The sequence below is a fragment of the Malania oleifera genome, chromosome 1 (genome assembly GCF_029873635.1).
Source record: "Malania oleifera isolate guangnan ecotype guangnan chromosome 1, ASM2987363v1, whole genome shotgun sequence".
Lineage (NCBI taxonomy): Eukaryota > Viridiplantae > Streptophyta > Magnoliopsida > Santalales > Ximeniaceae > Malania > Malania oleifera.
The window spans coordinates 136341429-136413517 of record NC_080417.1 but is presented as its reverse complement, the minus strand read 5'-3'; the positions used below and the strand labels follow the sequence as shown (position 1 = coordinate 136413517).

At 37.2% G+C, this 72089-nt stretch overlaps 4 protein-coding genes across 7 annotated transcripts in view; 2 read left to right on the top strand and 2 right to left on the bottom strand.

The window, feature by feature from the left end:
* The window catches only part of LOC131146218 (nuclear/nucleolar GTPase 2), a 20048-nt gene extending 14461 nt beyond the window's left edge, over positions 1-5587 (top strand). The window contains exons 10-11 of the mRNA XM_058095649.1: positions 4010-4067; positions 4937-5587. Of these exons, the coding sequence (XP_057951632.1) occupies positions 4010-4067; positions 4937-5239 (361 nt within the window). The 3' untranslated portion in view covers positions 5240-5587. The remainder of the gene's footprint in view (positions 1-4009; positions 4068-4936) is intronic.
* Positions 5588-12481: 6894 nt separating this feature from the next.
* Positions 12482-49924, top strand: LOC131146191 (MLO-like protein 11). Of its 4 annotated transcripts, none has more exons than XM_058095590.1 (15): positions 12482-13612; positions 15349-15406; positions 15658-15854; positions 16062-16178; positions 19413-19473; positions 20371-20453; positions 21671-21745; positions 41457-41542; positions 46039-46088; positions 47091-47131; positions 47427-47597; positions 47741-47776; positions 48113-48180; positions 48266-48326; positions 49351-49924. In XM_058095590.1, exons 1-15 carry the CDS (start codon positions 13487-13489, stop codon positions 49771-49773), a joined length of 1653 nt encoding a protein of 550 aa, XP_057951573.1. In that variant the 5' UTR covers positions 12482-13486; the 3' UTR covers positions 49774-49924. The 4 variants fall into 4 exon arrangements, with proteins under 4 accessions (XP_057951573.1, XP_057951569.1, XP_057951582.1 ...); XM_058095586.1 differs by having other exon boundaries at positions 15619-15854; XM_058095599.1 differs by having other exon boundaries at positions 13474-13612; positions 15330-15406; positions 15619-15854.
* Positions 49925-50134: 210 nt separating this feature from the next.
* On the bottom strand, positions 50135-51532 carry LOC131146204 (glycine-rich protein DOT1). Its single transcript, XM_058095622.1, has one exon. It carries the CDS (start codon positions 51212-51214, stop codon positions 50153-50155), a length of 1062 nt encoding a protein of 353 aa, XP_057951605.1. The 5' UTR covers positions 51215-51532; the 3' UTR covers positions 50135-50152.
* A 578-nt stretch (positions 51533-52110) lies between these two features.
* Positions 52111-62711, bottom strand: LOC131146211 (uncharacterized). The gene is made up of 3 exons (XM_058095634.1): positions 62588-62711; positions 52770-52851; positions 52111-52617 (listed from the first exon to the last, which is right to left on the bottom strand). The coding sequence occupies exons 2-3, from the start codon at positions 52843-52845 to the stop codon at positions 52511-52513; spliced, it is 183 nt and encodes a 60-aa protein (XP_057951617.1). The 5' UTR covers positions 52846-52851; positions 62588-62711; the 3' UTR covers positions 52111-52510.
* Positions 62712-72089: the final 9378 nt, after the last annotated feature.

Genomic DNA, 72089 nt, shown 5'->3' with positions numbered 1-72089 from the left:
TAGAACTCCTAAAAGGGTTTACCTCGTCATTGAGGAAGTCAGGAAGTTGCCTGGGAACTACTCTTACTGGAGTAGGGGTTAGCCATGTTGACTGGTATTTCTAACCTTAAAGAGATTGTGAAATTCTAACCTTACTGGAGTAGGAGTTTATTACTGCTGTAATGCTAGGTAATTGTGTAGTCTGTTGTGCCTGCAGTTTGGTATTGCTGTTGCATGGATCATGTCTTACAGTGCTTCAGATCTTCTGAGTAGTTGGAATCTGAGGGGTCTTGAGCAAAAGCAAAAGAAGATGTGAGAGCTCTGTTGTGCTGTTGTATTTTTGAAAATGATGGTTTCGTTAACAATTTACAACGTAGGAAATGCCTACTCCTGTGTAGGAAATTCCCAAGGACTTGGAATTTCAAGATCTTTCTGATAAAATGTATGGTTTCGTAAACAATTTACAACGTAGGAAATGCCTACTCCTGTGGAGGAAATTCCCAAGAAGGACTTAGAATTTCAAGATCTTTCGGATAAAATGGGTGGTTTCGTTAACAATTTACGACGTCGGAAATGCCTACTCCTATGGAGGAAATTCCCAAGGATTTAGAATTTCAAGATCTTTCCGATAAAATGGATATGCCTACTCCCGTGGAGGAAATTCCCAAGGAAGACTTAGAATTTTAAGATCTTTTTGATAAAATGGATGGTTTCGTTAACAATTTACAACGTCGGAAATGCCTACTCCTGTGGAGGAAATTCCCAAGGACTTAGAAGTTCAAGATCTTTCTGATAAAATGGATGGTTTCATTAACAATTTACAACATAGGAAATGCCTACTCCCATGGAGGAAATTCCCAAGAAGGACTTTGAATTTCAAGATCTTTCTAATAAAATGGATATGCCTACTCCCGTGGAGGAAATTCCCAAGAAGGACTTAGAATTTTAAAATCTTTCTAATAAAATGGATGGTTTTGTTAACAATTTACAATGTTGGAAATGCCTACTCCCGTGGAGGAAATTCCCAAGAAGGACTTAGAATTTCAAGATCTTTCCGATAAAATGGATGGTTTCATTAACAATTTACAATGTAGGAAATGCCTACTCCCGTGGAGGAAATTCCCAAGAAGGACTTAGAATTTCAAGATCTTTCCGATAAAATGGATTTAAAGTTAAGTGATATTGGGGGAAATGAAGTTAGCTTGGATGGTAGCAAAAATATGTAAATTGAAGGGTCAAAGGGAATTAGCAAATTTGAATAGCTTGGTAAATTATGATGGAAAGGGTTTGAAAAGGGGTTTCCTTGGTTAATTTTGTCTAGTTTCATGCTGTGATCTTCTGTTTTTTTATTGTTTTTTTATTTTTTATTTTTGATGGACTTCTTGTCCCCGTATGTTAGCATTCTTTTTTCTTTTAACTAATATACTTTCTTTTATTATGAAACATGAAAGTTAGTGCTGTTGTATCTTGTTTGGATAAATTGGGAAGGGGAGAAATAAGAGAGGTTTTGTGGGGGAAGAATTCTCCATTCACAAGCTGAATGACAACTTTTTTGCATATTCTTTTTCTGGAGCTCTGAAAACTTTATATCAGGTCTTTACTCTTGGCTCAATTTTCTTGGTCTCTAATTTTTCTATGGTCGTTCTTTAGTCTTTGTTCATGGGTTGGTACCCCCATTAGTGTGCTTTAATGCTACAACTTATAAAAAAAACTTATTGCTTGTTTGTAATGGCTTCAGCTGGTTTAGTAGACTAGGTTTAATGCCATAATCATGACATTAAACCTAGTCTACTAAACCTATGGGTTTGAACCTAGTCTGTAACGACCTACTTAATTTTCACACATTTTTTTTTATAATAAAAATCAGCAGATCATGCTCAACCTGAACCTGTGGGTACCAAGGGCATATCAGAAAATAGTACGGAAGCTTAAGCAACAGGAAACATAAAATCATAAATAACCCATAATACCATATACAATACCATCTATCACAATACCAGAGTTACTACATCCATTACATTTATATTCACATCCTAAAAAGAAAGTTCTAAGGACATTTCTCACAAAATCCAACCGTCCTCACCAAAACTTACCCTTCAGAGAGGGCAGATCAACAGTACTATCTCAGCGGAGCTTTATCCGCTCTCCTATCAGTGACTCCTGTAAATTTCATGTAATTCGGGGTGAGACACCTCTCAGTAAAAGAAATAAACTAATACTAATATGTGGCAACATGAGTATTTCCGTGTTCTATATAAAATCATACATAAACATATCAATATAACTGTCTATATCATATATGGGAAACATATATTCTCACATCATGGCAGAACATACAAGATTTTCATAAACATAATTCATCTCATATAATATAATACAAAAACAACAATGGTAGGTTAGCTAACTGTTGTCATGTATTACTCCTACATGACTGGATTGTGTGGTTTGAAGGCAGGACCTGACAATGGTTGGCCGATCACTGTCAAGTCAAAAGTATAGTCTGTAAGTTCGATGGGTCTGCTAGACTTGGTCCGTACACCAGGGGCGCTCATACTCCTTAAAATCACATCGACCATCCAACCTCACGCCACTCCGTTCAGTAAGGTTAACACAAATATCATGATGAATCATGAACACATAGCATCGGTACAGTGCAAATGCTAACTTAGACCAAGCCAACCAAGTTCTGATAACATATAGCATATAATCAAACTCTGATACATGGATATTTCATACTAACAATTGTCATGTTTATCATCACATCATTTTGCGTATTCATATATATCATAAAAATCATCGGCTTGTACGCCGGTATTTCATATTTTACCATAGCTCGGCCTGTACGCCGACAAATCATATCCATAGTTTGGCCCGTACGCTGGCAAATCATATCCATAGCTCGACCCGTATGCCAGAAAATCATATCCATAGTACGGCCCGTACGCCGGCAAATCATATCCATAGTACGGCTCGTACGCTGGCAAATCATAGCCTTATTTATGTCATATTCTCAGAAAACAGTACTTCATTATAAATTTTACTCATGTCACACTAAATAGGTTTTATACATATTTAAACATATCATCTTTTACAGCAGTATTTCCCAAACATAAAGCATATATAAATATATTTATTTTTTTGAAATCAGATGCTGTAATAACATACATACATTTACATAAAATAACTAGTTTAGTTTATCCCTTACCTGAGTCCTGAAAAACCCTTAAAATAAACAGTCCTGCACCTGCAGGGTTTCCCGTTCAATACCCTGAAAATGACATTCCTCAGAACTAAATTTCAGTATTTTTACGCGTACTACGCTTTCTTCAACTGTCAAATAGCCAAATACCGAGTAGAAAGTCTTTCCTTGAATCTGGGATGAATTTCAAACTCGTCCCACCAACGATCCGCTCCAGCAGATTTGTAGAGAATTTTCTCAGGAGCATCGTGTGGTGGCTTCAGTTCGTCGATCCGGTGAGAAATGGAGCCGAGATCGAAGAGAGAAGGGGAGGGGAACATTTTAAAGAGCGAGAAGTTTCTACGCTGAAATTTCGGCCAAAAATGAGGTTTTTACCCATTTATACACTGACCTTGGTCGACGAGCCACGTCACCTCGTCGACGAGGTCATGAAGACAATTCGTCGACGAACTCTCCCCTCGTCGACAAAATTCAGAATCACCCAAAACCTCTCTTAGTATTTTCTCGTCGACGAATCACACCCTCGTCGACGAGCCCAAGTACCACCTCGTCGACGAGGACCTATTGTGCCCCCTTTTTAATTTTCCTTTTCTCTTTTCCTTTTATTATTTAAATATTATAAATTCTTTGGGTCACTACATAGTCTACTAAACCTAGTCTATTAAACCATTGTGTGTATGTGTTGTGAAGGGGGTTGCTGCCTTTTTATTTTCGTCTGGGGACTCCTGCTCCTTAAATTTTTTTTTTTTTCAGTATTTAAATGTCTAATATATTAATATAAAATTGAGTAGGACTTTTAAGTAACTTGCCTTAATGTGGTTTTGGTATCAGGGATGATGAAAATGACTTTCTTGTTCAGCTATGCAAGTTGTCTGGAAAACTGTTGAAGGTATATTTCTCTTCCTTAATGGTTGACATGTTGAGTAATGGTTCTGAATCCTTCCTTTTGTTAATGTGAACTGAAATGACCTGTGTTTTGGTTGAGAGACCAGAATCCACTTAGCTGTACTGGCTGTGGGGCAGTGGGCCCTTTTTTTAGAATAATAGAAAATAAAAATAGGGGATATACATAATTTAAACAAACAACGGTACTTATCTAAAATGTAATTATTAGGGATAATATTTGAATATTACAACATGCCCCAGCTAAATGTGGAAATTAAGGTGGATAATGAGAGGGGATAAACACACATAAAAATATCACCTGCCATGGAATGCTCCTCTGCCACATTGGGGGTCTGGGAAGAGCAATATGAAGGTAGCCTTACCTCCAAATTTTGGAATGACTGTGAGATGGGGTATTGATAAAAAATGAGTGGTGAGATGGGATTGAAAAAAGCCGAAAGGAGTGCACAGATGTAAGAGAATTATGCTGGGTCAGGCTAAAATTTTCATGGAAACTGATAAGTTGCTCGACCAGCAAGTAGTACAAAACGATTTGAAAATGCATTATTTTGCTGAATATCGATGCTGGATGTTTATAGCTTGGTCATCTGGCCCAAAATAGGGCGGACAAGGGTTTTGGATGATTTCAGTGTCTGAATAGGGAGAAATATTGTTAAGGAAAGCTGACAGGCCATCACTTCTCTCAAATTTTTAGTTCTCTAATCAACAAAGCTATATTGGTTCAAAATTTAAAAACAAAAAACTGTTTTGCCTTCTGTTTCCTTGTGGCTGGTTGAAGGAAGTTGCAAATATATATCATGGTTGATGTAGTTTCCTGAAGTGTGTTATGTTTCTTTCAAATGTTGTGTGTAGGGTGGGGAACCCGACTTGATGACTGCTGCAAAGATGGTGCTTCATGACTGGCAGAGGGGCAGGATACCATTCTTTGTGCCACCGCCACGGCAAGAAGAAGAATCAGCAGAGGAACCTACTCCTACTGTCTCAAGTGCAGAGGCAGGAGCAGTGGATAGTAATCAGGAATCAGCTGCTAGAAGAGCTATTGCAAATGTCATTTCATCCCAGCAGCTAATGAATGTTCCTGTTCAGAAAGATCTCTTCAACGAGAATGAGTTGGAGGGTGAGACATCTGATCACCCTCCATCCATGGACTCCTAATTTTTCTTTGAGAGAAAGAGAGAGAGAGAGGGATAGAGAGAGAGGATCCAAATCATTTTATGTTATTTGAGGTCATAGTTTTAAGTTGTATTTTTAAAAAAAATTTAATTTTAATTTAATTTCACCAGCTGGCATTGTACGTGGAGATTGTGAGTGAAGAGAAACATTTTTGGTGAGGTCTATACTATGTAGATCAGAATTAGAGTGAAATAGTCTCGTGGGGCTGCTGAATTTTACGCAGTCTCTGCAGATGCTTCACTTGTAATAATAATGAGGCTTAACTAAAGAGGAAGATAAAGATGAATGAGTGGAAATAAAATTACATGAGGAAAAGCATTGCTCTGGAAACAGTGGGTCATTCTTTTTAAGTACGCACCTGTTGTCTGCCCTAATTAATCACCCTAATGTATTTACCCATTCTAACTACGTTGAAGCTAGCTTTCTCATTCAATAGTTTGGCTATCCATCTCCACTTAGTTATGTGTTGCAACAACGAGCACTGCACCTAACAAAATGCATAATTCAAGAATAATATCAAAATTTGTTCGTCTTGTATTTGGGATAGATTTTGTATTTGAGTTTGTGGATTTGACTATAATATTAGTATAAAATTATTTAAAGTTTTTTCAAAACTTTTCAAATCCAAATTCAAAATTTGACATGGTTGCAAATATTGAGTTAAACTTGTTCAAGGTATTCTGCTTGCCTGTAACTGTTTATCTCGTGTGCTTGGGATAGGTTTTCATCATGTAAATATTAATGTAGGGTTATTTTTTACTAGTTGTGTCTTTGTATACCAAATAAGATAGTATGACTTTTCGGTCACTTTGATGTTTCCTAGTGTTGGAGTGGGAATAGCCTAGAAAGTTCTTTAGGGAAGTGTGAGTGCTCCTCAGTCATTGTAAAATTCACTAGTTATTGTCAACGTGTTTAGCTTACTTGCCTCCCTCACTAAGCACACAATGTCAACGAAGTTGTTAATGAATTACGTTTGCTTCAATGTTTACTGCTTGCTTGCCACGATTTTCATGAATTGATTACTGTTTCTGCTGCTATTTGAATGAATGTTAATGAAAGTGCTTCATGAATGAATGTTGGTAAACGATAGACTGACTAGTTAAGCAAGAGTGCTTTAGTTAGCGCTGCTCGGCTCTTCACAAGGGCGTGAAAATAGTCGAACCGTGACACAATGGCAACAAAGAGAAACCTCATATCCAAAGAGACCATGCACTGATCTATGGAGTTGGGAGTCCCTTTTCTTTGGCCCCGTTTCAAGCCTCCAAGCTCTCATCTTTATCTGCATAATTGGTTATATATATAAAGATATGTCCAATCGGTGCATGGTGGGGTGGGCAACGTGAGGCCGGTTGCTTATTTAAGGACGGACCACTACAACAGCGAGCGATGCCATGCATGCATGAGCATGATGCATGCTCTCCATTATTGGGTGGGTGCATGTGTCGCGAGGCGGTGCATGCTTAAATATCAGTAGTCGTTGGTGTCGGAGCAATGGCCGGCCCTTGGCTGCATCTGCTTGCTGCATGCCTCTTCTGTCTTGTTCAATTATTTCTTAATTCTTCTTCTTGTTGGGGTAATGGCCAGGCAACGAGGCCCTGCTTCTGCTACCTCAGGCCATCTTCATTAACATGCCGGTGGGGTACTGCAGGCACAGCTCCCTCCATTGAGAAAGACTAAATATATATAGAATTATGGATTTATACATAGATTATGAATGGAACCTTTCAAAAAGATATATGAACTGCTGGGCCACCGATATGATGGATCGAAGAGCCTGGTTCAATTCAACGAATGGAGGACTGTATTGGGTTCTGCGTTTAAATTTTAATTGCTCTTTACATGTCCATACCTTAAATTTATCAGAACTGCATATTATAGAGACGTCGGAATGTGGAACAAGCTGAGGTCAAACCATTTATCTAATAAAAATAGTACTATACACCTGAGTTTAAGACGACCATGGGTCACCTGAAATCTGCGTTTACTCTATTGCTTAGAAGGCAATTATGCTGACCGTTAGACTACGAACACTTGTTGAATCCCGAATTTAATATTTTAAGGTAGCGCTTAAAAATATAAATTTCACACCTTAAACTTTGAAAGAAATTTAATATAATTTCACATTAAGTTATGTCCAATTAATCCATATTCAAACTTAAAAATTCAAACTCCTAAATGTAGTGCCAATAAATTTTGCAAAATTTTTATTACAGTGAGATTCTTTTTCCAACTTTATTTATCTATTTTAATTCCCTAATTGCTCTAAGGTGACCTTCAAAACATAATTTAAAATTTAATTTTTACAAAGTTTAAACTCAAAACTGGCACCTTAAAAGTATTTATATTTTTCTAAATGTTGAGATGAATAATCTTTATTTTAGAACAATATTACTATTATATTTTATAATTTCAGTGGAGGATAATTATATTTTGAACTTGAACATTTTTATAATTTTGTATATGTTATATTATTTTTCTAAATTATAATGGTGACTCCGGCCCTCTCCACACGATCCCACGTACGGACATGAGTTTGTCTATGTTAAGTTTTTAAATGAATCAACTTGTGAGCTGATTAAATCAACTAACTCGTAAACTAATTAAATGACCTAACTCATTAATTTAGAGTGATCTCATTCAAATAGGATTCAATTAGCTTGCACATTTCCGATAAAGGACATCCTAATGATTAAAAATTTAAAATTTTTAAGAATTTTTTTTAAAAAAAAAAAAGTAAAGATGAGATGTGATAAAAGATGGACTGTGGGTTCCTTGATTGAGATTAAACTATATAAATTAGTGGGGTTGTTGGAGAGTTCTTATCTTCTATAGTTGTAGTCACCAAAAAAGTGCACAACGAAAGGTATCGGGCAGTGAACGATGTATATATTAAGTATATATAAACCTAAATTCAAGATGCATTCATATAATTAATCTTATGAATTTATGAAATACACGAATGAATGACCATAATCCAATCCAAGGTACATATTCTTTTCCAAGACAATAAATATAATAATATTATTATAAGACAATAACAATATAATAATAATATTAAAATACATTGACATTAAATTTTTTTTTTTTAAATTTAAATTTTTTATAATGATAACTGATATACTCATTAACAACGTTAATCAATAAGAGATAAGAAAATAATACTCATTCAATTCGTAACAGCAAAGATTGGTGCTGCATACTTGCTTGATACACTAAATAATTTCTTGTCACCAAAATTAAAAATATGTAAGACTCCATTTGAAACTTAGAAAATATTAAGAAAAATAAAGAAAAATATTAAAGAATCTGCATTTTCATGTTTGATTCAAAAAAGAAAAAAAAAAAAACTATATTCCTAAATGAAATTTTGATTTTGCATATCATTAATATTTAATTTTTCTTAAATTTTAATCATATCAAAATCAAATTTCATTTTATTAGCATTGAATATAAAAAAATTATAGTAAAAAAATTAATTTCTTTTAATTATTTGTTATTATTTTTTTCATGCAAAATTCTTCGTCAAAACAAACCATTTTACAAATAACAATAATTTGATGGACCCAAAAATATTTCACTCTTTGTGAACCAGTTCTTTATATTGACCTGAGCTGGGAAGGAACATTTTGAAATCCAAGCTTTAGAATTCCAAACCAACGTCTTGGACGGACTACTTAATTTCATGCCGACACCTTAAATATTAATTTGTTTGAGCACCAACCCCACCCACTTGTGCACCGCGAGTTACACGCCCATTACTATTCTCTCAATATTCAATAAAAGCATAATAAAATCTGATGACTTTAAATTAAAAATTCTAGCTACCAATAAGACAATTTTCATATAATTAAATAAATTAAAATTTTACATTTAGTGAAACTAAATATAGATCATTAAGGATATGTACGATGAAGTAATGACTAGTGTAAGAACTATAGATGGAGAAACTGAAGAATTTCTAATTACCATAAGTGTACATCAAGGATTTGCTTTGAGTCCTTATCGTTTTGCTTTAGTGATGGACCAATTGACTAAGAGTATTCAAAAGAAAGTTCCATGGTGTATGTTGTTTGCAGATGATATTGTATTTTAATTGACGAAACTAAGGATGGGGTAGTGGTTGAGTTAGAATTATGGAGATAAGTTTTGGAATCTAGAGGCTTTAGTATAAGTAGAAATAAAACAGAATATATGAAATGTAATTTTAGTAATAATAGGAGGAATATTGAAGACAATGTTAAACTTGATGATGAAAAAATAAATAACACTTGTAGATTTCGATACCTTGGACTTATTATGCAAGTTGAAAGAAAAATTGAAGATGATGTAATGTATAGAGTTAAACCAGGTTAGTTAAAATAGAGAAGTGATTCAAGTGTGTTATGTGTTCGTAGAATACCCTTAAAATTGAAAGAGAAGTTTTATAGGATAGCTATAAGACCAGTTATGTTATATGGATCGGAATGTTGGGCGACGAAGAAACATAATATCAAAATATAAAAGTTGCCGAGATGAAAATACTTAAATGGATGAGTGATATAACATTGAAAGATAAATTAAAGAATGAACATATTCGTGATAAGTTAGGTGTAACTCTTATAGAAGATAAGATAAGGGAGGGACGATTCAGATGGTATGGACACTTGAAACGTAGACCTTATAGTGCACCTATGAGAAAGAGTGACTTAATTACTGTGGGGGACAGTAGAAGGGATAGGGATAGACCTAAATTAACTTGGGAGAAAATAGTGAGTACGAATTTAATATTCTTGAATTTATCAAAAGAAATGGCCCATGATCGCATAAATTGGCGGAAAATGATTCATATAACCGACCCCACTTAGTGGGATTAAACTTTGGTTTTGTTGTTATTGTTATTTTAAATTTAATAGTAATATTAATTGCGCCTCAAAAAGTTTTAAAATCTTTTTTGTAAAGTAGTGTTTTTACCTTAAAAATAAGTATATTATTAATTTAAACTTAATATTAATAAATATACGGATTTTTTGATAATTAAATGAGGTGAGGCTGCGTGCATGGCGTGGAGATTTACACTGATCAATCTTCTGTATGTAGAAATGAATCTGGGTTTGACTGAGTGAGGAAATAAGCTTATAGGAAAATGACGTCTACGTACCCATTCTCGCCTTGATGTGCGCCTGGAATTCGCTGCGGTCCGCGGTCAATTGCATTTGCATGCATGCCAATTATTTATTATTTATTATTATTATCATCATACTTTCACTTGGCTTTAAGGCTGTAAACAAACCGAGTTAAGTCGATTTGATCTTTGCCGTGCTTAACTTATTCATTAAATTTTTCTCAAACTCGAACTTCGAACTCGAAGTCAAACTTGTTTATGCAAATTAATAAACAAATTCAAAAATTCTTATGGAGTCAACCTACTAAGATGGTTAGTAATAATTTGATTTGTTTAGAAACATTTCCATTTTGATAGGCATGAAGTTTTGTTAGGTAAAAAGGTGAAAAATGACTTTTATTAATACTTTCTTAATTTTTTTTCTCCATTAATTAGTTAGTCTTTTGACCTTCAACATTAACCTTATCACGAAATTTGTGTTGTAGAGCTTGAGTTAAATAATTTTATGCACAAATATTCCCTACTTTTAAACTCACTATAATCTTTCAAACTTAATTCGACCTTGTTAAATTAGTTCATAAATGGATTAGTTCATTGTCGCAATGTCCCGCATAAGGGTCCGAAATGACGATGAATAATAATATTGTAATTTGAATGAAGTCACCACTAACTTGTTATTTATTTTTGTGCAGTTAGATCACCTAATTACTACTCATTGTTTGGTGTTTGGACAAATCCTAGGTCAAGGAACCTGTAGCCTTGGTCTATTTTATTAGAATTATGATTGAGAGTTCAGTCATGTGAGGGGAAGACATTAACACCTCCTCCACATCTGTTTTATGAACGGTACCTAATTACTTATGAATTATCCATAAATTGAAGTTAATGATATTAATTAACCACTTATGAAATAAACAATTAAATAAATATCAAACAAAATAAACAAATAAATAAATAAAATTTAAAAGAAAAATAAAAATCAAAGTGCCATTATAAATGTCTAATAAGACTTCCAAACGAGAGAATCTTGTGAGATAAAACCCTTTCAGAGTTAATACATGTGAGATTTTAAATATCTCTTTACCCTTTTTGAAATCATTAGGACACACACACACAAATAAATAAAGTAAAATCATCAATTTTAGGCAAAAGTGTCTTAAAACATTCCTAGATGTTTTTCAAAATTTTTATAGAATTTTTCTAGAAAATTTGTAGCATTTTTCCAATATGTTCTGAGATTTTAAAAGCTTTTCCTCATTTTTTAGTATTTTATTTTTCCAATTTTTTAAATTTTGAGCTAAAATAACTCAAAATATTTTTTCTGACTTCAAAAATATTTTTCTAGAAATTTTCTAATTTTTCTCTTATTTTTTAATGATTTTTCATTACTTTTTCAATTTTATAAAAATTAAAAATAAAATAAATAATAAAATAAAAAAATGTTCAGGAAAATGGATCAGCTCAAATAGTCTGAATCGGGTCAACCAGCTCAACTCAGTGGGGGCGGGTTTATTAGTTCAACTTAGTAGGAGCCACGTGTCAATCCAAAGTGACGACAAGCGACATTTTTAATTTTTTTATTTTATTATTTTTAAAATTTATTATAGCTGGATGAAAAATTAAAAATGAAATAACATTATTATCTTAAATTTATAAGTGTTATTCTAATAAGTGCGGGACAAAAGCAAGTAAAGGAACTTAATATAAATCTATATGTGCAATTAAATGTTATTTAAATGCAACTCCAAAAAGCATAGTATTTTTAATATCCTCACTCAAATTTTTAGATTATTAAAAAAATGGGCCCTAATTTGAAATCAAGAAAATAGTCATCTATTTTCACAAGTTTAAATTTACAATAAATTAATAAATTGATATTTTAAAAAATTAGGCATAATTTTAATTTTAATTTTTTAAATTTAAAGGTTGTGGAACATAGTGAGCGGCGGAGCTACTTTTAAACAAAGATTTCATTTTTGCCTTTTTTTTTTGTTCCCCTTCTCCAAAAAGCCATTAAATAATTCAGACGACAGACGTAATTTAATATTTCTCCGAGTTGTAACTCGTAACCCAGAGCGAAATCTGCGATCCAGTGGGGCTTAGAAATTGTGGAGGGAGGGAGGGAAAGACAAAAATTGCATTGAGATTTGAGATTTCTCCGTCTCTGGTGAAGGTCAGATGTGAAAAATGCTACAGCTCTGACATCGACAGCGTGTTTAGCCGGAAACAAACATCAGAAACCAGGCAGAAATACGGAAACAAACGCTCACCATTTAAGCTCGAAATTAATGCAATCGGGTACAAAGAAAGAGTAGCGCCGTTAGGAGATGTGTGGTTGAATCCTGAATCAAAAAGGGTGATCAGAATCAGAGCGTGAAGAGCACGTCTATATATGTGCAGAAGGCTTGAAGAAAGGTTCCACAGTCGCTGGAGCGAGACGAGGAAAGAGATGGGATTGAGGGGAGCTGTTAGGAGAGACGAATAGAGGGTATTTCAGGGAGAGGGAGAGAGGGGTGGGCAGTTTTTCTTTTGTTTATTGGTTTATGGAACGACTCGTTCCCCGGGTTTCATTTTGATGACTGGTTTTTCAAATCATGCTCGTTTTGTTTGATTGAAAAACATGCAGATCAACTTCGGGAAACGCCATTTCTTTTGGACGTTTTCCGAAGTCAAGGCCTTCACTCTGCGCGACAGAAGTCCATCGAGTGGTCAAATGGTGGGGGTATTTTCCATTTAAACAAGTTTTCTGCTTTTGAATAGAAGAATGTGAAAATTTGTCGGTTTTTTAATAGTCCATGTTCCTTCTTTGACACTTTGTTGGTGTGTTTGGGCATAAAAATTAGACTTTAGGAGTACCCAGAACTGCATTTACTTTGCTTCTGTGTAATTGCTGTTCCTTTGAGTAGTACCCAGTACAGCATTTGCCTCGGTTTTGTATTATTGCTGTTGTACAAATTCAGAGATTGCTGCGCAGAACCTGTAGAATGAGTATCGCTCTTGTTGTTGTGATTCTGAAAGCAGCCTTTGTGTTACGATCGAGGAAGGCCATTTGTGGTTGATGTAAAACAGGGGAATTCGGGGTTGTATTTGAAATAAAGGTTAGAGGATTGTGAGTGAGGTTTTTACAAATGGCGGAAAATGCAACAGAAATGCGATCTTTGGCCTTAACACCAACATGGTCTGTAGCTACTGTGTTGACAATATTCGTAGCTGTTTCCTTGCTTGTCGAGCGATCAATTCACCGCCTAAGTTTTGTAAGTAGTTTTTTGGAACTCCTCTTGTGCTTTTCTATGCTTTTTTATTTTCGTCTGGAATTTTCTTTCACTACGGATATTTTGTCGTGGTTCAGCAATTTATTTCACTTATTACGGTCGTGATCAAGTGTGAGGCTGTAAATATGAGCCTCTATTCTTGTACTGCTGCATTTGAGAGTATAGCCGCCGGGCTTTGAATTTGGAGTGGTGAGGAACTGAGGATTTGGAAAAAGAAAATGATAAAATAAACATTGTAATTAATTTAGCCCCCCTCCCCTCTCTCAGTATCTGGAATTTGTTTTGTGCTTTTCTCATGCTTTCTGTCAGTTAGATTTATGTTGTGAGTATATTTTCAAAAGTAACTTCACCCAATAGGCTTGTGCTTAAAGCTGGAGGTTGTAAACCTGTGCTTCTTCACAATTTTAATTGTTGCTACAATTGTTGGGATGCCAAAATCTTGTAAGACATGTATGTTGAATAATGCAATATGATGCGTATTCATTTTTTTTTTAAATAGAAAAAGAAGATATATTCATTGTATGGGAAAAATGTAAAAGATGCATTCATGTCATTCGTCTATTTTTGTCTCTTTTTTTTTAAAAAAAATTGTTAGGTAAGATGAATTTAGTCTTACTTAAATTTTCATTTCATTTGCTTAACCTTAGGATTGATGCTTGTCATGTACATCAAGATTTTTCTTTTAGTTTTATCATTTCCCTTGATGAAGATTTTGGGGAAAAAAATTGCCCTTGACCATTTACAAGTATTTGAACTGCTATTGGACTTGGAATAGAATTTTTGTGAGTGGCTCACATCTAATTGTGATGTTGGACAACTTTGTTCTTGCCTTGCTTTTAGGTGTTGTTTGTCGGTTTTGGTCTTATGCTGTTTTCCAAAGCAGGGCTATCCACCTGGCTGGGTTCTTCTAGGGGCTTATGCATTTTTTGAACCTGGTTCTTGATAGGGAGATGCCTAACATTTTCTTGCGTAAAATAATGTTTAAAACCATGGGTTGCATTATAATTTATGAGGAAAATTAAGCCCCTGACACAAAGGAGAAGCAGTTACAGAGTTAAGAAATTAATTTTGCTATGTTTATATGAATCAAACAAATTATAGTTTATCCTGAAAATTTTGAGAACTGTCTAATATAGACTTTGGATAAACCATTTTTGGGCTATAATATGAATTACATCCTTTGTGCTCAACCTTGAATTGCCTTCATGCCTGTCATCCATCGACTTTGATATTGTTGGATAGCACTGGACCATCAGTGCTATCAACCAGCTGAGCTTAGTCCTTTTTGTGTAGCCCTGCAAAACGTTAGAGATGGGGCTTGTGGAGCTGCACAAACCCCACATGACATGAAATCATCTTATTTTGATTATTTTTTTGTATTAACTATGTCAATAGTAGGGGTCATCTTGTCATGGCCCTTGCCTGTGCGGGCACATGCCACATGTTCAGTAGGCTTTAAAAACTTCTGATTTGTACTTCTTTTATATACAGCTAGTCATGGACCTACAGATTTCAGTAGTTTAGTTTCGTGAAGCCAAGGAAGAAAAGAATAATCTTTTCACCTCTTTTTCAACATTAATTTCTTGCCTTTTTATGTATATTTTCAAGAAAAATAGTTTCATTTGTGCTACTAAGTGTGAACATGTAGTTGACCCAGCCAAAGGAAAATGAATATTTTATTCACTTGCTCTGATGGTAGATTAGTTCTGGTATTTCAGTGGCTGCGGAAAACTAAACGGAAACCTTTGCTTGAAGCTGTGGAAAAAATGAAAGAAGGTATTTGTTATAAACTTCACACACAACATTTGAAAATATGCTGATTTCTCTCCTTATTCATATGTTGGTGATAGTTGACTGTGCTTGGGGAGGGGTGGGGTGTTAGAGGCAGTCAGCAGCTTCTGATGACAGAGTAACTTTATTTTACTTAAATTACAAATTGGTCCATCATTCTACGTGATAAGCTTCATTATTTGGACTTCCATTTCCAGAGTTGATGCTGCTCGGCTTTATATCTCTCCTTCTTACAGCTACCTCAAGCACAATAGCGAATATTTGCATTCCCTCCAAGTTCTATGATGGTTCATTTGCTCCATGCACGAGGTCTGAAATTGATAGAGAAATTGGAGAAGATTCTTCCAAAGGCAGAAAACTATTAATGGAATCTGTTCTTGCTCACTCATTTAGGAGGAGGTTGGATGATCTAAATAAAAATACCTGCAAAGAGGCACGTGACTTCCGTACATTATTTTAGGATAAGATATTAAGTATTAATTTATTTGCAGGACAATATTTATTTAGCTAAGTTTGTTGATTGTTTTATTTAATGCACAAAGTTTTTTTTGCTTTTTAATTGTAGCCATAAAACATAATTTATTTCTGCTCACATCTTAAATAATGCCAGGGTAATTTGAAATTTATTTCTGTTGTGCAGGGTCATGAGCCATTTGTTTCATATCAAGGTCTTGAGCAATTGCACCGCTTCATCTTTGTCATGGCAATAACACATATAGCTTATAGCTGCTTAACAATGTTGCTGGCAATTGTGAAGGTTAGACATACTTTCTTGCTGTAAAAACTGATTATGTATCATGGAAGCATTGATGTTTGATTGCTTCTTTAGGTGGTATTTTCAGCATCATTCTAATGATTCTAAAATGTCATCTTCAAGTTCCCTTTTATCTGATTAGATGGGATGAGCAATATGAGTTAAATCGTCATCATTTTAATACTTGGGTAGTGTTTGGGGGCATGGATTTTGGGCCTTAGTTTTGGATTTGTGCATATTGGAAACAATTTTGTATTACATTTTATCCACACAAATCCAAATCTAGGGTTTGAAATCCATGCTCCCAAATGCAAGGTTACACTTTTGGTTGGAGAACTACATGTCTACAACAACAATGACCAAGCCTTAAGTTCCACTTGGTAGGGTCAGCTACGTGAAACCTCTTCTGCCATTCTGCATGGTCAGGGTAATATCCTTTGATAATTAGGGTTTGTCAATATCTTAGGCCAAGTTATTCTAGATATGTCCCTCCCCCTTGTGCCACTAATATTAACTAGCTCAGTCTTGATGCATTATTTGTCTCACTTTGCGAGTGCCCAAATCATTTTAACTTACCTTCTCTTATATTATTGTTGGTTGTGTTCGTTCCTTAATTTACTTTTAAGCTACATATGAATGATTTACAGAATGTTTATTTAGAGTAATAGAATAGAATAAGGTGGAAATTGAATAAAAATTATATAGAGATATAATATTTTAGAAAATGGTTGCTCATGCAAAAGCTTGTGTTATTCCATTCAACGTGGAATAGGATAGGAATAGACAGAAATTGACCTTTGTCTATCTAACATGAAATAAGATAGTCATTCCATCCAGCATGGAATAGACATTCTCATATTGAAATTTGGAATAGTCATTTCTTGTCTATTCCAATATAATGGATTCATAAAATTTTTTGCATTATCATGACATTGACAACAGTTCTTTTATTGTAGGTTACCAAATCCTTATATTATAACTGTTCTATTCCTAGGAATAGACATGTAGTGAATTTAAACGTAGCTTTATAGTTATATTGTTTTTCCACCGTAGCATTCTTATCTCAACAACTTCTACTTTTTGATATTTTATTTCTGAGTAGCCCAACATTTTGACTTGCATAGCATAGATGGTTTTATTGCCGTCGGATTTAAATCTACCAAACTTGCTTTTACCAATGTATTACTTCCCAACTTGCTTATACTCAATAGTCTCAATGTACTAGTTCCTCAATTTCTCCTTAAAGGTATTGAAATCTACTAGTTCTAATAATTTCTTGATCATCAAATTGGTATTTTTTCCAATATTCCTCCTAAATGACAAATTACATTTTAAGTTAGTTTTTCGGATATCAGCGAGACTGGAGGAATCTTTTGCTCTGAATTTTATGTTTTTTTTTCCCCTGCTTGTTTAATTAGTTTGTTTTTTCTGTTTTTCCAGAGCTTTGACGGGAGAAGTCTTTTCCTCCTTTTTGTAATTTCTCCTCTTATCAATGAAATCTCTTCTTTTGCTAAAAAAAAAAAAAAACCTAAAATTACATTATACGTATTCTGTCTTGTTTCTATGTATCTTAAAACCTCTATTTTCTAAAGCTTCTCTCTGTACTTCTATCTTAGATTCTTCTCCACCTCTAGTCTCAATTACTAAGTCTAAGAAACTGATTTCCAAAAATCAACATACATCAAAGAACCTCATTTTTTGGATATTCCCAATAAGTTCATATCTAATGCAAAAAGATAAGGACTCAAAGCACTCCCTTGATATACACCTAGATGTACACATATTATAATTGGAAGTTCCCAAGACTCTCTGTCAGTGGACCTCACACTTATCATTACTGTATCAGATATATCTTTAGTGTCTAAATGTATACCACATGCTCTATTTTTTTTTTTTTCTAGAACCCGTTATAGAACTTCCCAAGTTATCATAGGCTTTCTCTAAGTCAATAAAAATTTAAGTCCCTCTTCTTTTACGTAGACCTTTCTATTAATATTCTTAATAGATATATAGCTTCTATATTTAATCTCCTGGTTATAAAACTGAACTGATTTCCTAACCTTAGTCTTTGTTTATCCTTTCCCAATGGGTCAGTCAATTACTTCTTCAGAATGCTAAAGATTACTTGGTTTTCTTTTTGTAAATGCCCCATACAGTTTTTCCTTCATGATTTGATTCTTTTGATGGATACTTGAATTCATATATGAAATAATAATAGATCTAGGAATTAGACTCGTAAGAATAAGAATTACCTTTTGATTATTTCAGATTGCTCAATACAAATAAAGCAGATGTAGCAAAAAAATAGAATTGGGGTATTGATCATAATTCTGTATATTCCATTTACTATAGAAGTTCCCAGGGAATTCATTAGAGGAATGTTTCCAATAAAAATTGTTTGTTCTTGTACATCTCTATTGGTTTTCCAAATTAATCCCGCGTATACATATGGCATAGTTATTAAAATTTTGAATCTCCTTTATATATATAGTTATTAAAATTCTTTCCTTCCATTCATTTGACATTTTTTTATTTTTTTGCTATCACCTAGGCATTTCCAAACTTCAGTTGGTATTCTTATATAAAATTATAAATGCTGTACTGTTGTTACTTGGTGTGGAAAAATATTAATAGCACACTACCAGGGGAGGAGCAATGTGGAGCAGAGTTTGTAATTCAATACCCAATTCATGATGTCAAATAAATCCTAAAGGTGATACCATACAATTTTCATGGTTAATGAGCCTGCAAAAGGACTCAAGAGAACATTTTTCTGCTATTTACCAGAGACAATGTAAGCATGATGTTTTTTGGTTCAATGAAGTATGATTGTCTCTTTCCAAGAAAATAAGCTTGGTTTTCCTGCAGCAAAAGAAACCAAATTGACCTTCTTTGGTGTAATGTTTTTAGTTGATGATCTTCTATGCGTTCAATAATTGCAATGCACGTTGATGATATTCACCAAATAATACAGATATTTCATAATGGCTTATTCTATAACCAGTATCACTTGGTGCAACCTTTAATCCTTTTTGATAAACATTTATTCTATGTTTAGTATACGGAATGTGCTGTATGTTATTGTCAAATAAATCTTAATCCACATAATGTAGAGAATGGATATTTTTTGATCGCATCTTAGCTCATTTCTTCTTAAAGGTTGAGTCCAATGTTTGGAAAACACTGCTGTTCCTATTTCCCCATTCTTGGTGGGTGATATTGTACTAATTTGGTCAGGTACACAGTTGGAGGAGATGGGAGGAAGAGGCTCGCAAGGATCAACATGAGACTTTAACTGGTAAGCTTCTATGTGGTGTTGGATCCATTCTAGTAGCAATCAATTCTTTCTCTCTCTCTCGCTTCCCTTGTTTTTCTGATGAGTGAAACATACACGCACAACCCCTAACATCACATAGGCGCACAACCTCCTTGAAAGGGAGTCAAACTCTGGCTTACCTTGCGGGGCCAAGGAAATAAGCCACTGGTCCACAAGCCCATGACCACCAATAGCAGTCAACTTTTTGTCTGTTATCAAGCCTTCCGGACCGTGTTTGGTAATGGCTTGGATATGTATGGCTCTAGTACATGGCGTTTAAAGCTTTAAATATAATCCACCATCTAGATGGGGCTGATAAATGAAATTGGAATCATGTCATTGCTGATGGTATGGGATTAGTATTTAAGATATCACAAAATTCTGCCATCCCAAATTTTTAGTATCATTTGTTTTAATGGCTGGCACTTGTTATAGGTCCTGTATCATGATGGATTTGTTCATAAAAATATATATAATTTCACTGAGGCTATTTCTACTGCCATGGACTGCACAAACAGAGCCTTAATGAATGAGCTATAGGGAACACCCTCATATTTTTGTTTATGTTCTTTATAAGAATTTAATTTATTGAGAAAGGAAACTATGAAGAATGCAGGAGAGACCTAGAAAAGAGTAAACATAGGCCTAAAAGAGAAAAGCCTGTGTTAGAGAAGAGAAAATGGAGGAGACATTAGAGACCTAGAAACATAAGCCTACGTGGTGGTGTATGAAATGAATTAGAATTTGATCAGGCTTTCACTGATCAACTTATCACTGATTTTGCCTGGCCTGTTGATCCAAAGCATGCAATGAAAACTTAATGTTTCTTTTATTTTTTTGGTTGTGTTTGGTTAAATTATTTAATTTTTTATTTTCCAGAATTAACAATGCGAAGACAATCAACCTTTGTCAAATTTCATGTATCAAATCCCTTGGTCAAGAGTAGATTTCTTGTTTGGGTGGTAGGTACACAACTTTAAACTTTTTAAGTCTTTCTGCATTTATATTGCTGTGCTCTTTCTTATATTCTCATGCATCTTAAGTGCTGTTATATGTTTCTGCATGTTTGGTTGTGATGAGTGTTTAGAAGAACCTTGCACAATTTTTATATATCAAGGGGATGCTCAGGTGTCCCCTGAAAGTGAAAGCGGTCCATCAAAGTCACTCCTACTTGTTTATTAATTCACCATGTGGATATGGACCATTGAGTGACAACAGTTACCATATTTAAAAAAAAAAAAATTTGAAACAATGTCATTTCATGTAATCCTAAAATTGATCCTTATATCACTAGCTGGGTTGATGGCGCCTTTTCTCTTTTAGTGCCCCATTGTGATGAAATTATTTCAAAAATTGGAAGAGGTCCCAAAGAAAAATTTGTGATTGTTGATACACATTGCTTAGATTGGAAACAAATGTTCTGTTATTCTTTTGGAACTAAAACTAGCGTCAATATGGATTTGTCTTTCTTTTGCCAGAGTTGAACTTTCTTCTTCCTTGTTTTGCTCTCTCTCTCTCTCTCTCTCTCTCTCTCTCTACACACACACACACACACACATTTCAGAATTTCAAATTTGTTATGCTTGAGGTATCTAATGATTCAATCATGGATTAGACATTATTTTTAAAGAATTTTCTGGATGTTAGGATGCTTCCTCCAGGAGCTTAACTATATGCTTATGTGCATGGATCCAAACTGGTGGCAACTTTAATGAAGTATTGGTGATTCTAGAAGGACGAGCTACTAATCCAAAGTTGAAACTAAAACCTCGTATATTACAGGGTTCATGTTTTTGTTTTCAAAAAACTTTGAGCATTTAACAAATCATACCATTTACAGATCTGCTCCATTATTCTAGTTTAACTTGATGGAAAACTTTTAGGAAAGTCCTGGAGGATGCAAGGGAAGTGAAATGAAACAAAAATTAATGCTCCGGATCCTGAATTTGGATAGTTCATCTGATTATATGCTGATTGTAGGAGGTGGTCGTGAGGGTGATGATATAACCTCCCTCTCTGTTCCTATCTACTCATTATCCTTATCAATTTTGCTCTTCTTGGATTTCCCTCTTGTATTGTGTTTTTTCAGTTATATGAAAAAGTTAATCATCTGATATCTGCAACTGAGTATATATTATTCATGCAGTTTTTGTAATTATTGATGACTGTTAAATTGCAGACGTGCTTCTTCCGACAGTTTGGGCGTTCAGTGGTTCATACTGACTACCTTGCACTCCGCAGGGGCTTTATCATGGTATGCAATATTCCAAAGTGTCAGAGAATTATTGAGCATTCCATTTCATGGTTTCTATAAATGGAACTTGTATGGTTGAAGTTTTAAAGGCCGTTCTTTGTCCCAAAAATCAAAATAACTCCCATCATTTTATCTTTTGTATCGTCATTTTTGCATGTGCTATCTTTTTGTTTCTACTTTGAATTATTTAGTCTAAAATTTTTGTATATTTCTAGTGCTTATGCAACTGTTATTTTCGTGAGAGTGGAACTCATAGGATTGAAATTATTCATTAATGAAAAAAAAATAAAATGAAAATGCAGTAAGAAGATCGTGAAGCTTAATCCCCAAGTTTCAAGATTCAACCACCCAAAAAAAAAAAAAAAATTCAATAGTGTAAAAGATAATAAAGTGTTACAATTATAGTCTTATATAAAGGAAAAAAATGATATATGGTGGACTATTTGATCACGTTCGTTGAAACCTGGCCATGGTATTTACAAAAAGACCCCCCTAAGCTAACCAAGTCATAGTTCTAAGAAACAGTATTGGTCTGATAATGATAACAGCTGCAATGTGATGATGGTAGGATGTTACATAATGCATAATGGATACCGCATTCATGAATTTATTTATTGCATTTGCAAACTCATTAAAAACTTACAGATTCATTTTTTTTTAGATTGAAGTTTTACATATTAAAATAAAGTATTAAATAATTTTTATCAGATTTTAAGTCAATTTTACACATGACATATATGCAACACAGAGAAAATTTTATTGGTTTTTTTCTCTAAAAAGAGAAAAAAGAGCCATGTATTTCTTATCAGTCAGTATTTTATGGAGTATAAATGTAATCTAAGCTAAGAAATCATAGAAATACTGAAATATAACACATTCATATTCATAATTCAATAGAATAATTGCAGAAATGCGTAAACATTTGATAAAAAATATGCAGATGCAGCAGATTGGAGCAAAGACTTTGGACATTCTGCCTTAAAATTTAAGTCTTTTTTTTTAATCTGAATCTTTTAGCGATGGAAGGGTGTGTGATAGGACCCTGTGAGCATCCAGATCAAAGTGACACCAAGATTTTTACGTGGTTCGGTCAAGAACGATCTACGTCGACGGAGCACATACCAACTATTCAATAACTCGCCGGAAAATGTTACAATTCTCTCTCTCTCTTCTTCCCTCTTCCTCCCTTCTTCCTCTCAGCTCTCCTGAGCTTCTCTGCTCTCTCTGCACTCTCTCTGTGCTCTTCCTGCACTACTGTGCTATATAAAACATCTTCCATAGCCCTATTTTTATAGGCTTGGAAGTTTAAATGATAATCAATACAAATCAATACAAATTGGAAGTTTAAAACTAAGAGATTAATGGAGAATAAAAGCACGCGTTTTCTGACTCAGCTCAACGCGTCTCCAACTGTGTTTCTGGCTCCATCTCTAACAATCTCCCACTTGGAGATAGAGACACCTCCTCAACCAGAGTATCATGAATAAATGACGTGCTCATAATATGTGTCTTCAAGCATGAAGACCAACTGAAGTTGAACACAACTTTAGCTTCTTTGTAGTTGCCATCTTCCTGTCTGCTCGATTTCTGCGGACTAATCTGATGGCTGTCATCTTCACAACTGGTGTAAAAATGCCAGTGTAGTCAATCCCTTTCTTCTGCTCGAAGTCTTGACTACCAACTGAGGCTTGTACCTTTTGGAGCCGTCATGCTCCTCTTTGATTCTGTACACCCACTTGTTGTGAAGGCCTTTAGGCAACTTCCACATTTGGTTGGAGGTGAGGGATTTCATCTCATCCTTCATCGCAAGCTCCCACTTGCTCGTATCTGCCACCTGACATGCTTTATCATTGCGTTCAAGCTCTCCTCCATCTGTAGGAAGTAAGTAATCAATATACCTTCTGTCTGGTATACGTGACCGAGTAGCTCTCCTAAGCTCCGGAGCTGGAGTAGGAGATGGTGGTGCGACAATCTGCTCCACTGGTTCCTCCACCTGAGGATTCTCAGTATTATGCTGATGTGTCCCAACTCATTCATGGGTGTTTATCTGGAAACTAATCCTCTTATGTTTCCTGACTATACAATCTTCACACATGTCAACCTGCACTGACTGTAGACCACTCAATTTTTCCTTTGAGTGCATCACCCTGAGTCTCTTCTCGCTCATGTGACTAAGTCGTTGGTGCCAGATGTTGCTGTCGTCATTTCCTGTAGCAATTAAAATAGACATGGAGGCATTGGAGGTTAGAAAAAGTGTTCCGCTTTTCTTACCTCGCGCAATCGTTAGTACACCCTTTGAAACTTTCCATTCATTGGCAATGAATTTCGTCGTGTATCCCTCATCTGCCAGCTGACCAACTGAGATCAAATTCTTTCTCAGGTCTGGAATATACCTAACATCCTTCAGCTTCCATACTGACCCGTTTATAGTGATCTTCACAACTCCTTTGCCGATTACGTCGCAAGATTGATAGTTGCCAAGGTACACCTTACCAAAATTACCTGGTGTATACTCCTTTAGGCAATCTCTGCAGCATGTGGCATGAAATGAGGCTCCGGAGTCTATGACCCAAGACTCCTGCTTGCTTTCCAAAGAGCAGATCAACATCTCATCATTCTCGAAAGCAATATTTGCTTCTGACTTTGCCCTTGTCTCGAATTCTTTCTTCTGACTCCTGCACTGGTTCCTGTAATGACCAGTCTTTCCATAGTTCCAGCACTCAATAACTTTAGTGCTCTGAGAACCTATGTCCTGAGTACCTCTGGGATTTCCGAATTGAGACCACCTAGGCCTAGATCTGCCACGGTTGTTTGATCGTCCATGCCTGTTTCCTCTGCCTTGACTCTCTATATTCAAGGCTGAACTCAAATTGGAGCTATGGTTCGGCTGCATTCTTATTTCCTCTGTCAAAATCATGCTGACGACCTCATCGTATACAAGTTTCGATTTTCCTGCGGAGCTACTGATGGCAGTGACGATACTATTTCAATTTTCAGGCAACTGACTGAGAATCAGTAGAACCCGAATCTCATTATCAAACATTATCCCGACTGAGGCGAGTTGATCAGACAACTCATTGAAGTTATTCAGATGTCTGCTAAAACTCTCACCTGCTGACATGTTCATCGTAAATAGTCTTTTCATGAGATGTACCTTGTTTGCGGGTGAAGGCTGCTCGTACATATTAGAGAGCACATCCATCAGAGACTTGGTGGATGTTATATGTTTGATATTGAACGCCACAGATTTCGACAACGTCATTCTGATGGCTCCGAGGGCTTTTCGATCAAGCAACTCCCACTCGTCCTCGTTCATGGATGTTGACTTACCCTTCAACGGTAAGTGTCATTCCTTCCCAAACAAATAATCCTCTATTTGCATCTTCCAAAAAACCGAAATTGTTTCCGTTGAACATTTCGATTTTTGAGCTCTTTTCATTCGACATCTCGATTCGCTGATCTAGAGATGGAATTAGCTCAAATGGATAGCGCGGTTGGATCTGAAACGATCGAAAACCTTAGAAATAGTTCAAGTCGTTTGAAAAATGAACCCAAAATGACCTCGAAAAGCTCAGTCAAAGTTTCAGTCAAACCTGGTCAAACTTGCTGACGTGGCACCCTGCTGACGTGGCAAAGGTGGGGCCCACTCGTGACGTGATAGTGTGGGCCCACCAATTGGCGCGGCAGTGCTGACGTGGCAGTTGACGTAGCAACGCTGACGTGGCAGGTTCTGAGCGGCGGGTCGGATGCTGGGCAAGGATCGGATCTCGGGTTCACCGGGGTCTGAGTCTCTTGCCGGTTCGGGTCGGGTAGTGAACCGGGTCGGGTGAGGCGGAACGGGCGAAGAAGACGCGTGCAATGCGTGCAGCGTGTGAGGATCTGTTGGCCGGCGCGTGGAGAGGCGTCTTGCTCCGGCAGGACGCGTGGGGGAGTGTGAGCGTTCGTTTGAGCTCCTTTGGAGCTTAGGCTGGCACGCTTCTCTTTGTTTCGGCGAGCTGAATGAGATGGTGGCCTCAAAACGCAGTTTTGATCTACTAGACAGAGCTCTGAATTTCGGAATCACTTCCAATTTGGCTTTTTTGCTCCAACCGGGCTTTGATACCACTTGTTAGGACCATGTGAGCATCCAGATCAAAGTGATACCAAGATTTTTACGTGGTTCGGTCAAGAACGATCTACGTCCACGGAGCACACACCAACTATTCAATAACTCGCCGGAAAATGTTACAATTCTCTCTCTCTCTCTTCTTCCCTCTTCCTCCCTTCTTCCTCTCAGCATTCCTGAGCCTCTCTGCTCTCTCTGCACTCTCTCTGTGCTCTTCCTGCACTACTGTGCTATATAAAACATCTTCCACAATCCTCTTTTTATAGGCTTGGAAGTTTAAATGATAATCAATACAAATCAATACAAATTGGAAGTTTAAAACTAAGAGATTAATGGAGAATAAAAGCACGCGTTTTCTGACTCAGCTCAACGCGTCTCCAGCTGTGTTTCTGGCTCCATCTGTAACAGTTTGGTGTCTCAAATATAATTTCAAAATATGATTTTTATTCATTTACATAACAGTGCATTTTGTAAATAAACGAGGCTAAAGCAATGGAACACATTAATGTTTCATAATTCAATAGAATAATCACAAAAATGGAGGAAATGGATTCAGGGGTGTTTATCTTCTGTGAACTTTTAGGTCGTAGTGAGCAGCGAGGCTAAGTCTTTCTATTGTGCTTCTAGTGTTAGGACCCTGTGAGCAACCAGAAAATTATGAACACCAGAAATTTACGTGGTTCGGTCAATATCGACCTACATTCACGGAGCACACCACAAATTTACTAAAACCGCCAGAAAAATACAACTCTGTTCCTCCTCTCACTCTCTTCCTCCTCTCTTTCTTCTCTTTGCTCCAGCTTGCAACACGTTTCCAGCTCTTCACCCATCTCCAGCTTCTGGCTCCAGCTATATCTCCTGTCTCCAGCTACAACAATCTCCCACTTGGAGACGGAGACGCCTCCTCAACTAGTATCATGAATAAATGATGTGCTCGAAATATGTCTTTAGGCATGAAGGCCAATTGAAGTTGAACACAACTTCAGCTTCTCTGTAGTCACCACTTTAGTTAACATATCTGTCGGATTTCTGCTGCCTTGGATTTTTTCAAGTGTCAACACGCCGTCCTCTATTAAAGATCTGACGAAGTGATAACGCAAACCAATATGCTTAGTTTTGGAATGAAATGCAGAGTTCTTTGCCAGATGTATTGCACTCTGACTGTCACTGTACAAAACATTCCTCTCCTACTTTAATCCAAGTTCCGTTAACAAACCCTGAAGCCAAATCATCTCTTTACTAGCTTCTGTCACTGCTACATACTCAGCTTCTGTAGTGGATAAAACAACAATCTTCTGTATCTGTGACATCCAACTAACAGCTGTTGTGCCAAGAGTGAATATATATCCAGTTGTGCTTCTGCGATGATCAATTTCACCTGCAAAATCAACATCTACAAATCCTTCGATTTTCAAATTGCTTTTGCTGAAACATAGGCACTTATCAATAGTGCCACGTAGATATCTCAAAATCCACTTCACTGCTTCCCAGTGTGTCTTCCCTGGATTTGACATATACCTGCTGACAGCTCCCACTGCTTGGCCAATATCTGGTCCGGTACCAACCATAGCATACATTAGACTTCCAACGGCTGAGGCATATGATACCTTAGCCATGAAGTCTTTTTCTTCATCTGTCTGGGGAGATTGATCCTTTGAGAGACGGAAGTGACCTGCCAATGGTGTATTTACAGCCTTGGCATTACTCATGCTGAACCTCTGTAAAACACGACTGATGTACTCTGACTGAGATAACTGCAACGTTCCTTGTTGCTTATCTCTAGAGATCCGCATCCCAAGAATTTGCTTTGCAGGACCCAAGTCTTTTATATCAAATTCCTCTAATAATTGTTGTTTCAAATTTCTGATCTCTTCTATATCTGATCCTGCGACTGGCATATCATCAACATATAACAGTAGAATAATATAGCTAGCACGATACCTTTTGAAGTAGCAGCAGTGATCGGCATTGCACTTCTGAAAATTTTTCCTCTGCATACAGTTGTCGAATTTCTTGTACCACTACCTAGGAGCTTGTTTGAGATCATACAAACTCTTTTTCAATTTGCATACAAGATTTTCTTTACCTTTTACTGAGAAACCTTCTGGCTGTTGCATGTAAATTTCCTCATCGAGATCACCGTGAGGAAATGCCGTCTTCACGTCCAACTGCTCAAGATGTAAACCCTCTAAGGCAATTATACTCAACACAGATATGATGGTTGTCAGTTTGACAACTGGTGCAAAAATATCAGTGTAGTCAATCCCTTCCTTCTGTTCGAAGCCTTTGACTACTAACCGAGCTTTATACCTCTTAGATCCATCATGCTCTTCTTTGATCCTGTACACCCATTTGTTGTGAAGAACTTCTTACTATTGGACAACTTAGCTAGTTCCCATGTTTTGTTGGAATTAAAGAGACTTCATCTCGTCTTTCATTGCAAGCTCCCACTTGCTCGAATCTCCTACCTGACATGCTTCAACACAACATTCAGGTTCTCCTCCATCTGTAAGAAGTAAATGGTTCACATACCTCCTGCTTGGTACATGCTGCCGAGAAGATCTCTTAAGCTCTGGTGCTGGAGTAGGAGGTGGCGGTGCAACAAACTGCTCCACATGTTCCTCTACCTGAGGAATCTCGGTATTCTGCTGAGGATTCTTAGTGTTCTGCTGACGTGTCCTTACACCTTCTAAAACATCATCCACATCTACAAAGGTCGTTTCAGACCCTGTAAATTCTGTTGTGTCTATCTTTGTACATCACCTTTTCATAAAAAATCACATCTCTGCTTTTGATCACCTTTTTGTTTTCATCATCCCAAATGCGATATCCATATTTATCTCCACCATAACCGATGAAAGTGCATTTGCAGGATTTCGAATCCAGCTTATTTCTGACATGATTATTGATATGTACACATGTAACATAACCAAAAACTTTCAAATGTGAAAGTCTTACCTCTTTATTACTCCAAACTTCTTCTGGTAGACTATAGTCCAATGGTACTGATGGACTCCTGTTAATCAAATAAGCTGCTGTATTGACTGCTTCTGCCCAAAACATCTTTGGCAAGCCTGACTGCATACACATGCTTTTGGCTTTTTCTGTCAACGTTTTGTTCATCTGCTTGACTACACCGTTGTGTTGAGGCGTACCTGACACAGTTCTTTCCATTCTGATACCATGCTCATAGCAGAATTTCTTGAACTCGGTGTCAACATACTCACCGCCGTTATCTGTTATCAGCTTCTTGATTTTCAAACCAGTTTCGTTTTCTACCATCGCTTTCCAAATTTTAAAAGCATAAAAAACATCAGATTTATACTTCAGGAAGTAAACCCAAACCTTCCGTGAATGATCATCGATAAATGTGACGAAGTAATGCTTTCCACCTGTGGACGAAATGGTTGTTGGTCCCCATACATCTGAATGGACTAACTCAAGTCTCTCCTTCTTTGGGGTACTGATGTTTGTCTGGAAACTGACTCTCTTCTATTTCCCAAATATGTAATCCTCACATGTTTCAATCTTCACCGACTGTAAATCACTCAACTTACCCTTTGAGTGCATCACCCTGAGTCCCTTCTCACTCAGGTGTCCAAGTCGTTGATGTCATAAGTTGCTATCATCATTTCCTGCAGCAACTGTAATAGACATTCATGCATCAGGAGTTACATAAAGAGTACCACTTTTCTTACCTCGAGCAATTGTCAATGCACCCTTCAAAATCTTCCATTCATCACTAATGAAAGATGTGTTATATACTTCATCGGCCAATTGACTGAGTGAGATCAAATTCTTCCTCAAGTCTGGAATATACCTGACATCTCTTAGTTTCCATACTGACCCATTCATTTTAATCTTCACTATCCCCTTATCGGCAATGTCGCAAGGTTGATTATTGCCTGTATATACTTTACCGAAATTACCTGATGTATACTCCTCCAGGCAATCTCTGTTGCAAGTGGCATGGAATGAAGCTCCAGAGTCTAACACCTAAGACTCCTTTTTGCTCTCCAAAGAGCAGATCAACAAATCACCATTTTTTGAAGCAACATTTGCTTCTGTCTTTGCCTTCGTCTCGTATTCTTTCTTCAGACTTCTACACTGGTTCTTGTAATTATCAGTTTTTCCACAGTTCTAACACGCAATAATTTTTGTACTCTGGGAACCTGTGTCCTGAGAACTTGTTGGATTTCTGGATTTAGACCGCTTGGGCCTAGATATGCCTCGGTTGTTTGATTGTCCATGCCTGTTTCCTCTGCCTCGACTTTCCATGTTTAAGGCTAAACTTGAAGTGGAGTCATGGTTTGACTGCATTCTGATTTCCTCTATCAAAATTATGCTGACGACCTCATTATATACAAGCTTTGATTTCCCTGCGGAGCTACTGATGACAGTAACAACACCATTCCATCTTTCGGGCAACTGATTGAGAATCAGTAGGGCCCAAATCTCATTATCAAATGTTATCCCGAATGATGCAAGTTGATCCGACAACTCGTTGAAATTATTCAAATGTTTGTTAAAACTTTCACCTGCAGATATGCTCATAGTAAATAATTCTTTCATGAGATGTATCTTGTTAGCGGCTAACGGCTGCTCGTACATATTTGAAAGCGCATCCATCAGAGACTTGGTGGATGATATATGCTTGATATTGAATGCCACAGACTTTGACGTCATTCTCAGGACTCTGGGAGCTTTTCGATCAAGCAACTCCCACTCGTCCTCGTTCATAGATGCTGGTTTATCCTTCAATGGTAAGTGCACTTCCTTCCCAAACAAATAATCTTCTATCTGCATCTTCCAGGAACCGAAATTGTTGCCATTGAACATTTCGATTTTTGAGCTCTTTTCGTTCAACATTGCGATTCGTTGATCTAGAGATAAAATTAGCTCAAATGGACAATATGGTTGGATCCGGAATAGTCGAAAACCTTAGAAAATAGTTCAAGTCGTTCGAAAAACAGACCCAAAACAACTTCGAAAAGCTCGGTCAAAGATCTGGTCAATCTTGTCAATACTGGCGTGGCAGTGATGACGTGGCACACTAACGCGGCAGCGGGGTCTGCTTGCTGACTTGGCAGTGGACCCACTTGCTGACGTGTCACTGTGGGGCCCAGCTGCTGTGGCAGATGGCGTGGAGCTGACATTAGCGCTAATGTGTCGCTGACTCAGCACGTCTGACGTGGCCAGGTCTGAGGTAGCGGGTCGGATACAGATCCGGGTTAGGGACTGAGTTCGAGTCGGGTTGCCGGATCGGGCTGAGGCGGTTCGGGTGAGGAAGACGCTTGGGCCCGCGTGGGGCGCGTGAGCGGCAGGTCACCGGCGCGTGACGAGGCGTCCTGCTCCGGCAAAGCGCGTGTTGGCGCATGTGGCTTCGTCTGAGCTCCTTTCGAGCTTTGGCTTGCACCGTTGGCTTAGTCTCGGCGAGGTGAACGTAATGGTGGCCTCAAAATTCAATTTCGAGCCATTGGACAGAGCTCTGATTTCGGTGAACAACTCCGATTTGGTCTTTCTACTCCAACCGGGCTCTGATACCACTTGTTAGGACCCTATGAGCAATCAGAAAATTATGAACTCCAGAAATTTACGTGGTTCGGTCAATATTGACCTACGTCCACGGAGCAAACCACAAATTCACTAAAATCGTCGGAAAAATACAACTCTCTTCCTCCTCTCTTTCTTCTCTCTGCTCTCTGTGCCTCTCTTGTACCTTTCACAACTCTCCACGGCTCTCTATTTATAGGGCTTTGGAATCAATTACAATTTAAATACAATAAATCAAAAAGAGAAGTTTCATCCATTTAAATTAAATGGTGGATAAATGTTGGATAATTGCTCCAGCTTGCAACGCGTTTCTAGCTCTTCACGCGTCTCTAGCTTCTGGCTCCAGCTATATCTCCTGTCTCTAGCTACAACATCTAGGGGTGTAAGACAGGGAGTTTCCTCCTTTTACTATTGTGGTTGATGCCACAAGTAGGATGATTGATAGAGTTGATAGAGGTTTTTCGTGAAGGGCTTAAGGTATGCTATGAGGATTTAACAATATTGTATTTTTGCTTGTTAGTAGTTCACAGATCATACTATCCTTTTTCTTTTATAGAATTTGGGTTGCTTCTCTAATTTGATTCACATCTTGCAGATGTTTGATGAAATGTGAGGATTGAAAATTAACTTCTCTAAGAGTGGCATGGTGGGTCTGGGTATTAATACAGATCCTGTTGCTAGGCTAGTAGGTTGTGTCATTTTGATTTGGCCTATTCCTTATTTGAGTGTCCCATTAGGAGCTAACCCCACTCCTAGCTTGTTCTAGAACTTGGTTTTGAGAGAGTGGCTAGGAGATTGGATGGGTTGAAAGGAGCATTCTTCACTTTAGGGGTTCACATTACTCTTATCCACTCTTGTCTATCCTCCATCCCTTGGTGTTATCTCCCCCCTTATAGAATTCCTAGGAGAGTGGTGCAAAGACTTGATAAGTTGATGAGGGATCTTTTGTGGTTGAGCAGTGGGGAGCTGGTTAGGGACCATATTTTAGATTGGGCGACTATGAGTAAACTGAAAAAGGGAGGGAGGCTTGGGTCAGACTGTTTAGGTAGTTTGGTTTCCGAAAACCTCTCTTTGATGGGGAATGGATGTAGTGTTTTTCTTTAGTAAACCTATTTCTATTTGGCTTTAGGTAATTTATGTTACAGAGACAATTTAGGATAATTATGCTGTAAATAATTTAGTTGAAATATTTTAGTTTATATTTAGATTGTATATAGCAGAAAATTAGGCTGTAAATAATGCTGAAAATCTGGCAGCATTTAGGCGCTGAAAATGTGCTGAAAATCAGGCAACAATTATGTAAATTTCTTCTATATATAATGAAAGTAAACCCAACGGAAAGGGATTTAGACTAAAATTAACATGGTATCAGAGCTTTGGTTACTAGGAGGTTCTAGGTTCTAGTCTTGTCGCCCGTGTTTATTCTGTGGTGTTATTTATCATTTGTTTATCTTTCCACGTGCTGTCGGGCTGCACGTGTGGGAGAGTGTTAAAGCTTGATATACATTGTTGGCCCACAACCTAAAAGCTTAAGCCTTTAGGTAAAGTGGTAATCTAACATGGTATCAGAGCCGACGGTTCGTAACTCTGGGTAAGCGACATCATTAAAAAAATAAAAAGTCGAGGCGTGAAACTAATTCTCTTGACGTGCTAACAGTTGATGACCAAGTGTGTGACCGAGGCCAATAAGGATCATCTAGGCCTAGAAGATGGATCCGAATATGGCCAAGACGTGAGAAGTAAGACGGTTAGCACCGGAGGAGTTCATAGATGGGCTTGATATAAATGGGTGAACACCAACTTGACTCAAAAGTTCAAGCTTATTAGATCTTGGGCCTTACCATGTATATAAGCACCCATCATCCACTCAATTTTTCCAATGTGGGACAAACTCACAAGTGGAATTCTCAACAATCTTCCCCTCACTTGTGAGTTCCAATCGCTCCCCCTTGAACGAAAACTGTCTCCCTCATGGGAGTAAGCCCAACTCTCCAACAGTTGCTCAAGTGGGCCTTACTACTGCGCCTTACATGCCTCGAATTGCATTCCACGTGCCTCTGAACCAATCTTATTTCCCATGTATCAACCCTATTTAGACCTATCTTCTAGGCCTAGATGATCCTTATTGGCCCCAGTCACACACTTGATCCTCAATTATTAGCACGTTAGGAAAATTGGCGAGATAATTTAGGATAATTAGGTCCGCCCCTTCCCCGGACCCCACATACGTAGGAGCTGTGTACACCGGGCTGCCCTTTTTTATATTTAGATTGTATATAGCAGAAAATTATGCTGTAAATAATGCTGAAAATCTGGCAGCATTTAGGCGTTGAAAATGTGATGAAAATTGGGCAACAACTATGTAAATTTCTTCTAAATATAATGAAAGCAAACCCGATGGAAAGGGATTCAGACCAAAATTAACAATTTATAGTAAGTTTGGTCTACTACAAAATGGGTGGGATGCTAAAGTGGGAGTGGATATTACTTTTTCAAGTCCTTGGAAGTTTGTGTCTTAGACTTATCATTATGTTTTTTCCTACTTTCATAGTATAAAGTGGTAATGGGAAGAGCAGTCATTTTTGGGAGGACCTTTGCATGGGGTAGGCACCTCTTGCGTATCCTTGTCTCTTTTGGTTATCAAAATTTTCATGATAGCCCAATTTCTACTTTCTATTTTTGCAGGAGGATGGGCATTCTTGGGATTTCCATTTTGAGAGAAATCTTAATGAGAGAGATTAATGAGTTAGCTCTCTTGACCAACTTGATTGATTCTTTCATGTTCATTGGGGAGTGATAATAGGATTTGGAGCTTAGATCCTTTTGGGGAATTCTCTTGCAAATCCTTTCTTTCTTTCTTTTTTTCCTTATTGGACTCATCATTCTAATGCTGCTCCTTTTGCCCTGTACTATTTGATTTGAAAGCTTAAGTTTCCTGAAAATTAAAAATTTTAATTTGGACCACAATACTTGAAAAAACCAATACCAATGCTTCAAAAGAGAAAACCTACTAAGGCCCTGTCATGTTTGTGTCCTTTGTTTGAGGATTGCTCACATCTGTTTCTTCATTGCCCCTTCACATTGGCCATTTGGAATATGTTATTTGGTATCTTCGGTGAAAACTGGGTTTGCCCCTCAATGTTGAAGGCCTTAACTATTATGTTAGGGGGTTTGGCAAGGGAAAGGATAGGAAAGCTTTGTGGCGGTGCACTGTTATGGCTATTATATGGTGTGTTTGTTTGAGAGGAATGCTAGAATCTTCCAAGGTGTGGCTACTTCGAACTAGTTGCTTTGGATTAGAGTGGTTTATCTTGAATCATTGTCGGTGTTGGCTAGTCGTTTCTTTCATCATGTTTCTCTTGAAGACTTACAGCTGGATTGGTTGGTTCTACTTCATTGAGTAGTTTTTGTTTTCTTGTGTTCCTATAATCAGTTTCGTTTTTCTTTTTGTTTATTTGTCAAGGGAGGACTTCTTGTTCTCCTTGTTTTATTTTTATTTTTGATGTATCTTCTTTTCTCTTCTGATACAGTTCTTTGTTTATCAAAAAACAAAATAAAATTGCATAATGCATAAACATTTCAGATTGGAGCAAAGCGTAGAAACTGAGGTCAAATTTAAGTTTTACTTTTGATTCTTTTAGCACTGGAAGGGTGCAGATGTATGCTATATATATAATTTTAAAATATGTATTTTACTCTTTCATGTAAAAAGCAGTTTATATACATAGTGTAAAACATAGCATTTAGTTGGAGTGAGATAGTAGGTAAAGATTTGACAACCTCCATTTGTCAGAGGATATTGCCCGGGATCTTGCAAAATGGTGGAACCACCTAGTGGGCTCAAGGCTTGTTTGTTATTGTTAATTTATGTTGCAAACAGTTGGTTTATTTTTAATTAAGAGTTCATTCTGGACTGTTTGATAGCAAACATAATGAATATATTTTGGAAATTGCTTTCAAGTGTATAAGCTTAAATTTATACAAAATATAAAAAATAGTATAGAGAAAAAACTCTTTTGAGCAATTTACAGCCAAAAGAGTAAATTGCACACTTCTGAAATGTCATCCTGTAATAGTTTCAGTCGGCAGTGATATTGTTACATAACAACAATGGTCGAATTTAAAACCTTGAGCCAAACCAAAGTTAGCGTGCTCATAAAAGACGAGTTATTCAGTGCATACACATATACTGTAGGTCAATGACATGCCAATAATGAGATTTCCTTATTGTTGACGTGTGAAATACCCTGTTAACTTGGTTGCCATAAATTTTCAGAAAAAGAACACAAAGAAGACTATTGCGACACTCGTGTTATGCAATTGAATAGACACTGATGTAGGACAAGAAGCCAAACCATGGGTTGATCCTTGTTGGAGGTTAATGGAGAAGAATTGGAGAAGGGTTTTTGTGCCTCATTAGTTAGTATATTATGTGTGTTTAGTTTATTAGTTTAGGATTATGTGTATTTGGGCCTTGTTTGTAATATCTGTGTATTTTAGGGGTTTGTTTATAATTTCATGTAGTTTTATGGGTTATATGTGTAATTTCATGTTTTAGAGGCTTTCTAATATATAGTTTGTGAAAGTTACATTGTAGGCAGTTGATGTATTTGAATTGAATTGGACGTGTGATTTGCCCTTGTATCTCCTCTCTCCTCTCTTGCTCTTCCTCTCTTCAATTTCTTCTAATCTCTCCTATGGCTTCAGTTCTTGATGCTGTCTCGCGTCATTTGGTATTAGAGCCCAACCATGATCACACCCTTTTTCCATTTCAATTCCCCCCATCTTCCCCTTTCATCTTCTTCATCTGTCCTTTTCTGTATGTTCCTAATCCCCTGCAGTCCAGCAGTATCTGCCCCCTACTTCCTTCTTCTTTTCTTCTTCCCTCTCTTTTTCTCTTTCGTCATTGTATTTCTCTGATTCTGATTTCTGATTCTCTGTTCTGAAAATTCAGTCTAAAAGAAATGGTAGAGCAGTTCTGAACTTCTCCAAAATTTCCAGTCATGTCCCTATTTTTCAAAAACTCTCTCTCAAAGATTTCACAACACCTGCCACAACACCAGGAACAGACAACTGAAAGGCCTACCTGAAAAATTTTATTGCCATCTGACCATGCATTTGGTCCCACACGCCAACAGAAGATTGCCTAACTGTCAGCCCTTTGAAATCCCTAACTTCTTGCTCTTTTCTCATCACACCACCACCACCAGTGCAATCCCCATCCCCTGATCTCCCTTTGCCCCAAATTTCATTGGCAGAAAATCGTGTCGCAGCTTGCATGTGAAAAAAAAATTCCAGACTAACCTGCAACTGCCAGAGTTGCGAGAAATTGATCCAGCCATGATATTTTGGGCTCTCTTCCTGTTCTTTTTATCTGCAGCTTGACATTTTGGGTGTGGACTTGATGTTTTGCTGGCAAGCGTGATGATTCGATATGAAAAATGAGAACTTGTTGCTGCCTGCAACAGAATCCAGGTTTATTGCTGCATTTTGTGAATTTCCAAATTGAATTTGTTTCATTTTGGCACAAAATTCTAGTTCAGAGGTGAATTGAAGACAGGTTTTGAGAAATTGGGAGTAAGGCTTGTGGGAAAATTGTGTTAAGGCTTTTGGTTATACATAGTTGCAGTTAGTATATATAAATATATCCAGCAACATAGTGAGAGCTTATCAGAAAAAGGAGTGATTTTTGTCACACTCTGGACATAAAATCAAGCCAGTCCGTACCTTTCTCAAGTATGAGGAAAAAGTCTGCAAATTCATTATTGATGGAAAATGTCCTATGAATGTGATTCCTAGAAATGAAGTCACTCGCATGCAACTTCATCCGTAGCCCCATCCAAAGCCTTATGATATATTTGGGATTGATAACTCTACTTTACATGTTTGTGAAAGATGTTTGGTTCCTATCCAAATGTGACTCTTTTGGTAATGTTTGGTGTAAGTGTAATATCATACCCATGAATATTGGCCATGTGCTCCTTGGTTCTCCTTGGTTAGATGATTTGGGTTTGAGTCAAGGATATCAGAACACGTCTTCCAATATAATGGTAGGAAGACCATTTTGAAGCCCACTCTACCAACCCACCAAACAAAGAATAAGGCAGAGTTACTCAACTTGAAGGCACTACAAGCAAGGAAATGAATGTGTTTGAAGACATCCAAAGTCTTTTACACATTCCTATTGTTGAGTTTGTAATCCTTGATATGTTCATTGATGCTAATTCTCAACTAAAGTTTATGGTGCTGCCAATGGAATGTGGTTTCTTGTATCACTCAAGGGCTGGCTTTTGAAGAATCCAAGTTTGCTTCTTGCTTCTGATCATCCAACATCAAAATTCAAGGCCAATTTTTTTCTACCTAAGGGAGATTTAGGTAGGACAAGAAGCCAAAACGTAGGTTGACCCTTGTTGGAGATTAATGCAGTAGATTGGACAAGGGTTGTTGTGTTTAATTAATTAGTTAATTATGCGTGTTTAGTTTAATTAGTATAGGATTATGTGTATTTGGGGGCTTGTTTGTAATATTTGTGTATTTTAGGGGTATGCTTGTATAGGGGTTTTTGTGTAATTTCATGTGTTAGAGGCTTTCTTATAAATAGTGTGTGAAAGCCATATAGAAGTTGGTAGTTGAATTTGAATATGAAACTGAACATGTGATTCCCCCTTGTATCTCCTCTTTTCCCATTCCTTCTTCCTTCTTCTTCCCTTCTCCTCTCTTGCATTCTCTCATTGCTACAGACCCTTGATGCTTTCCCGCACTCCCACATCATGCTGCTCTTCATGATCACTTTACTTATCTCTGTGACTACTTTTCCTAGGATCATTGGATAACTATGACTTCTAATTGGGCATACTGGGTTGGTTGGGAGGGATATTTCTTTAATCCTTAATATTGACATTCTAAAAAATTCTATTGTTGAATTTGTCCCTTCAAGGTCTTCCTTACAATTTATTTCTGAAAGGCAAAAGGGGCTTAGGAAACGTATTGTTACATTGCATGATTCTTTTCATTCTTACCCTATAGCACTGAATTTTACCAGGCCAGCAATGGAGGCAGTCAAATGATGCTCATTAAGGACCCATGCTCGTATGCTTAAAGAAAAAGGGTGGTGACTGATGAATAACAAACCATAAGCTCCGCTATAACACATAATTGAATAACTGATATGAACGGTGTCTTTCTTTGGCTTGGCTTTGGAACTCTCAGTTTTGTGATTGACCGTATCTGCGGCTACTATGACCGCAGAGAGATCTTTCACCTTGTCTCCATGATTCCTTATGTGCCCAAGGCTGCATTTTGGACAAGAAGTTGAACAACTTGCCTTCCACCGACATATTAGTAGTATCCACCATCAATGATTGGAATTCCTTCACATAATTGTGGACAGAGTTGGTATGTTTCAACCACCTAAAGACATCCCTAGCAGCCCCTGTGTTGCAGGGTTCCTTCAATTCCTTCAATGTTTCTCACATTTAAATTCTAGGATGCTTAGCATTCGCATCATCCTCGCTTGAGTAGGCCACCATAACTTAGCATCCCCTACCTAATACGTGGATTGCATTTTCACTTTCTCATTCTCAAGGATATGAGCATCCTTGAAGTGCTGTTCCATGTTGCACAAGAAATTCTCTAGGGTTTCATGCTCCAAGTGCCATTGAAGGCCTTAGGATCTGAGACTCAAAATTTGGGAGTAAGCTCACACCCACTCGAGCATACAGACGTTGCGCTCTTCACTAAGGTTATGTCTACATCAAGAGGGCAAAATTTCCATTGAGGGACTTTGTCGAGGTTGTGATGTCTCCCAACAACGAGAATATCTTTGTTCGTCGAAATGTCGCTGCAAGTGCTCACACTAAACTATAAAAGGGGAAAAATTATCCCTCCATGGAAAACTAAACAAATATACTCTTTCCCACCACCCTGCATTCACCATGGACAAATCATGCTTTGGTTCCAAATGTGACAGGGCTGAGTTTTCCCATGAATTTGCCATATGATCACACTAAGTTCCAACTTAGTTGCAATCAACTCCTTATACAAGTCCAATGGATAAACTATTGTGCAACTGGTAAGCACAAACCACAATATGCAAAGGTACATAATAGTTTGCAGGAACAACACATCCCAACTTATACCTTGCATGGCATAAAAAGGAACAACACATCCCAACCTTTACCTTGCATGGCATATAGGAACACACAGCCTTAGGACATATAGGAACACCACATGGATTCCTTCTGTGTCTCAACCATGTTCAAGAATTACATACATATACAGGATAACAGTTGACACCCCAAGTGCCTATTTTTTTAAATTGACATCCCTAACTGCCTAGGATCTTCTATATCCAACTCGCATGTGCCACAAAAAAATAAATATCCCACATCAGTACATCACCACATCATGATTGTTGCAGGCATAGAACTATGTACATGTATCAGGATTCCACAAATATCGTCCATCCTATAGGACAAATGCCAACTCTTGACGAGTAATTGTTGGATAACTACCATGAATCGAAGCCATGCATCCACCTAATCTGCCACCACAATGCATATGGCATTAAACAAATTTCTAAACGTGCAAGCACACTTGTTGCGCTGCATTTGAGCCCAATTCGAGTGCACAGTACACAGCACATCACTTCTTGAAAGATCCCACAGCATAGTCATGATACATCCTTCCTGAAGGAACATAGCAAATCCATACCAAAGAATGCCTGACATAGGTACTTGCGAGTATTCTTGTCCCAGCTTCATCCTTCCAATGCATCTGAGCCAATCTACAAATATTGGAACACTATGTTACCAACCAAATCACAGAGTCGTTAGCCACTGGATTCGTCGAAGGATAACTCAACATAGGTTGTCTGCACCAATGCCTTGGCATGTGGCAATGCTACCAACATGCCTTGGCTTGCCAAGCCCTCAAGAGGTGATGAATCATCCCCACTAGATGACCTCAACATCCTTGTCAGGAGGCTATTCAAGTAAACTTGAATTTCCTTCTTGATTTGCTACTAGGTCATATATTTTTACAGACTGGCTATTGAATTTGGCAATCTTTTTCACTTAACTAAAATAACAAGTCCTCCAATTTTTCTCTTTGACCCTTGGTCTTGCGATCCAAAACCCTTCAACATCCCTGTCATTTGTCAAACTGTCTTCTGATCACTAGACGAGCCCTCTTGGTCTGCCACCTTGTTGCACCAAGGATGCTTGCATGAAACAGGTCTTGGAGTACAAAAAAGTGGCTTCTTAAATATAAAGATTATGTGGTTCTTATTTTTTTACTATTTTTTTAATTTATATTTTTCTCATTATTTTATTGATTCATGCTTTAAATTTATTTTTACTTTCAACTTGTTAAGTTTTAATGGTGATACTGTGAAATTGCTTAGAGTACTTGATGATGAAAATTTTAATGGTGATCGAAGGATTGTATGCAAGGACAAAAAGGAACATGCATTTAATTAAGTTTTTAATTTGTTTCAGTTTAGGAATATAGTAAAATAAGTTGCCAGTTTTTACTTAGTTTCTATTTTTGGTTTTTGAGTTTATTTTTTTCTTTTTTCTTTTTTCATAGTTTTTGACAGTGATAACAATTGGCATCTACATTTAGGTGATGGCCAATTGTTTTACAACTATATCAGCCAATAGCCCCTGAAGCATTAGGAGTGAAAATCCCAAAACTTAAATACTCATACAGACATGAATAAACTTCATGAATGATTCGCATGGACAAAAGGGGGAAAAAATAAAAAATAAATACACAATCAAAGCTGATTAACCAAAAAATAAATCCTTAAGCCATGATTTTGGACCACTGTTTTAGATGATGAGTTGTTGTGTTGAACTTTACACTATGAAAGATAATTTTATGTCATTTAAGTTGACAATCTAGATCTGCTTCCTTTTCATGCTTCCGTAAATGTATTGACATAATTGAGCAATTTTTGTGGTGCAAGAGTTGTTTCTACTTGTATGCATGCATTACCATTTCTTAAATATTGACTCTTTTTTTTCTTTTCTTTTTTCTTATTCATGGCAGAACCACAATCTTACACTAAAATATGATTTTCACAGCTATATGATTCGCTCTATGGAAGATGAATTCCAAAAGATAGTAGGTGTGAGGTAAGCAACAATTTTTAAAATAAAGAAAGCATCAGTAATTTTAATCATAATTTTATAGCCACAGTTGTTCATAACTGTTTGATTCCTTTACGTTTACCTCATCTCTCTATGTCATTGAAGCCTAGGGTTCCATGTCACAATAGCTGCAGTGGCAGCAAAACACTGTTGATATTGATATTTTTTGTAGCAGCAGCAGCATTTTTAGCATTATCTTTATCATTAAGAAAATAATATGTAATCATGCATTCATTTTGAACGAGTATATCACCATCTTGGTTACCCAAAAAAAATTCATTAGATTCTATTGTATATTGTCATCCAACTGCAGCCTTCAATTAAGGTGATTCAGGGACAGCATCAACAATCTCCAGCTATGAGAGATAGAAGGGAGGAAAGGGGAAGAAGGAAGGGGGAAGAGGAGAGAAGAGATACAAGGAGGAAACACACATTCTCTTATAATTCAAATTCAACAACCAATTTCTACGTGGCTTTCACACATATTTATAAGAAAGCCCCTAATCCATGAAATTACACATTTACCCTAAAACGAGATGAAATTACACACATGCCCCTAAAATACACAAATATTACTAACAAGTCCCCCAAAATACAAAATACCTATACAAGCAAACTAAACACATGTAATTGAACAACTAACTGACTAAACACATTTGGGTTTAGGACTGAATAAACTATTGACCCTATTCTTCAACATAGGCCTCCAAATTGGGTCAAAGTGACCCATCCAAATTCCTGTTTCTTGCCTTACAACATAACATGTCCTTCTTGAGACTTACAGAAGATGGTTGAAAACTTAACTTTTGGTATAATGGGGTTTGTGATATTGATGTGCAGCCCCTGTTAAATCTAGTTGATTTTTATCACATAAATAACTTTTGTACATGGGTTGCCACCCACTTGGTGCCCCGTAATGATTGTTTTTGCTCTTTATCTTATATATAAAAAAAAAAAAAGAATTATCCTTCAAATAAGTATACTAATTTGGTTCCTTTTTCCAATATCTTATCGAGTCTTGTCATGCAATTGATATATATTTTTATTTTTATTTTTTCCCCTTGTTTGATTTCAATTTGGGAAAGGACAAAAACAACAACAAAACCAAGCCTTAAGTCCTACTAGGTGGGGTTGGCTATATGAATCTTTTTCCGCCAATGTATGTGATCATGGTCCATTTCTTTTGATAGATTTAGGGATATTAAATCCTTACTCACTATCTCCTTCCAAGTTATTTTAGGTCTACCCCTACCCCTTCTACTGCCTCCCATAGTTTCTAACTCACTCTTCCTCACCGATGCACCATGTGACTTATGTTGTAAGTATCCATACCATCTGAGTTGTCCCTTATCTTCTATAGGGGTTACACCTAACTTACGACGAATATGTTTATTAAGGAAAAAAGGAAAAAAGTCATTATAATGAAAGATAGTGGGACTCACTAAAGTCATATCTATGGTATATATATATATATATATATATAAGCTCATGCTACTTGGCAACATCATTAATCAAACAAACAATAATGCCTTCGTTAATGCTATTAATTCCATGCATGCATTCATCAAGGAAACAATCAATAATTCTTGACAAATTTTATTTTTTTGGGTAGGGACATGCCTTTCTTCATGTCGTCCACATGCTCTCTTTTCATATCTCTATTACTTTCACATTTAATTTCATAATTGGAACTTGTGTTCCAGTATTCTTTCCTCCGTCCCTTTTCACTATTGAAATATTCATACTTCAATATACTTTCAAGAATTTTCATGTGTTATTTAATTTATTCATATTTTTATGATTATCAAGGTTCATTCACCTGAAAACTATGCAGTGTAGTTTTTTGAATTTATCATGCATATTCATGCATGTGTATATAAACAGGTGCACGAGTGTGTGCCTGCACCAGGGGGGTGCGGTGGTTGCTTTTTTTGAACATTTTAATTTTTTTTTTGTAGAGAATGAAATTATATTAAGGAAGAAGAATAAAGAGAATACAACCTCAGAGAGGTCAAGAAATCCTTGAAAAGAGAGTTAAAAAAAAAAAAAAAAGTAGGCGAAAGAAGAAGAGTAAAGAATTGACAAAAACTCAAGGTATTTCACTTTGGCCCCTCAAAATTTAATATATTTACCTTGCCACATATGAAGTACTTATTTACTTTCAAAATATTTGTGGATTAAATAAAATTCTGAAAAAGTAGAATTAAATTTACAAGCAAAAATTCAATTTTAAAAATTAATTTATTTTGAAGAAAAATAACATTGAATCTTTTAAAAGAGATAATGCATCGTCCTAATGCTATGAAAAATGAACAAATACTTGCATAGTAATAGTATAACTCAACACTATAAATGTTAAAAGTATATGTACTAGTCTCCTATTTAATTTGATTACCATTCTCATTTTATATTTGAAAAATTAATAAATAAGTATTTGATAATATTTCATTAATTTCTAATAAAAATTTGTAGAATTTTTTGTTACAATATTTCTATTTACATAAATTATGAAAGAAAATTATTACTCATATATCTTATGGAGTCTAAAAATGCAAAACTTCAAATCTTGTGCAAATACTCAGTAACTGTTGATATTTGTTTGGGAACATTCTAGGAGGGACTTTTGATGCCCTTATGAGACATTGGATTGTCCTAGAACTCCATTTTGAGAAAAAAAAAAAATCATTTCTAGGCAAAAGAATATCAAAAAAGAAATTTTCTTCTTTTGAAAAATAAATAACAAAAAAAAAAATTATTGTAAAGGAAAAAGGGGAATATAAGAAAATATGGAGGAAGAAATCTCCTGCCTAAATTAAACAGAAACAATTAGGGCAATACAAAGAAGTACAGAAAATCAGCTGCTTTGAATTGGCATTTTCATTTAGACAGAATGAGAGACCTCTGGAGCTTTTTTTTTTTTTTTTTTTAATATTAGCAAAAGGAAAGCATCCACTGGGGACACTAATGGGAGGGATGCAACCATGTATAACAAAGGGAGAATTTACAAAGAAAAAGAATCAAGAAAATAAATGGCATCCTGGACATCAACAAAGTGCTGCCATTAGAAAAAAAAACATAGTTTTAAGCTTTATTATTAGAAAGAGAGCTGCAATTGTTTTCTTTCCAAACCATCCAAAAATAGTTAGAGGGATCAACTCCAAAATTTTCTCTTTTTATCCATTTGAATGGGCCTACATGCCCACGGTTCTCCCAAAACTGACCCTGCTGCCACCTGATAATCACCCATCATTGACAAAGCAGTGTCCTATACATTTATGTAACAAGCAAATGATATACTGTCTCAACTTCTCTTTTTCTAAGAAAAAATATGCTAACCACCATGATTCCTCTCTTCTGCAAGTTTTGTGTCAAAACTCTTTCCCAAAAGGATTCCAAAGCAAAAAAGAAAAGAGTAAAAAAAAAAAAAAAGGGAACTTTGGTGGCAGCGCTTGTCTTCAAAACATCATTTAAGCTTTTTGAAAGACTTTTTGAGTTATTTGGGAGAACCTTGACAGACCTTCCACTTGATTTGCAGTCCAGTTGATATTGGTTGAGGTGTCGCAGTGGAAATGGTTTTTCCAGAGTAGGCACCAATGTGCATAGTAGCTCCCAAGTGTGCCAAGTGCTATGCCATACCCCTGCCCTTCTAGAAAGAGAAGAATAAAACCAAGGATGCCTTTGAGCCTTGAGATAGTCTTCCAATCCCAATTTGTGTTATGTTTGTTTTGAGCTTAACCCTAAGGGCTACAATCCAATTCCAAAATGAGAAATTTGCAAGAATAAGTGCATCCGAGGTTCCATTCTCTGCTAACAGAAAGCAATGTGATATCTCTTCTATGGATGCTAGCTGTAGAGAGGCTGAAATTTTTTTATTGGTGATATTGCCTTGATAATTTTGTTGCCGAATGCCTGTGCAAGAGGAGTTTTTTTTTTCAAAACATTTCTTTGTTCCTCTCCTCCCAAACTACTCAATTAACTGCTGAAATATATGCACAATTTCACAATAGAGCTCCTTGGAGGGCTGCTGAGCTAGTAGAAAAAAAAAAAGAACTGAGCAGGAGCAAATAGAATTGTGGTGTCTTCAACTCTAGTCATCTGCCTCCTGCCTTTTCTCTGTGTGTGTGTGTGTGTGGGGGGGGGTTGGGGGTGGGGGGTCCATGGCACCCTCAAGGGGGTTCACAGCTTGTTTCCCAGCAAGAAATTAATTTTTCGCATTTAACTCTTTGATTCACTCTCGATGGCTTTTGGTCTATTGATTTGGGACCAACCTAGCGCTAAGGTTGCTGACATTATGCAAACAAGGATAATTTCAATATATGAAATGGTATAATCCTTAGCACATTAAAGTAATTTGGATGTCAATGTTTGTGGGCCTTATGGTTGTAATAATTTATATTCCTGGTATTTACTATTGGCTTGCATTCTTGATTGTCCCGAAGAAGTTGGTCAGCTAAAATGCCTTTTATTTAACTCTCTTGCAGTGGTCCTCTGTGGGGATTCGTTGTCGCTTTTATGCTGTTTAATATTAAAGGTATGTTATGGAAGTGCATTGAATTATTGTTTTTATGCTTGCAAGGGCCAATTAGTTTGAAAATTTTGGCTTTGTATTTGTGGATATTCTTCTAGTGCTTATGTTGTTTCTTCTTTTGTGTGGTTCTTGCTGGTCCCTTTGATCACAGTTAAGACTGCAAACTTGTATGGGTTGGGTCAGGCTGAAAGCCAACCCAAGTCCATCCTCAGGGCTCAAATAAGCTCCCCAAGCCCAGTTACAGCCAACTTTGGGTCCAGGGTGTTCAATCTTAAGCTTGGGTTAGATCAAGTCGGCCAGGGTTTCCAGTTTGGGTGAATAATTAAAAAAAATTTTATGCATGTGTAATATTAATGGATGAATGATCATAACTTGACGCATGCTTTGCAAAATGAGAACCAATGAGAAACTTGAAATTAGCATGGATTAAAATATTCATCAAGTTCTTATGCAGTAGCTATAAACATGATGCAATAATTAGAAGCATGACCATGTAGAGCAAACATTTGAAACCAAAATGAATTATAACTTTTATCATGACCATGCACAAAGTTGTTTTTCTTAAATTAAAATTCCACAAGTTCTAAAAAGAAGGGCATAGAGCTCTGTGTATGTGTGTGTGTGTTTGTGCATGTTTAATTTATTGAAGAATATTATATGTTTTCTTATAAATAAGCATATATTATTCATTGGATTTGGATTCACTTGAGGGGTTGCTAAGGCCTCAACCCAAGCCCGTCACTGCCTTAGTTTGTGACTTGTGTTGAGATTTCTCAAACCAAGCCAATCTTAAGTTTTAGTTTGGAAATGTAGGTCCAAGCTTGCAAATTTTCAGGTTAGGTTTGATTTTGCATTGGTTTAAACTGCCCAAGTTGCAATCCAAATGACAGTTACCACCTTCATTTATCATCTTGTGCTTCCATATGTTCTATCCCACATCATTACTGATGATGGCCATATAGTATACATGACATGTACATTCACTGCTTTTTGTATCTACTGTAGGTTCTAATCTCTATTTCTGGATAGCCATTATTCCCATCACTGTAAGCTCCTTTCTGTAATAATTCTGTTTCAATTTAGTTTTAACACCATCGTGTATCACTGTAGACATTAATTGCATTCTTAGTTGCTGGCATAGACATACGTTAAGGAACACTCAAACAGCCTATTGAATCTACATATGTTCCCACTTACAACATTTTATTATATTTTATTTTCTATCAAGTCGAACTACAGAAACAATGGATATTCTAGGAGCAATCTTCTTCTGTCTACAATTCAGAGAGTAGCATGTATATTTCACGATATGTTCTTTAAATTCCTCAATTTCTTTTGTAGCTTGTTCTACTGGTGGGCACGAAGCTGCAACATGTCATTGCGACCTTGGCATTGGAAAGTGCTGGGATAACTGGTTACTTTGCTGGAACAAGGTTACGACCTCGAGATGATCTTTTTTGGTTTAAGAAGCCGGAACTATTGTTGTCCTTGATCCATTTCATTCTTTTCCAGGTTGGCAGTATGTATTATGATGTAGCTGCTTGAAAGTTTTATCTTTAATATATTTGAGGAAGTGATGTATTTTACCTTGCTTCCAAGTCCAGAGGAAAAATGTTAATATTCATTTTTTTTTCTATGTATCCCTCTCTTTGCAGAATGCATTTGAGCTGGCTTCATTTTTTTGGTTCTGGGTATTCTCTCTTCCATGACTCAATTAGTTTTAATTTGGAATGCTGGAAAATAACCTGTTTTCTAGTCATTTGTTATCAAATACAAAAACATCCTCAGCAATTGTTATTATCTTTCTTGGCAAAATAGATATACATTTTTTAATGTAGTGGTTTGTTTTGGTCCATTTGTTGCTTCATTTGTGAAATCGTGGTGAATTTTGATCAAGTGGATAGAAAGTGCAAAGCATTGTATAAGCAGGATGCAATCATGAGGCACATGACAAAGTTCTTTTCATTTATTGGCTAGAAGTTTGTCTTTATATGTATCTGTTGAACCCTATTTTTTTTCATCTACAGTGGCAGTTTGGGTATAATTCTTGCTTTATTAGGAATCATCTGTTGGTGTACATACGACTTATCTTGGGGTATGCTCATAATACAGCCACTCAAAATGATGTAATTTTACGTTTCTCTTCACTACAAAACAATTAAATATGTATATTCTCACAGGTTTGCAGGACAGTTCCTGTGCAGCTACAGCACTTTGCCACTATATGCGCTGGTTACTCAGGTACCAATAGTTGTGAATACTAGAAACTGGAGCCGGAACATATAGTGCAAAAGAATCTATCAGTACCGAAAATAAGTAATTGCATGTTGTGGCTACAATTTATGTTACTTACTTGCCAATTTGGAATGATATTTGCGTGCAATGACTTAAGATTTCAGAACCATACACTGCTAACATGTTCCAGATCAAAAAGGTTCCTTTTTATTTTCTTTCCCCATGTCATATATTAAAATTTAAACATGAGGCAAGAATTTGAAGTTTTTCATTTAGATGCTCAAGTATTCCTTGAAAGTCTTTGCTTTTAATTTTGTGCTTTACTGGCTATCCAAAAGATGGATAGATCTGTCGACTACTGAACGGAGGCCACCTTCTAGCCACTTGTTTATTCCCAAATATAAAAAGAGCCCATGTATCCGTAGACCCGTGCCAGTATCCAATTATTGATGTTGGTGTCGGATGGAGTGAATACATTTTGACCCTATGTTTGGAGAGACATTGAATTTGAAGTTGTATTGGATTTGAATAAAATGTAATATAAAATTGTATTGAAATTTGTCCTAATCCACCCAAAATCGAAATCCAAGGTCCAAAATCCATGCTTCCAAACAGAGTGAATGTATTTTAAAATTTTCTTATTAATTAATTGGACTTTAATTTAACTGTAGTTATGACGACTTTTATGATAAAATAATCTAGAAATAAAAAATGAGTTGATGTTTACAACTTATCCCGTAATGACAACTCTTGCCTCTCAAAATATCTTCTCCTCTTTTTGAAGTGCGAGAAATTTATTGGTTAAGTTTAACAGTATTATTTTTGGGTCCTCAAATTTGTTGAATTTGGATTTCCTCAATTGAGTAAAGTTCTTTGAGTATGAAGCTTTTATGTTAATTGATTTTCTTTGGTTAGATGAGATTTTTGTACTGTTAAATTATCTACTTGCCAAACAAATTTATGTTTGGCACTCTGTGCCCATGGCAACTCATTTCAAAGGCATTTAGCAAAACTCATTTCTCCTTTTCAGATGGGATCAAACTATAAGGCAGCCATAATTCCAGAGAGGATAAGAGAGACAATCCATGGATGGGGGAAGGCAGCTCGGAGGAAGAGAAGACATGGTGGTTATGCTGATGATTCTACAGTACACACCGACACAAGCACGGTAATGTCAGTTGAAGAATACGATCACCAGTTGGTTGATTGCTCTGAAAATCCCATTGACACATGCACTGAAATCGTGCTACAACCAGCTTCCATCGATGCAAGCCCACCTGTTGCTAACGAAAATTCTAGCAGGGCTGGCACACCTCTCCTTCGACCCTCTGCTTCAATTTCCTCTACAGCTTCCTTTAGTTTTCAGAATGAATGTCTCCCACGATCACCTTCACTACCAATCAAAAGAGAGCGAAGGCAAGACAACGGTAATAATGACATGTTTGAGTGTTGAAGAAAATTTCTTTCGTGCTGTGTTGTCTGTAACATAAGTTCATAGAACATAGAAATCAATGTGAGCTTTTGATGCAATAGGATCACAAAAAATTGTGTTAAACGTACTCATATATTAATGGAAATTATGTGAGCTTGTAGTTTGTTGAGAAGGCAAAGCTCTTCCTTTCATGAAGTAATTAAAAAAAAGAAAATGTCTTCACAAATTTTTATATGTATATGTTTGTAGAGAGAGAGAGAGAGAGAGAGAGTGAGAGTCTCTGAAGGTCTTATTAGGGAGTGAATTCCTTTGGAAGGTTTTATTAGTAAGTATAAGTTATTGACTACATTGAGCATTTGTACTTTCTTCACATTTGCACTAGTTCATTTTGAATCGGCTTTCATGCGGGCCCCATACTTGATAGCATGGGCTCGGTTCTGTTGGGCTCATTGATGGCTTCTTTGGTGTCCGAATGGGCTTTTAGTCCACACTTCATACTGCCAAAAACTGCTCCTCCGCGTGGAGGACATGGTACTGGCCCAGGCTCTTCGCATGGTGGTTCCATCTCACATGGTGGCTCAAAGGGTGGTGGCTCAAAGGATGGCGGCTCATATGATGGCGGCTCAAAGGGTGCTGGTGGTTCACATGGTGGTTCATGTGGAGTTGGTGGCTCACATGGCGGCTCAAAAGGCGGTTCAAAGGGCGGCGGCTCAAAAGGGGGCTCAAAGGGCGGCGGCTCATAGGGCGGTTCGAATATTGGGGGCTCAAATATTGGTGGCTCGCAAGGTGGCTCAACTGTTGGTGGTTCATAGGGTGGCTCAAATGCACCCCCACTTCCCCACCCGGAACCAGATCCACTTCCAGACCCATAACCGCTCCCAGATCCAGACCCGTACCCACTACCAGAGCCCCCAGAGCCCCAACCACTGCCATGGCCACTCCCAAGCCCTCCAGAGCCACTGCCACTCCCATAGCCGACACCACTTCCGCCACTTCCATAGCCGCTACCGCTTCCACTGCCCGACCCACTGCCGTAGCCACTACCACTTCCGCCACTTCCATAGCCGCTACCACTTCCGCCACTTCCATAGCCGCTACCGCTTCCACTGCCGTAGCCACTACCACTTCCGCCACTTCCATAGCCGCTACCACTTCCGCCACTTCCATAGCCGCTACCGCTTCCACTGCCCGACCCGCTGCCGTAGCCACTACCACTACCACTGCCATAACCAGAACCAGTTCCAACTCCGGAACCGGATCCCTGGCCAATTCCCCATGACAGGGTTGTAGCTGCAATAAGTCCAGGATGATGGAGGGCGGTGTCTTGGGATTCTGTAGCGGAAGGGTGGCGCACAGGAATCCAGCGAGAGCAACCGAGTCTGAGTGACGTTGAGAGCAAGAAGCCCATGTAGACCCATGCTGTAATTGGAGCCATCTCCACCAAAATTGGGGAGATTTGCATGAATCCATGTGCAAAGCCCAATAGGTATTTATAGTCATTTTTGGGGTTTGAGGGGAACACAGATTGTGGGAAATGAAGTGAGGAACTGAGGAAGGGAAAAACACCATAAGCCTGTGTTGTGGTTTGTTGTTGGATTGAGGGGACACGATGCTTGTGTGAAGTGGGAGTTGCGTGCCTTAAATTTATACGCTATGTTCAATTACTTGCAAGCTTTGATTTTGCTCTATTTTTTTTTTTTTTTTAAGAAAAAAACATAAGAACCATGTGGAGTGAGCCAGCCTTTATTTTAGCTTTTGAATATACATGAACTTTGTTATAATTTAATTTGATCGGTGTGCAATGATGCATGAAACAAAATGAAATGAATTGTTTGATCTTTATAATTTTATATATTTATGATTGTCTTTTTTATTCCATTCTATTTTCAATTCATTTCATTATAGCTTACCAAACATTAAGTTGAAATTTTAATAATGTCATAAATCATGCTCTGGAGTTTACAAGTTAATTGAAGTTTATTTTGTGAATCCTCATCCCATGCTTACTCATTTTTGGTTAAAAAATTTACCACAATTCAATGATAAAAGTTAGAATAACAATAAATTTTTACCAAAGCAATATTTTAGTGTTACTGAAAACTGTGAGATGGCTCCAAGGAGCCCAAACAATTTGGATTCAGGTCATGGTTAAGAGGGGCCGCCATTAACACACACACACGCCATTGCACCAAGTTGCTAAATTTTAATCTAAAATCACTCCAGGAACAAATGCCTGCCATTATTTTGACAATCATTCATAGATTGTAATCAAAATGAATTGGCCAAAAACAAAAACATGGTCTTGACGTCTGTTTCCTCCTGAATTGAGACAAGACGTTTCATCAGTCCACAAGCATATAACACAAACCTAGGAATCATTTTATTTAAAAAGCGTGAGTCTACAAAAATTGAAAGAAGACAATATCATTTAAAGCAATCCTATGATCTGTGCTTAGGAATAGAGAGGAATGGAATGGACCATTGCTCAAATTTTTGCAGCACTCATCTTATGCTGTCAGAATGACAGCAACAAAGAGGCATAAAAGCACGAACTAAATGTGCAACGTTCATATCATATTCTACCTGTTGACCTATAAGCCAGAGGATAAAAAACAAAAGTACAAATTTCATAATCTTCGCCAACAATGTGATGGCTTTCAAACGGAAGATAAATAGACCACCACCACCATCATCATCTTTGCCATCATGCCTATAATTCTCCTAAAATATATTTAGTTTGGATTCCAATCCTCTGCATTCAAACTTCCTCTCCTCCACCTCCATCAGATTCCATAGCCTTCAAACTTTCAGCCATCATCCGCTCCCTATTCTGCATTTGTCTCTCTGTGGCAACCATATACAGGCCTAAACAAGCAACAATCATAAGTTCAGCAAGATGGGGCAGAATGAAGATCAAATATTTGAAGCACGTGATGATCAATAAAAGGGTTGATTTGCCAGTCAGATGGATTCTATCAATTGAGCAAGGACATGGGGAAGAAAGATTAGGAGTGTACTGATTGCACTTCCAATTGCACAAAACCAGAGAATCCTCATGGACCATTTATCCCCAATAACTCCTCTGCCAGCCATATCTTACTGCCAAAAATCATTAAACTACCATAAATAAAGAGCATATTAAACTTAAAATGGATTAACCCAAAAAAAAATAAAAAATAATTAAATGTCCGAGAAATTAAACTTGTCAAGAAAGTTAACTTGTTTTTTAATAGACTTAATCATTTCAAATTTATAAAATTACGCAACTACTTTTATTAGGAAAAGGTACAGAGGAACCAAAGAAAAAAGATCTAGAGGAAGCATCTTAATGGTACAAAGGAACTCTTTTCGTGATCAACAACCACCACTTGCCCAACCCCGCCAATACAACAAAATTTACAATACACAAAACACTATACGGAAAAAACACTTTTTGTGATAAATAAAGAAATGTCTTCCCTTCAAGGTAAGAAGAGATAATTCCTCACTATCAAAAGATTTTCTATCTCTCTCTCAGTAAGAGCCAAAAGATCACGTATGGATTGACGCCCCAAGCTTTTTCCTTTGCTTTCCTTCCAAACCAACCTTGCCAACAAGAAGCTGGCCTCGACTACAGCTGCAAAGCCGAACTGCTCGTGAGCTACTCGGTGCTCAACTGGATAATGGCTTGCTCAAACTCGTTTATTTAGTTAAACGAGCCAAGCTCGAGCTAAGTCATACTTGACTTGTTAGGCTTGCGAGTTGGCTCATTTAACAATTTGTTGCGTCAACTCACGAGCTAGCTCATTTAACAACTCGTTCATTAGCTCATTTACTAGTTTGTTTAGTAGCCCGTGAACTAACTCGACATTAGGCTTGTAAACTAACTTTATATTAGTCTCATTAAATATTTGATATTAACTCTAAAATATATTTTCCTCTAACTATCTTTATTAATTATCAATTAATTTAATTAGTTTAGTGGCTTGACTAGTTTATTAATGTGAAAAGAGTTTTATTCAAGCCAAACTCGAGTTATATATATGCTAAATGAGCCAAGAACAAAAAACTTTTAGCTCGAATCGAGATTGGGCCGAGCTCAAGCTCTCTTTCAAATAAACGAGCCAAGCTCAACAAAAAAACTTTTAGCTCGAATCAAGATCGAGGGGAGCTAAAGCTCTCTTTTAAACAAACAATTCGACTTGGCCATAGCTCAGTTCGGCTTGGCTCGTTTACAGCCATAGTCTTGACCAAACCAAGATAAAATTCAAGATTTCTACCTAAAGAATGGCAAATAAGATGATTAGCAAGCGACTCTTCCTCTTCACAAATGAAATACTTATTTTCCAAATCTAAACCCCTTTCTTTGCAAGTATAAAACAACAACAACAAACTAATCCCAATGTCCCACTAAGGGGTTCAACTACATGAATCCTTTTCCACCAATTTACATGATTGTGGGCAATTTCTTCCGAAAATCTAAGCGCTATTAAATCCTTAATCGCTATTTCATTCCAAATTACTTTAGGTCTACACCCTACCCCTTGAACTACCACTAACAATAGCCAAAAATATGTTTTCTTATTTGCCCGACATTTGGATCCATATAGCGTAGCTGGTTTTATAGCCATCCAACAAAAAATTTCCTTTTAACTTTAAAGGTTCATTTCAAAGAGATCTAATAAGTTTTATGCTAACTGCTAGCTAACTAATGCAACCCTCTCCTTTAACTAGGCTTCGGACCGGCTGTTTGTGGCTTCTGATGTGAAGAAGGTCGAGCTCCCAATGCCTTCCCATGTGAAGAAGGCCACTTTTTAGGGAGCTGCATACTTCCATATAGCCATTTCTTTTAGGATCACCTGGACTTTCTTCCTAGGTAAATCTCCCCCACACAGTGCCAAATTTCCTTTGAAGATGGCACTGTAAAAGGATTTTACCAAGATGCATCCATTGCTAGTCAACATCTATCCTTCCATCTTACTTAAGATACTTCAAAAATCATAACTATCTTATAAATCCTTTGAGAGAAAACATAAATGAAAACAGAACTCCCAATCCCAATGACAGGCTCCCAAGAGGTACCTGCCCTCCCCCTCCCCCCACCCCAACCCAAAAAAAACAAACACTAGCCTAGTCCCTAAAATGGTTCTTCATTGATAAAACAACACAAATAAGAAAGAAATTATTCAATGAGGCACCTTTCTCACACCAAACATCACAGCATCTTCTTCCAATTTGAAAGAGATAAAGCCACACACACACACATACACAAACAAAAAAAAAAAATTATAATCACAATCCTTGGGAATAAATTTCCAAAGACTTATTTCATCACTACGTCCACTGAAAGTAGGAGCTGGCAGTAGATCGGTGTTGTATTCTCCCACCCTGATTACTGCCCTAATGGTAATCCAATTTGCAAATACGTATATATGCACACACAAGTATATATTTATATAGATGTGAAAAGACTTTAATGTCAAATCCCAAACAAAAGTTAAATTTGAGAAGAAGTGTGAAATTGAAAAATGAGAAGTCCAACCACAATGTAAAACCTAAAATGGGTGTGTCAACATTCAGGGCAACAATCAGAGCTCCGACTTCCTGTCAAGATTTGAATGATTCGGGGATGGAATATTACCTATCCCAATTATTAAGACAAATTCGAGGCAATAGGTTGGGAGCAGGATAATTATGGGCTGTTATGGTAATGGCCATCCCACCCCAGATGTGCCCCATTTACATCCCAATTTTAATTCTAAATCCTCGTCTTTAAATTTGGCACGTGAAGAAAGAGCTAGATAGTTGATTGGGAGTTAGAGCCATCCATTCTCCCCTTGTCTTTAAATTTGGCACGTAAAAAAAAGAGACTTTTCAAGAAAAATTGTCCCAAATTGCACTCCCAAAATTCCACAAATAAGAGGACCATTGACACTAGTCCCCAACAGAACACATTCCCTTTTTGCCAAATTAGTTTATGACACATCTAAACAAGGACTGATAGCTGTATACCCCAAAATACAATGGGCATCATCATAAAAAAAAAAAAAAAACAAAAAACATGACCTGATAGCAAGGACTTTATAGCTATTTAAATGACATGATAGCAAGTACTTGATAGCTATTTAAATGACTTGATAGCAAGGACGTGATAGCTATTTACCCTAAAATACATGGGCATCATCACCAAAAAAAAAAGATAAGAAATATATGCATCCCTACTTCCCACTTTTCAACTTTAAATCATGCATGAGAGTCTGAGACCCTCCTTAATAACTTTAGCCAACCTCTTGCCAAGGACTTCCATTACAAAGAGGAAATGAAGGGGAGGAAAGTCACTCGTAATATGAAAAGAATTCCATCTAACAAACAATCACATTGAATGTCAAGGAGCTGAAATACAATGACGTTGCATTAGGGAGTTCGAATCTTCATTCGGAATTGCTTGTTTTGAAAGGCCTTGACATAAGGTGAGGTGTGTTAACATGAGGCAAGGCATATGCCTTACAGGCTTAAAGTGTTGAAGCATAAGCCTCTAGTAAATTTTATTTGTTAGATAGAAGTATGTAAATAAAATGCATATATGTCCAAAAAAAAAAGTAAGAAAATCATATTTAAAATTTTAAAAATAAAATATAATTTGTGTACCATTTGTTGATCTTTGTAAGACTACTAACTTAAATTCATTGAGTAAATCATGCTCGTAGATAATTATAACATTACAAAGTTTAATTTATTTTCAACTGTTATTTGTGGCTTTTATACTTTTGTTTTGATAAGCAAAGAAGGAAGAAGGAAAAACATGAATGGGGTAGCACAGCAGGACTCGTCGACTAAGGGCCTATGTTCGTTGACGAGGGTACAGCAGAGGTTCGTTGATGAAGGCTCTGAAGCTCGTCGACGAATAATTAACGAGAGCAGGAAATTTCAGACATCTGACATCATCGACAAGAGCCCTGCATTCGTCAACGAAGGTTCTTCTTGGTCTCATCGACGAAGCCCCTGTGTTTGTCAACGAGTGTGCCTGGGCTGCGGCAGTTTTCTAAAATTTTGAATTTTTGAACGTTGGATGGTTGGGCAAACGGGGGGAAACCTCCGAGGAAGCTCTATATATGTCATCTGAGCATATTTTGAGAGTGTAAGTGATCATTATTTAAGTGTATTATGTACATTGTGATTTCCATAGTGAAATTTGTGTGCTTTTTGCTTCCGTGGATGTAGGCTTTGCTGAACCACGTAAATCTTTGTGTTGTTGTTCTTATTGGTTGTGTCATTTATTTCTTGTTGTTTATTCCGTTGTGAAATTTCATTATACAATCCATATCACAACAAATTGGTAGTAGAGAGATTGTTGTTATGGCATCGGGATCGTCTTCTATAAGATTTGACGTAGTCAAATTTGATGGAACCGAAAACTTCGATTTATGGCAGAGGAGAGTGAAGGACATTCTTGTGCAACAAGGAATGACTAAGGCTTTACTTGATACTCAACCGGAAGGAATGAATGAGGCAACATGGCTAGATTTGAAAGCAAAGGTAGCGTTGACAATACGCTTGTGTTTGGCTGACCAATTTCTCTATCGGGTGATGGAGGAGGATTCTCCAACGGCTATCTGGCGAAAGTTAGAAAGCCGGTATATGTCTAAATCTCTCAATAACAAACTTTTTCTTAAGTAGCGTTTATATTGGCTTAAGATGGTAGAAGGATCTAGTCTAGATCAACACATCAATGCGTTTAATCAAATCATAAGTGATCTTATGAGAGTTGATGTGAAGTTTGATGAGAATGATAAGACTTTGATGCTGTTAAATTCTTTACCCTCAACTCATACCCACGAAAATCTTGTAACCACTCTTAAGTGGGGAAAAGAAACACTTGATTTGGAAGAAGTAACAAGTGTTTTGTTAAATTTTCATCAAAGATTGAAAATATGTGATGAAGGAGAAGGACTTGTTGTAAATAGTAATGAGCGAGACAAAGGAAAGTTTAAAAATGGGTCTAATCAGAAATCCCAGAATCAATCCAAGAAGAAGAAGGAAATCCAGTGTTATAAATGCGATAAAAAGAGGCATGTGAAACCGGAGTGTCCGGATTGGAAGAAAGAAAATGCTAATAAGCATGAGGGGATTTCTAAATCTATGAATGTTGTTCAAGAAGAAGATTCAGCGGATGGTGATGTTCTATCAGTTTCAGCAGAGTCGAATAATCTAACGGACTCCTAGATACTTGACTCGGCATGTTCTTATCACATGACTCCAAATAAGGAGTGGTTCAGCACTTACAGGTTAGTAAATTCTAGATCAGTTCTTATGGGTGATGATGCTTCTTGCAAGATCGTTGGCATAAGAAATGTAAAGATAAAAATGTTTGATGGTGTTGTAAGAACATTGTGTAATGAAAGACATATACTTGAGTTGAGAAAGAGTTTAATATCTCGACACTTTGGATTGTAATGGTTTTAATTACAAATCCAAAGGTGGAGTCTTGACAGTATGGAAAGGTAATCTGACTGTAATGAAATGGCAGAAACTAGATGGAAATATTTACACGTTCCAGGGAACTACCGTTGTAGGTGGAGTTGTAGCCGTGGATGCTGAATTAGATGAGACCGTCTTGTGGCATATGCGTCTTGGGCATATGGGAGAACATGGCATGAAAGAATTACACGAGAAAATTATTGAAAGATTTGAAAACATGTCAGTTGGAATTTTGTAGGTTTTGTGTTCTTGGAAAACAGAACAGGACAAAATTCAGATCAGCTACTCACAAAACGAAAGGAATTCTTGACTATATACATTCAGATGTTTGGGGCCCAGTTAGAGTTGAATCAAAGGGTGGACATGTGTATTATGTGAGTTTCGTTGATAATTACTCACGGAAGGTCTGAGTTTACTTCATGCATCACAAATCTAGTACGTTTGCCAAGTTTAAGATTTGGAAGGCTAAAGTGGAAAACCTGATAGGGAGGAGAATCAAATACTTAAGGTCGGATAATGGGATTGAGTACGCTGATTCTCGGTTTGTGGAGTTTTGAGTGGAGCAGGGCATCAAGAGACATTTTAAAGTTCGTCGGACACCTCAACAGAATGGTGTGGTAGAACGGATGAACCGGACTCTTGCTGATAGGACTCGGTGTCTCAGATTGAATGCAGGGCTACCGAAAAACTTCTGGGCCGAGACAGTTAGCATGACTTGTTTTTTGGTAACCGATCACCAAGAGCATCACTAGCCGGTAAAGAGGCGGAAGAGGTTTGGACGGAAAATGCACTACTCCAAATTGAAGATATTCGAGTGTCCAGCCTATGTCCACGTGTCTAGTAAGGAGAGGTCTAAGCTTGACCCGAAGTCTCGTTGTTACATCTTCTTGGGATATCCAAAGGGTGTGAAAGGGTATAAGCTGTGGGACCCAGTAGCAAACAAGGTGGTAATGAGTAGAGATGTAATCTTTGATGAAAAGGCTATGGTGAAGCGTACTCAAGAGTTTGATGAACAGAAATAGGAGTCAGAAAGCTGGAGCAATGATGAACATATCGTGCAGGTGGAGTTGGAAGCTCAGGGCAACAGAAATGATCATGGTCCTGTGGTTGCAGGGAACTCTAGCTTGGAAAGCCAGCAAGTCGACGATATTCCGTTAAGAAGATCCAGACACACTATTCGGCCTCCACCAAGGTATGGGTTTGATGAGTTAGTGTCTTATGCTTTTCTTACTAGTTGCAACGATCAAACTACATTTCAAGAGGCAGTGCACGGCCAGGAGAAAGATAGATAGATGGGAGCAATGATTGAGAAAATGGAGTCACTATATAAAAATCAAACTTGGGAGTTGGTGGAGCTTCCAGATGGGAAGAGACCGATTGGGTGCAAATGGGTGTACAGGAAAAAGAAGGCAATATCATAAAAGGAACGTGAGAAGTTCAAGACACTGTTGGTGGCAAAAGGATACTCATAAAAGAAAGGGATAGATTATGATGAGATCTTTTCTCCAGTGCTCTGACATACTTTTATTAGAATTATGTTGGGGTTGGTAGCTCATTTTGATCTTTATTTGGAACAAATGGACGTGAAGACAACATTTCTTCACTGTGACTTGGAGGAACAAATTTACATGGTACAGCCGGAGGAATTCATTGAACCAGGAAAAGAAAATTTAGTTTGTAGGTTGAAGAAATCTCTTTATGGGCTGAAACAGTCTCCAAGGCAATGGTATAAACGATTTGATTCCTATATGATAAAAATTGGCTACATACGATGTGAGTATAATTGCTGCGTATATGTGAATAAACTTGATGATGACTCATTTATTTTCTTGTTATTGTATGTTGATGATATGTTGATGGCTGTAAGAGATTTAACTGAGGTGAATCGGTTAAAGGACCCATTCTATAAGGAATTTGACATGAAAAATCTTGGTTCAGTCAAGAAAATACTTGAGATGGAGATTCACCGAGACAGGATTGCAGGGAGATTATGACTATCTCAGGGCGGTTATGTGCAAAAGGTGTTGGAGAGGTTTAGCATGGTTGATGCAAGACCGGTGTGTACACCTCTAGCGAATCATTTCAAATTGTCTACTGCAGATTGCCCAAGTTCGGATGAGGAAGTCCGGGACATGTCAAAGGTCCCCTATGCTAGTGCTGTGGAGAGTTTAATGTATGCCATGGTATGTACGAGATCAGATTTAGCTCATGCAGTGAGCGTGGGGAGCAAGTTCCTCTCTAATCTGGGAAGGCAGTATTAGGAAGCTGTAAAATGGATACTCAGATACTTGCGGGGTACATTAGGACATGGCATCATGTTCGGCAAGCAACAGAGTTGTCCTTCAATTATGGGGTTTGTTGATGCAGATTATGCTGGAAATATGGATGACAGAAGGTCTACAACAGGATATGTGTTTACCCTTGTAGGAGGACTGGTATGTTGGAGATCCATGGTACAGTCTTTGGTAGCATTGTCCACGACTGAGGCGGAATATATGACAGTTGCTGAAACTGCAAAGGAGGCCTTATGGCTTACTGATTTAGTCAGAGAGTTAGGGTTACAGCAAGATGATGTGGTGCTGCATTGTGATAGTCAGAGTATCATTTACTTGGCGAAGAATCAGATATACCATGCTAGGACCAAGCACATTGATGTGAGGTTCCACAGGGTTCGGGAATTAATAGCTTCGGGTGAACTTGTATTGGAGAAAGTTCACACATCTGATAATGCAGCAGATGTTCTGACCAAATCAATAACTCAGAGAAGTTTAAACATTACTTGGACTTACTTCATATCTCCAAGTGATAGAAAGGAGACATACCCAACCAAGCGTTTTTTAAGTTCAAAGCGAAGCAGTTCATGTTTTTGAGATTCTCCTAAGAGGCGTATAATCGCCAAGGTGGAGATTGTTATTTGTGGCTCTTATACTTCTATTTTGATAAGCAAAGAAGGAAGGAGGAAAAACATGAATGGGAGTAGCACAGCAGGACTCGTCGACAAAGGGCCTATGTTTGTCAACGAGGGTACAGCAGAGGTTCGTCGACGAAGGCTCTGAAGCTCGTCGGCGAATAATTACCGAGAGCAGGAAATTTCAAACTTCTGGCATTGTTGACAAGAGCCTTGCATTCGTCGACGAAGGTTCTTCTTAGTCTCATCGACGAAGCCCCTGTGTTTGTCGATGAAGGGTGCCTGGGTTGCGGCAGTTTTCTAAAATTATGAATTTTTGAACGTTGGGTGGTTGAGCAAATGGGGTGTGAGTGATCATTATTGAAGGTATTGTGTACATTGTGATTTCCATAGTGAAATTTGTGTGCCTTTTACTTCCGTGGATGTAGGCTTCGCCGAACCACGTAAATCTTTGTGTTGTTGTTCTTATTGGTTGTGTTATTTGTTTCTTATTGTTTATTCCGCTGAGAAATTTCATTATACGATCCATATCACAACATCAACTTTTCATGATCAAAGATGCAACTCTCAATTGTTTTGGAAAATTTAAGATCCAATAGTTTTAGAGATCAACTTGAATTGGGAGTTTCCTTTATAGAAACATCTAGTTAATTTTTTTTTAGTCAAGCTTAACTTATAATTTAGGCACCTAGTCGAATAACCATGGTTAATAATTTTTTTTCCTCCTTTGGAATACAATTGACACAAAATTCAACACAAATTGCAATGCAGCCAAATATTGGGATAAGCACAGTTCCAAAATGGACCAACGCAAAAATTCAAAAATAGCATATAGAAATGCAAAAACAGCTCCATATAAACAGCAATTTAAGATTAAAATAACGGCATTTAAAGTTCAAAAGAACAATAAAATAACAAATTTTAAGAAATGCTTGCTTGGTTGAGAAGCCTAGAAGCCTGTTAAACCCAAAAAATAACAGCACATTACGAAGACCCATCTTTGTATTTGAACATACAATAGCTTCAGCAACAGAGCGAGGCAGAGAGACTTTTGAAATACCTAAACGCTTCATATTAATTTGCAAAGCGATTATCAAGAACTAGTGAAGAGAAGAGTACGCTCTATAAAATAAAGAATCCTAGAGCAAGCAATTGAAATTTAGAGCGGTAAACAATTTCCAGACTCTTCATGAAAAGGAACAAAAATGGAACAGGTGATTGAACAAACAATTAACGAGAGAGAGAGAGAGAGAGAGAGAGAATGTCAGGGAATGGCTCGCATCACCTCTGAACCAGGTCCATGAGCTCACAAAGCTACAACAATTTGATGGATCAATCCGCATTGTGGGAATCAAACCCGCATACGCAGTCAACTAGCAAACCCTAGTATTCCACCACAGATTTGGCTACAAAAAAATCTAAATAAACAAAAACAAGAATTTGGTTCCTGAGCAACAGTCAAGAACTGACCTCAACTTTCTTGCGCGGACCGTTATCGTTGGAGAACTTCCTTAGTTTACTCTCCCTCTCCCCTGCAATGGGGCACTGGACCCGTTTGGCTCCCTCCAGCCTCCAGCTAAACACCCTCCCTTCCTACTTTACTAGTAATAAAGAAAATTTTTACGTAGAGGTGGTAAAACGGGTCGAAGAATTGGGTCTGGATCCGGATCCGAACGTTGACGGTAGATTTAAACGTGGTGAGCTTGGATTAATTTGTTAATAAATAGGCTGTATGAAAATTAAAATATAAATTTGAACCCACTCAATTTGTGACGCCCCCTTTTTTTTTTATTATTTATAAATAGTCATGTACCTCTGATACCCTAATAATAATCATTCAGACAACCCGGACTCAAGGTGAGGGAGTTTTTTCCCGTTTTATTATTATTTTATAATAAAATATAAAATAATACTCTATTTGGGAAAAAATTTTCCAATTTAATGTTTACGTAATCTCGCAATATCAAATTGCGAGATTTGCCGCGCATCAAAACCTGATAACCCTAGTCATTTAAATCTTGTAAGATCAAGTTGCAAAATTTGTCATGCATCAACTAAATTCAAGAATACGTACACAACAAACTCTAATTTGGGTTTTTGAACTTTTAAAATTTCGTTTGGATGTCTCGAAATATATACACGCACATATAATACTTCACTTTTTCATTCTAAGATCCATTTGAATAATAAATTTAGAAACCATATCTCATATTACTAAAAAAAAAATTTTATTTTAATATAATTAAAAATTGTAAATGTTGACCTTATATTTTAGTGTCACTCATTTGAAGAAATTTTTTCTTTTTTTTTCAAATTGAAAAAAAAAATTACAGATATGGTGAGAGAACATTGTGAAAAATGCGTATGAGTGTACATGAAAACTCATGCTTTTATTTTGGTTTTAAACTTTCACCCACTTTATTCAATCAACTTATTTACAATCGGTTGGTCTCAATTCAATTGTTGACATTATTAATTCAATTACTGTAATAACCCAGAAAATTATTTGAATTACATAATAAAAGAAGAAGGAAAGGAAAATTGAAAAAAAAAAAAAGGGGCTTAAAGGGTCTTGTCAGCGAATGTAGGACTTCGTCGACTAGTATTCTACTGAGGATCGTCGACATAGACTCGTGTCTCGTCGATGAGAAGATACTGAGAGGGAGGTTTGGCAATCTAAAATTCGTTGACGAGGGGTTCATGTTCGGCGACGAACTTTCTTCATGGACTTGTCAATGAGATGACATGTCTCATCGATGAATCCGAGTCTATAAGTAAGCAAAAACCGAATTTTTTGCAGAAAATTTGCGTAGGAACTCTCTCTCTAAAAATCGACTTTCTCCCCTTCTCTCTTCAGTTTCGATTTTGGTTCTCGCCGGTTCGACGATCCGAGACCACCACGACACTCCTGGGAAAATTCTCTTCAAGTCTGCTGAAGTGGATCGTTGTTAGGGCTGACTTGAACTCCATCCCAAATTCGAGGTAAGATTTTTTATTTAGTATTTGTCTTTCCCATTGTTGTATAAAATGTAGTAGTTAAATAAATATTGAAATTTTGTTCAGGGAGATGTTGTTTTCAGGATAATGAACGTTAAACCCTACGAGTGCAAGACTGGACTTTTAATATTTGTGTGGCTTGAGTGGATATTTGTTTGATATAAAATTTATATAGTTTTTTCAGAATATCATGATTTGCAATATATACACATATTTACTAGACAGATACTTATCAGACAAGTATTACAAATATTTTTCAAACCAGTATGTTACAGTAATTATAGAATGTCATGTTTCCTAAAGCCATAACACTCAGATTTTATAGATTATACAGACAAATATTACAGTCAGACATACAGTTACAACAGTCAGATACTATAGTTATGTTATTTAGATGTTACAGTATTTCCAGTTCAGATTTATAGTGCTATGATTATTTTGGAAACATGATAAAAACAGTAGGGTAATTATAGTAATAGTATATATATATATATATATATATATATATATATATATATATATATAGTATCAGATCCCTGATGAATTATTACAGACAGATTCAGTCAGTAGAGCACGGTACCGTTGCTATTTTCATATCATAGCGCAACCACATATCTCAGATAGTATGTGGATTCCACCAACCACGGTCGGAGTGTTTGCAGTCTCCCCAGGACTCTGATTGGAGAGGGCTCGGTTTGACGAGGTAGTTTTTCAGTTTCGTGCTTAAGAGAGGATGCAGTTTGGCCGGACTAAGGAAGGGTAGAGTATTGACTTACTTGGTAGGCCAACCAGAGTTAAGTCTAGCCTATGAACCGCACAACCCTGTCATGAGGGGTTAAATCATGACATACAGTTTTCTAGGGAAAAATCTCAGTTATGTATATATATATATATATATATATATATATACAAATTTACAGAATTTAATAAATATAATATGATATTAGAAGTATGAAAAGTAGAAAACTCAGATGATACATTTATGTTTTAAACTACGATGAATGTAAGTTATACTTTATACTGATTTATCAGCTTATACAGTTTTAGATATTATTATAGTATTTATGCAACTCGGTCGCCACACACTAGTAATAACATATTTCCACTTATTGAGCGTGAACTCATTCCAATAATCTAACATTTTTCAGGTGAACCAGTTAGGCGAGCAGATTAGACTTGCAGATAGAGTGATTTTTTGTTTTACCCTGCCTATAGGGTAAGTGTATTCAGAAGTTTATGTTTTTAAGTAGATGGTACTAGTGGGAGGTGTAAAAATGTATCTAAGGTTTGGAAACACTAAATTCTGGTATTGTATATATATGGATGTATGACTTTATGTTTTCCACTGCATAGGTGTGTCTATTAAGTACAGGGATACCTCAGTGCCCATCTGAGGCCTGATGAAATTTTTTGGGTCGTTATAGTTTGGTATCAGAGTCTAGGTTGTTAGGTTCTGTAGACTCTAGAGTATAGCGAAAAACAATACCAAGATTTAGAAATGGAATCTTAAGAAGAGTGGAACGGGGTATCAGTGAATTGATGTTGGGAAATTAGGACGAGAATTTAGGATTCTTTTCTGCGATTTGGAGGTAGTGTCGGGGTGGTTTCTGTGATTTTCCTGGGGTGACGATTCTAGGAAAACCATAGTAAACTATCTATGATTTCTATTTTCATGCGGTAGGGCTCGACCTTAAATTAGTAATAAGAAGTTAGGGGTATTTTAGTTAGTATAGTATTGTAGGATTCAGATACTCAAAATAATTTGGTAATATTGCAGGAGGCAGTAGCGCTCACGCTAGTGGTGACGACGGAGCTGGGCCTTCTAGTGCAGGAGGTGGGGGATTCAGATGTTGTGCTACACAGTGTGGCTCAGCAAGTTATGGTTGAGATTGCTCAGAGCTCCAGGGAGTAGGGAGGTCCATCTCCAAATCAGGGGTGCACAATAGAAAAATTTATTAAGATGAACTCACCATCATTTTCAGGAGCGGGTGATCCTGTAGTTATGGAGAATTGGGTGCAAGAGATACAGAAGATTTTGACGGTGCTTCACTGCACCGATGAACAGAGGCTCCTTTATGTTACGTATAAGCTGACAGGGGAGGCCAAGAGATGGTGGATGACCACTAGACTATTGGAGGAGCAGAAAGCAATTCCAGTGCCGATGACCTGTGTAACGACCCAAATATAATACCATCCTTTTTTAACTGTAAATTTCTCGAATATCTGTATGTAATGGGCACCCCTATGCAACGGAAAACATAAATCACATATCCATATATACAAATATACAATACCAGAACTCAATATTTCCAGACCATAGCTATATAATACATCTCTATCCAGTATCACCTACCTAAAAAATACAAAACTCTTACACCAACTTACCCTATAACTAGGGTAACCAAGAAATCTCTATCCGCAAGCCTAATATGTTCGTCTAGCTAGCTCACCTAAAAAATGTTAGAATAATAGGGTGAGTCGACGCTCAATAAGTGGATATATGCTATTACTAATGTATGACAACTAAGTCGTATAACTTTAATAACAACATTTGATACGGTATAATCTGGAATATTAGTAAAAGTATCTTACATTTATTGTAGCTTAAAATATAACTGTATCATATGAACTGTCTATCTTTCATATTGCTAATATCATACTATATCTATTAAATGCTGTAAAACTGTATATATATATATATATAAAACTGTGCTTTTCCCTAGAACTCTGTATGTCATGATTTGACTCCTTATGACAGGGTTGTGCGGCCTGTAGATGGGACTTAACTCTGGTTGGCCCACCAGGTAAGTCACTATACTCTACACTACCTCAATCTAGCCAAACTGCATCCTCTCCTAAGCACGAAACTGGATTGCTGCCTCATCAAACTGGCCTCCTTTACCCAGCGAATTGGGGAGCTGCATCCACTCTGAGCACGGTTTGATGGTACCCACATACTATCTGAGATATGTGATTGCACTCTATTCTGTAAATAGCAACGGTACCGTACTCTGTAAACTGTATCTGTCTGTAATATTTCACAGGGATTTGATACTATATAAATATGTACTATAATTATCTTTACTGTTTTCATCATGTTTCCAAAATAACCATAACACTATAATTTTGTACTATAAATACTGTGTTATCTGAATAACATAACTGTAGCATCTTGATGCTATAACTGTATAATATGTCTGTATAAACTATATGTATTATCTGTCTATATAAGTTGTCTGTATAAACTGAGTTTTATGGCATTACGAAAACATGGCATTCTGTAAATATTGTATATACTGATCTGAAATAAAAACTGTGATATACTTATCTGAATAAAACTGTAATATACTGATTTGAATAAAAATCAGTATATATATATACATTGATCTGAATAAATATCTGCATATGCTGTATAACATGATATGTTGGAAAAAGTTGTATAAGTTCTATATCAGATAAATATCTACTCAGGCCGCACAAACATTTAAAACTTCTTATTTTGTAAAAACTAGATAATAAACTGGTATTTATATACATAAAATCTCTGTTAACATTATTAAAAACTCTTAACATATATTTCCCTTACCTAGTTTTCTGAAAAGCCACCACTGTACTTTATCTCTATACCCACAGGGTTCCCCACTCAACACCCTGAAAACGACAACTCCCAGAACAAAATATCATTATTTCTTTGTATACGACATTTCTTATAATTGTAGGGAAAGAAAATACTGAATAATTTGCTTTACCCTGAAATTGGGATGAATTCCAAACCATCTCTACCAACAATCCGCTTCGACAGACTTGCAGAGAACTTCCCCAAGAACGTCGTGGTGGTCTCTGATCGTCGATCCGACGAGAAACGGGGCCGGGATCGAAGAGAGAAAGAAAGGGAGACGTTTAGGAGAGAGAGAGAGAGTTTCCTGCGCAAGCTTTTGCAGAAAAATTTGAATTTAAGCTATTTATAGCCCCGGATTCATCGACGAGACACGTCATCTCGTCGACGAGTCCTTGAAGAAGTTCGTCGACGAACCTTCACCCCTCGTCGATGAATTTCAGACTGTCCAAAACCCCCCTCTCAGTATCTTCTCTTCAAAGAGATGTGCCTTCGTCGACAAGGTCCTCGTGTACCCTTGTCGATGAATCCCTTGTGTTCGTCGATGAGGCTCTAATTAATTTCTCGGGTTATTATATTCTCCTCTCCTTATAAAATTTCGTCCTCAAAATTTACTATCTGTGATAAACCCTATCCACATGATTTACCATCCCAAGAGGTAAAAGGTCTACTTATTTTATTACTTACCCTCACTTATGGCGGAGGAATACCATGGTTATATTCTATGTTTTGGGAGATTACACATATAAAACTAAAACTATCTACTAACTAAATCAATACTTGTATCTGTAAAAGAAACTTAATCTAACTACTTATACTTTACCTGTTTACTACTAATCCTCTTGGAATAATTGTGGGTATTTTCATCTTATTTCATCGTCGAGTTCCCATGAGGCTTCTTATGTAGCATGGTTCCTCCACAAAACTTTCACTAGCTGAATTTCTTTAGTGCGCAATTCTTGTGTTTTCCTATCTAAAATCTGTACTAGTATTTCTTTATGAGCTAATGAATCTTTAAGCTCTATCTCTACATAGCTGATTATGTGGGACGGATCTGGAACGTATTTCCATAACATAGCAACATGAAACACGTCTTGTATTCTAGAAAGAGCTGGCGGCAAAGCTAGCCTATAGGCAACTGGTCCTACTTTCTCTAGTATCTCAAAAGGACCAATATACCTAGGGCTCAACTTGCCCTTCTTTCCCAATCTCATTATTCCTTTCAGGGGAGCTATCTTCAAGAACACTCGATCTCCCACATCAAACTTTAACTTCTGGCGGCGAGTGTCTGCGTAAATTTTCTACCAACTCTGCACTATAATTATTTTTTCTTTAATCATTCGGACCTTGTCATACGCCTGTTGTACTATCTCTAGACCCAAAACTAGCATTTCACCTACTTCGTTCCAGAAAAGAGGAGAACAACATCTTCTACTATACAGTACCTCGTAAGGTGTCTTGCCGATACTAGCCAGATAGTTGTTATTATAAGCAAACTTGACTAACGGCATAAATTGGGTCCAACTACCCCCAAAATCAAGCACGCAAGCACGAAACATATCTTCTAATGTCTGGATTGTCCTCTCAATTTTACCATATGTCTGGGGGGGCAAAAGCAGTGCTAAATGCTAATTATGTACCCATAGCCTCCTGAAAACTTTTCCAAAACCGTGAAGTGAACCGAGGATCTTGGTCCGAGACTATGGATACTAGTATCCCATGGACACAAACTGTCTCTTGAACAAATATTTCTGCCAATCTGTCCATGGAATAACCAACTTTAATAGGGATGAAATGAGTGGTCTTCATCAGACAATCAACAACCACCCAAATTGCATTTAACCCCTGTCACACTGGTGGTAACCCCGTAACGAAATCCATCGAAACGTGATCCCATTTCTACTATGGAAGGAACAATGGCTGCAACTGCCGTGCTGGTCTCTGGGGTTCAGCTTTAACCTACTGACACGTCAAGCACTGCTAAACAAACTCGACTATCTCTCTCTTCATTCCACTCCACCAGAAGTACTTTCGCAGATCCCTGTACATTTTAGTACTGTCGGGATGTACAGCGATCTGTAAGCTTCTTCTAAAATTGTTCTTTTAATTTCATCATCTGCAGGCGCACACAGTCTGGTGTGGAAACTTAGAGCTCCAACATTAGAGATATTGAACTCCTCACCCTAATCATCCCACACTCTTGGCATTACCTCTGCCAATTCTGCATCAGCACCCTGAGCTGCCTTAATCTTCTCATATAGTGTAGGCAGAACCACCAAGCTGGTGATAAAAGGCTGAGGATTAACCTCAACTAGCTCTATGCTAAGTCTTTCCAGATCCATCAAAACTGAATGTGAAATTTCCATGGCTGCCAATGATGGTCCCACTGATTTCTTGCTTAGAGCATCACCTACCACATTCGCTTTCCCTGGGTGGTAACTAATGGTACAGTCGTAATCTTTAATAAGTTCTAGCAACCTTCTTTGTCTCATATTTAGTTCTTTTTGGGTAAAGAAATACTTTAGGCTCTTGTGATCCATGAAAATATCGCACTTCCTACCATATAAATAATGCCTCCAGATCTTTAAAGCATAAACTAGTGCAGCTAATTCTAAGTCATGCACAAGATAGTTCTTTTCATATTCTTTAAGCTGTCTAGAAGCATAAACAATGACTCTCTCATGTTGCATCAACACACACCCAAGACCCTTCAAAGAGGCATCACTATAAATCACAAATTCATCTCCTTCTAATGGAATAGCAATAACCAGTGCTGAAACCAACTGCCGCTTTAATTCTTGGAAACTCTGCTCACACTCACTGGTCCAATCAAACTTTACATTTTTCCTCGTAATTCGTTTTAATGGACTTGATAATATGGAGAAGACACCTACGAAACGCCGGTAATAACCTACTAATCCCAGAAAATTTTTGACCTCCTGAACATTCCCCGACCTTTCCCAACTTACCACTACCTCTATTTTACTCGAATCAACTGATATACCTGCCTCAGAGATCACATGGCCAAGAAAGGTAACCTACCTTAACCAGAACTCATATTTCTTCAATTTTGCATACAATTTTCTTTCCCTTAATGTTTGCAACACTAGCCACATGATGCTCATACTCTTCAAAACTTCCCAAATAAACCAGTATTTCATCAATGAACACAACCACAAATTGGTCTAAATATTGATGGAATGCCCGATTCATTAAATCCATAAATACTGTTGGTTCATTAGTCAACCCAAACGGGATCACTAAGAACTCGTAATGCCCATATCTGGTTCAAAATGCAGTCTTCGTAATGTCCTCTGCCCTAACTTTCACCTTTTGGTAACCCGACTGTAGGTTAATTTTAGAGTAAACCTAGGTCCCTTGGAGCTGATCAAATATATCATCGATCCTAGGGAGAGGATGTTTATTCTTGATTGTCAGTTTGTTTATTTCCCTATAATCGATACACAACCTCATGGTCTCGTCCTTCTTTTTCATGAACAGAACTAGTGCTCCCTAGGGTGACACACTGGGCCTGATAAACCCCTTTTCTAGCAATTCCTGTAATTGATCTTTCAATTCTTTCAACCCAACTGGAGCCATATGGTATGGTGCTTTAGATACAAGTGCTAACCTCAGCAATAGATCTATAGTAAACTCAATCTCACGATCTAGTGGCAAGCCAGGCAATTCCTCTAAAAAGACGTCTCGAAATTCCCTCACTACTGGTATGTCGACTTGTTTCAATTCTTCTTTTGACTATTCTTTTATATATGCGACATACCCCTGACAACCATTTTGTAGCAATCTCCTCACTTTAATAGTTGATACCAGCTGTGGTGAGGCACGTACTCATGGACCCACGAATATGTATTCTTGCTCGTCCTTGGGTTTGAAAATCACTTCTTTTTTATGACAATCTATGCTGGCATGATAAGTAACTAGCCAGTCCATGCCCAGTATCACATCAAACCCCTGCATATCTAGGACCACGAGATCAGTTGGTAGTACTCTCTCCTTAATATTTACAGGGAAATTCCGAAGTACCTTCCTGCATCTTACCACAAATCCCATCGGCGTACCCACAGACAGTTCTACATCTAACGGATGTGTCTCAATTCCAGTTACTCTTACATATCCCATCGATATAAAGGAATGAGTGGCACATGTATCAAATAAAATAATAACCTTATATGGTAAAGCAACAAGAGTACCTATGACCACGTCTCCTACCATCTCAGCGTCACCCGGCGTCAACATATAGACCCTCACCGGTGCGGTATTCCTCTGCTGACCTCCGTGGGGCGCCTGGTATCCATCCTGAAATGGTCTGGGAGCTGGTACATAATTCAATGGCATTTG

Bases quoted from the DNA above. Each gene is read 5' to 3' on its own strand.
- LOC131146191 (XM_058095586.1), top strand. From the start codon at position 13,487: ATGGCGGAAAATGCAACAGAAATGCGATCTTTGGCCTTAACACCAACA. The intron at 41,543-46,038 runs GTAAGCAACAAT...ACTCTCTTGCAG, and splicing joins CAAAAGATAGTAGGTGTGAG to TGGTCCTCTGTGGGGATTCG. The intron at 48,327-49,350 runs GTACCAATAGTT...TCTCCTTTTCAG, and splicing joins TATATGCGCTGGTTACTCAG to ATGGGATCAAACTATAAGGC.
- LOC131146204 (XM_058095622.1), bottom strand. From the start codon at position 51,214: ATGCAAATCTCCCCAATTTTGGTGGAGATGGCTCCAATTACAGCATGG.
- LOC131146211 (XM_058095634.1), bottom strand. From the start codon at position 52,845: ATGGCTGGCAGAGGAGTTATTGGGGATAAATGGTCCATGAGGATTCTC. The intron at 52,618-52,769 runs GTACACTCCTAA...TTGCTTGTTTAG, and splicing joins TGCAATTGGAAGTGCAATCA to GCCTGTATATGGTTGCCACA.